Source organism: Neltuma alba, unplaced genomic scaffold (assembly GCF_004799145.2).
Source record: "Neltuma alba isolate B1F8T4 unplaced genomic scaffold, ASM479914v2 tig00010372_pilon, whole genome shotgun sequence".
Lineage (NCBI taxonomy): Eukaryota > Viridiplantae > Streptophyta > Magnoliopsida > Fabales > Fabaceae > Neltuma > Neltuma alba.
In genome coordinates, this window is record NW_021635277.1 from 280,691 (window position 1) to 341,638 (window position 60,948).

The window sequence follows — 60,948 nt, forward strand, 5'->3', positions numbered from 1 at the left end:
AAGTGAATTTTTTTATTTTTAATCATTTGTAATTTAGATGTTATTTCTAATTGTTTTTAATGTTGTTAGAGATTTTTATGTATTTATAATTAAATTTTAATATTTTAGGACATGTTTTATATGATTATAGCTATATTTTATTGTCCTAGTTGAATTTATCATGTTAAAATCATGCTTTGCATAAAGAAAAAAAATTTTAGAAAAAATGAAAAATTGGGATCCTGGGCTGCTTGTACTATCCACTCTGATAGATTAAGTTCAATCCAACTTGACCTTGGGTTATTGCTGGACTAGACCAGACCATAGATTGTCAAATCCAACCTGACCAAAAATCAGACCAGACTTTGGGTTATGCTTTGGTCCGGTCTGGTCCGGTCTGTTCATTGTACAGCCCTTAATTAAGCACAAGTGCGTATATTATATTGTTAAATTATTCAAAAATATTTTCCCACTATATTATCAAAATTATTCAGCCAATCAATTAGTACTGTCAAATTTGTTAATTTCATGCTTTGTTTTGAGATTATTAAGTCAAAAACCAATAAATATGATAAGAATGTTAATAACAGACCCATGCAAAAAAAGGAGGAAAAAAGATAAAAGAAAGAAAGAAAGAAAAAAGTGGGCCTGTGAAAAAAACTTGGCATTAAAATTAAAGATCAAGCATATACTATGGAATTTCAGAATCTGTGAAACCCTAAAATAACAGCAAATAGAGAAGGAATGAAAATTAAAATACAATTTTTATCTGATCATTTTAGTGAAACCATCAACCTAATTAAAATTACATCATATATATATAGGTTGTAGTTACTTTTTAACTTGAACAAGAAAAATTAAAAGCTTTTTAAAACAATATTGAAAATAAGATATATGTGATCAAAGCCCCATGGAACCCACAGACTTTGTTAAGCCAAAAGTGATTGCCATGGCCACCCAACCTCCAAATAAAACCCTCAAAGATGACTTTACCATCGGAGCTTTCCCAAAAACTGCACTCAGAACTCCGAATACCAGCAAGGCAAGGCTCACAACGGCCACCACCACCCCTAACCTCACCTTGTAATCTTTAACGAAAGCCGCCCCGAGAAGCGGCACCACCGCTCCCACGGCAAAGGCCACTGCGGAGGCTACTGCCGCGTAAAACGGGTTCGGCAACTCGGCTTTGTTTATCTCTTTGCCTTCCCTCTTCAACTGAGCTACCTCGATGTCATACTGTGAGTACACCGACACAAACTCCCCTATTGCCATGCTACAGGCTCCGGCGACCATGCCGGCAACTCCGGTGAGGATCATCGTCTTGACGTCCTTCCTAACGGCTCCAACACCCATCATGAGTGAAGCCGTCGAGAGCAAACCGTCGTTGGCTCCGAGGACGGCGGCTCGAAGCCATTGAGCTCTTTGGGCATAATCAACCACTTCAACCTCATCTTTCTGGTGATCATCGTGGAGGTTTTCTTGGTGTGATTCTATGTCGAAAATGAATGTTTTTGGAGGGTTTTTTGGGGGAGATTCGCTGGGAGAAGCTGGTGTGATTTGGCTTGGCTTGTGATCTGCCATGGAAGCTAAGTAGCTAGCTGGATTTTTGTGTACTGAAGAAGAAGGAGGAGGAGGAGGAGGTAATGAATTAATGAGATTTGGATATACGGAAGTGTGGAGGACACACGCCTTGGGAAGATCCTTTTATAGAAGAGAAAAAGTAGGGCTTACGTGGAAAGAACGAAAGAAATTAAGAGAGAAAGAAGAAGCTGGAAATGAGAATATGGAAAGAAGTGGTGGGATGGTGGAATCTTATGCGTTCCCACTTGGAATTAAATTAATAACTATGACCACCACCAATGTTGTCTTTTCTATATTGCTTTGCTTATTATTTTTTCAAAAGACCAACAGTAGGTTTGGTCCAGAGGTTGCTTATCATATTTGTACTCTTAAAATAATTTGATTCTGTGATCCAAGTTGATGGATGAGTAGGAAACTATTGTCCGTTAATTGGTAAGTTGATACTAGTATGTAGATAGAAATTTTAACATACTAAATTTTTTGAAAAAAAATTAATATAATAATTAAAAATTATTATTATCTTTTTTTAAATAAAAAAACCACCTTTTTTACCGAATTTGGTGGAAAATGTGGGGATCTTTATTAAGAAGCAGAGATTAGAGAGAGGGGTGGTTGGAAAGAGATAAATGGTAGGAGGGGTGATATGATAAGAAAAGATGAAAGAGGGGCATTAGGCAAGAAAATGAGGAGGGGAATTTAATGTTTACACGCGTGCAGAGAGAAAGAAATAGAGAGCGAGAGGCAGAGAAAGAGAGAGTGAGGGAAAGGCAAAGAGTTGAAGTGGCTGCTTTCAGTTATTTTGAATGATAAGATAAGTTTTGAGGATCATTTATATGCACAAAATACTTCTTTTTATCAAATTATCTTCATTCATATTTTCTAATACTTCTTTTTATCAAATTATCTTCATTCATATTTTCTATATATCTAGAACTTTATATTAATAGTATTATTATAATGTTTAGAGAAAATTTTATGATTTGGGTGTGGAGTAAGTAATGAGCTTTGCTATTATATGACCATATAGAAATTTAAAGATAAGTTATTAAGAAATTTTAATTGGTTTATATCTGTTCATTGGTTGTTCCAAGAATTTTAAATAAAAATTTCAGTTCAAAAATATATTATTCAAGACATATAGAATATTTATACTGATTAAATTTAAGTTAAATAATTTATTTTGAATTATTTAGTATATTATTGATGTTTTCAATCGGTTTGAAAGTTGAATAAATTAAATATATATTACTAAAAAAATTTTAAGCTAGAGACTTCAATTATAAATTGAGAATTTTATGAAAATAAGATAAAATAAAAATTTATTTATAATTCAAAGGAGTTGTTTAGGTTGGGAAAAAATTTAAATGAGACTAGAATTAAATAATTGAGATTTTAACTTGAGATTTTAATTTTGGGTAATAAATATATATATTCATTTAAGTTATTAAATTTAAATCTTATCATATGAAAAATTTTATTCCCAAATAATATTGTATCTGAGAGTTACTATGTTTATATAATTTTAATTTAGAAGATAGTCTTAGAATTTTAGAGTAAATCTAAAATAGTCGAGTCATATATTAATAAATATTTAAGTGTAATTTTATAGACACTTGTTGAGAGTTTTGGAATAAACATTATGATTATTTGTAAACTACATAGTAGCAAGTAACTCCAAAAATTCTTCCATGTACATGTGAATTGTGTGTAGTCTTATTATTGTGGATAAATACTTTTTGATCCAATTAGATTATGCTAAATTATATGTGTGTGTATATTGAGTTTTCAAATAAATGAAGTTTTAATAAATTACCTTTATCTTATTTGATTCAAGATTATTTCTATAAATTATAATTAATATTTGAATATTTAATTAAATTATAATATAAAGAACTATAGTGTTAGATTGCACTAAAATCTTATTGTTCTTATTTTGAATAATAATATATTTTTAGATGTATTTTGATATAACACTATCTTGTTAAGTTAAGGAGAGAAGGAGATATGAATGGATATACAATTATGACGTGGTATGCTATTACTTGGTACACAGTAGATGACACTTGTCAAGTCTCTTTTTTTCATATTTTTCTGTGGCAAAAAATTCATTGGATCTATAAGATATATGACATCTCCTTATTTTTATTTTTAAAGGAAGAAGTCATAGTCCGAACTTGAGCTCTATATTTTTGGCCAAATATATTTCAAGTATTGATGAGTTTGGAATAATTCAGTAAAATGAATCAAGTTTTCTCGGACTATGCCTTAGGTTATGGCTCCAGTCAGCAGTATAAGAATGGACAGTAATATAAGAGAGGATGTATATTGCATTATTTTTTAATACATTGGAAATTGAGATTGATAGATTGTTGAATTAAAAGTAAAATTGAGTGGAATATAAAAATCCCTAATATCTGCACAAAAAAATATATACATATAATTGAATTTTTATTAACCATATATAGCTCGCCTGTATACGTTAGAATTTTATTAGCTATTAAGACGTTAAATCTTATCCCTTATGTTAATATTTTTAGATGAATGATCTAGTAAAAATCAAGAGAAGATACCAATGGAGCAAGTCATGAAGGCTTCTGAGATTCTCAAGCACATATTATGTTTATTTTATTTGTCATGACTATGAAATTTTAATATTTTATTTTATTTAAGTCATTTCAAAGATTTTGTTTGGAGAAATACTTAGGAAATACTGAAATATTTTTATTTGATATATAGTAAATTATGTGAGCTGTTACAAAAATATAGTTGGCAATTGATAATTTCAAGTGAAAGATTAATTGCACTCATATATAACGAATTTAATTATTTCCTTTTGAGTGAAGAACGAATTTAATTACTTCAATGGCGATTATTAGAGTTTGGTATGATATAACTAGAAATAGATTCAATGTGGGGAAAAAGAAGACAGACGTGGTATATTTATTATACTTATATTGTCATTAATAACTATCTATTTATTAAGAGTATGGTTTTAAAAATCAAATCAGATCTGTAAATTTGGATTTATGTTGGTAAAAATGATTTTTATTTTAACTGATTTTTACAAGTTGAAATTGATATAATAGAGTGATGTGATTCATATTTGAATAAAAAGTTTATAAAAATTTCAGTTCAGGAAAAATTTATTTATGACACATTGAAAACTCAGTTTCAGAAAATTAAAATGATATACAAAAATTTTAAAACAAGAAAAAATAATTTCAATTTTAACTTGACTTCTTTGCTAGAAAATTTATTTTCTCTGAAATTATTCCAATATCACATGTTAGGTGAAAGTGGTATTTTATAATAGAAAAGTTAATGGGAGAGTAACAAAAAAAATCCTGAAAATTGCAAAATCTCAAAGCAAGATTTGTGACATCATTTTAATAATTTTTGACAACAATCAAATTGCAAGTAATAACACATTTTTGTAAAAATATTTGATTTGAGGTTTTGCAATTTTTATGGTCCTTTTTCGTTATTCTCCCAAAGTTAATCTGACATGACATAATGTGTTGCCAAACAAGCTCTTAGTAAATTGGATTTGGCCAATCCAAATCAAAATCAGGTTTGGAGAGAACCAGTTAAAAATTCGCTAAACTGATCATCAATCAAATCGATTCGGTTGTATGAACCAACCCAATTTGTTTTTGAAAAAAATGATAAAAAAAAGCTGAAAATTACTAAATTTTAAATCAGCTTTAGTAATAAATATTTTACTCATCCGGTCCTAATTATAAGACCCAATTGACTTATTTGAGGAGATTAAGGAAGTAAGTTAAATTGGTTATTCATAATAAATAAGTGTTGTCATTCATAAAATATCCTTGCTAATTAAGTATATTGGCTAAAACTATCATTATTAGAAGGATTATCTTGGAAAAAAATGCATAAATATAAGAGATAAAATGGATTGGGTCTTATAATTAGGACCAAATAAAAAGTCAAATTGGGTCTTATAATAAGGACCGGAGGAGTATTTAGTATTGACTATTGACAATATTGAATTTACAATTGATAATAATTTTTTGTTAAAATTTTTTATTTGACATTTAGTAATTTTCAGCTCTTTTATATCATTTTTTATATGTTTTTTAAGGAAAAAAAACCAGTAGCTAAAACAAAATCTTTGCAACATGCCCCGCCCCACTTTTTCATATTTAGCGACATGGGGCTTCTAGAAAACGCTATGAACCTGCATTTAAATTTAGACATACACTGTTAAAAAATTTCTAATTAGGTCATGAGGCGTCATTAGAAATTTGTGAATGCTGTTGAATGACCACAATGGCCCTCTTTAATTAAAAAGAAAAATTAATTATTTTACCCCTCCCAAATAGCTCATTGTCTCTTATGATTATTTTTTAGGACTAGAAAACACATAAATAATTTATAATGTATAAAATTTGTATATATATAATTAAAACCTTCACAAATATTTTAATCCAGCCTTTTAAATTACAATATAAGTACCCTTTAAATAAATATTTTGTCTTTTCATGTTGCAAAAATTTATTTTTGAGATTTTAAAATATCTTAGTTACAAAAGATATTTTATATTAAGTTGTTGTAAATTACCTTTTTGTGTTGCAATACAACGAGGATGGTTGTGAAACTAAGAGTTCAAATGACAGTAATTAATGTAAATTAAAATGTCCTTCTTTTTTGGTAGAGCCCATGATGTGCTAAAAACCACCCCTCTGTTTGAATTTGCTAATAATTTATGGGTACTCTATGGATCGATTAAGTTTAATGACAAAATTATTTTCAGTGTGCACCACCAGTGCTTTTGCCTTACGTCTGTTGATTGGGTTTCTTGACCACTTGAACAATACTGTGTACCTTTTAATAAGGAGATAAGAAAGAAAAAGGTTCAAAAGATTTGCTTTCACTTTGCAGCCCAGGATGTGAATTTAATGTCTTTTTGTTCTCCTCCAAAATTAGGGGGAAAATTTTTCACAAGGATAAAGGAATTTATAGTTTTGATTATATTTGTCATAATTTTAATGCTACACACACATATTATATTGGAAAAACTAATATTGATCAAAAGTTATGTGAAAAAATTATAATTATGCTACACACACATTTAAAAAGTATTATTTTTAAATTTAATTTCCAATTTCAGTTCTTCAAACTAATTACTTGCATCTTTTTTAAAAAAACTTTAAAATGATTTTAATTAATTCTGATATTGGTGTGATTTTCTTTATTTATCCCTTATTTTCCTGATTATTCCAAAGTTTCTTAACACAAATGCAATCATGAAGTTCAATTTTCAATCAATTTGTACCTTTTTGTTTCGTTATCAATTAATTAAAATTTCGATTATTATTTCAAACCTCACAAAAGCACACATGAAAGAGAGAGAGAGAGGAGAGAGAGAGAGAGAGAGAATCGCTTACACATATGAATATATATGTATATATGAATGTATATATGTATGAATATGTAATATACAGTGTGACTTTTATAATTTTCAGAAATTATTAAAATATAAAGTCTTGTGCGTTTCGTGTCGATGTTAGCACATCGCTACCGTATATTTTATTGTTCCATTGCTTTCGACGAAAGCCTCCCATAATTCAGTTAACTATGGGCAAATGACAAATCATATTTCTCATACTGATAATTATTAATGCTAACACTTCCTCATTTCATAAATATAAAAACTAGTTGAAATATTTATTTTAGTTTTAAATGTAAGAGTTCCACTTTTTTTTTCTCATATTTAATTTTTTCCTTCAAATTATCCTTATTGTATGGTTTATAATCTATGTTGTTGATAGTTCAATAAATAATTACAAAGAGTGGTATTTTAGAAAAATTAGCACATATTTATAACAAATAATTAACCAGCTCACCTAAAGCCACACAAAATGAAAGAAAAAATTAGTTAATTATTTTTTATATTTAGAATCAAAGTGAATAGCAAAGCAAAGCAACAATTTGTTCATGCGGGAATATTATATGTCATAACTCAGATTTATAAATTTTATATTACACAAGTATCTTCAAATTATAATTATTTCCAATTATTGAAGTTTTATTAGGTTGATATATTTGTCGTCCATAGAAGAGCTCAGAGATTAACTAGTGAATTATTGCCTGCTTGTAAGTAAAATAAACCGAATATTAAAAGAGTTGACCACTTGATCCTTTATTTAAATGGAAAGAAAAGTGTGTCAGGAAACCGCATCCTCTCACCCATAGGATCGCGGAGGCTGGACAGGCATTTTAGAATGGGTGTCTACTGCCTGGATTAATGCACAAGGGTATAACATGGCTTGCAAGTTTACCCTACCCAATATTAATACTCCTTTCAGTTCTAAATATAGAGCCTATTTTATAATGTAATTTACAATACGAAATAGATATTATATTTATGACTAAAAGAGTATTATTTAGGAGGAGTCATTCAGGCGTCCTATTCTTAGTTTGGCTTGAACTTGAATTCCTACCTAAAATCTTGCTATAAAAAAAAAGAAGAAAACATAAAAGAGAAATAATTTTCTGAAATAATTTTAATATAAAAGAAAATAATTAAGGAGAAGAAATGAACGAGAAAAAAAGGCATGAGGACCACATTTATATTTGTGCAAAGTTTTTTCTCCAAAGTGGAAACAATATTTATGGAAGAAAATGTTTTCCAAAATTATATATTGTCCTTTTGAAAAAAGGGAAAATTCTAATTAAATCTATTTGAAATAGCAAAATTCTAATTTAAGCCTACACTTTTAACAAATTCTTAATTAGGCCAAGAGGCCTAATTAGGGATTTCTAAATGTTGCTAAAAGACCAAAATGCCCTTCATAATTAAAAAGCCTAATTTTAGTTTTAATTCTTTTAATTGAATTTAGCTAACATGTTTTTTCTTTAAACATTATCACATGAAAATTTGGCCAAAAACATTATCATATAAAAAACAAAAAAAGAAAAATCATGATTATAGCCAATAAAAAATAATTAAAAATTCAAGATAAAAAAATACATAATTTCTAGATATCTATAGAATTGCAAAAATATGGGAACTAATAAAAATTTTACGATTTCAAATGTAAAAGATTAACAAGATCAAAGATTTTTTTTTTTTAAAGATTCATGGAATTCTTAAATATGTATCAAAATTAATTTTACTATTTCACAACTTACATTGAGACTTATTAATTTATCTTCAATTTTTTGGTCTTCAATATTTATTCAATATCAAATTTTTATTTTATAAAAAAAAACTAAAAGGCCATAAATTCTAGAGTTGACATAAAGTTCACAATTACAAAACACACATTTGACATAAAATCTAAAAAAGACCACGTCTTCATTAGTAAATCTACTAGAATAATTAAAACTAAAATCAGATTTACACCTGTATTCAATTTTCTTTTTTGATTACAAAGACGCATTCCAGTCTTTCAGCAACATTTGAAAATCCCTAATTAGGCCTCTTAACCTAATTAGGAATTCGTTAAAAGTATAAGCCTTAATTGAAATTTCATTATTTCAGATAGATTTAATTAGGATTTTCCCTTGAAAAAACGTGGGTGCCCACGTCACAATTCTTCTTCAATATTTTCTCTTATTTAATTTGTTCAAAGATATAATAAGTTATGGTTTGGGATTTTGGTCAAAACAGAAGTAAGGCATAGTTAACATATGTCTTGCTTTTTTTCCCCTAACCGTTGATGTTCGAATTTTGTCGCCGATGTAAAAATCTTGCTAATAGGTGATTTGCAAGTATTTTTATAAACGTTCTCTAAACCCAAAGTTATGCTTTGATTGACTCTACTAATCTTCCGAAACTCAACTTATTTAAACTTTTTTCTAACTAGGAAAAAAAAAGGAAGACAGTGTTTTGGATGACTGCACTGCAAATATATTATTTAAGATGATTATTACCAATCTTATTTTTTATCACTGTTTTTTAACGTAAATTAACAGCTTCAATTTTTTGCCTGGAAGAAAATAAGATTTTGAACCAAGAAATTATGCAAAAAATTTGGTTTAATGTTTTAAATATACCTCAAACACTGCCGTAAACTGGTCCCAAATTTTCTGTATATTTCAATGAAGGGAATTCAAAAGTTAAAAAAGCTAAGTAAAATAATACTATTGGAGAAATCTCGAAGTCAATATCAAAAAAATAATTATTAAATTTAGATATAAGAGAGGGAAAAAAAATACTCAAAACATTAGTTTGCACACAGGTCAAAAAGCGGCCAATCATAACTCCCATTTGATTTTAGAGGGTATTTAGGTAGAAACGAAATGATGATTTTGAGAATAATTTTGTGATATATGAAGTAAATATATGAAAGAATTTACCTCAATTTAGAAAACAGTACTTTTCAAAAGCACTTCTATGATTTTCCAAACACCCCCTTAGATTCACATGAGAGAGATTATTACCTGGTTTGAAGATCTTAAATGGTTTTCTTGAAAACTGACCATGGCACGAATAGTTGGTCTGAACTAGGAACTTGTTTTTTTTATTTTGATCTTTGTTCCACTCCTGGAGAAGTCTGAAATAGTTTATAAACAGCTTTTCAATCATGATTTGTAAAATATAGGATAAGTATATATGTACAAGAATTGTCTCAATTTCCGTAAAACATGCTTATAGGTTGTTTTAAACATGATGACAAATAGGCACTTAATTTCTTCTTAAAGCTCGTATTTTTATTTTCAACTATATTTATTGAAGCATACTAATTAATTTAAAATTTTATCATATCCCTTCTTTAAAATCAAAAGTATCCACAGTAGGCCCTTTGTTTTTTTGTTTCCAATGTATAGAGGTGTTTGGTTTCATGCAGACACATATATTGTTTCTTGGCCCATATGTGTGTGTGTGTATATATTGGAAACTATTTAAACCATAATTTTCCTGAAATTAAAGCAGCGGTAGTAGTAAAACAGTAACAAATATGAAAAATTCTTAATTACTCCATCCGTCCCTTTTTTTATAAGCAACATTGAACTCAATCACGTAGATAAAGACAATAAATGTGTAAAAATTAAATTTTTTTTTTCAAAATACCCTTATTTACAGGGGGAGAATATGGAAAGAGAATAAAAAATTATTATAATAAAAAGAATTATGAAAGAGAGAGATGATGATTTGAGAAATGAGATAATAAATATATTGAGTATTAAAATAACTGATAAATGGGGGCAAAATAGAAAATTTGTTACACAAATTTAAGACATCATGCAAACACTTATATTCAAATATGAGAAGGAAATGATAGGTGTTACGTATAAAAAGAGAGGACGGAAGTAATTAAGATCCTCCAATACCCAATACCTGAAAGCTAGTTCTAAGCTAGCTACAAGCACGCACGCACGCACGCACGAACCAACATGCATACACACACTCTTTTGATCTTATTTATGAATCACTTCCAACATATTATATACAGATTAAGGAAAACATTAAACTTTATTAACTCCTATTTAAATTTCAACAACTTTCTAACTTTATCCCTATTTAATATACATTATACTTTGCATAAACAAAGTTAATACAATAATAAATGATGGGTAAAATTGTACATCCATTGAAAAATTTCTCTCAGTGCTTATAAATAGAATCAAAAAATATTTTCTATCTTTGCCCTGTAAATAGAACTGGAGGAGTATATAGATCTAATTAGGAATTGTTAAAAAGCTGTAAAATAAAAACTAGGGTTAATATAATTTTGGTTTATCAAGTTTGTCCTTATTTGTTTTGGTCTCTCAAATTTAAAACTATAAGTTTTGGTCCCTCAAGGAGCAAAATGGTCCAAGTTTTCATTAGATTATAGGGACGAATGTTTTAAATGAAAAAAAAACTCGAGGGACCAAAACTTATGGTTTGAAATTTGAGGGACCAAAACCAAAATTAGAACAAACTTGAAGAATTGAAGTTTGTATTAGCCCTAAAAACTATATATATCATCATCATCATCATCATCAAATCCCAGTTAAATCCACACGTTTTGTTTAAGCCAGAGGTAATTCCCACGGCTAGCCACCCTTTAATCACAGTTGCTTTCCCCAAAACTGCACTCACCACTCTGAACCCCAAAAAGGCCAGGCTTACCACACCCTTCACCGCCACCAACCTCACCTTGTGCTCTTTCATAAACGCTGCCCCGAGAAGTGTAAAATCATAGGTCTCTTTTGATAACAAGGGTGAATTATATATGTGTGTGTGAGTGTTAAGTTCCAGTAAAATTATATATATCAACCTTATATAGTTTAAAGAGGTATATATGTCATCTCAACATGACTATATATTTTAAAGACCTATATATCATCTCAACATGACTCAAAATAAGCCTTATGATTTGGTAACTTTTAAAGTAAATAAAAATTTAGACTACGATTCCATATGTTTATATGCATTTACGTATATTTATTTAAAAAAAAAAAAAAGGCAACATCTAGTGGTGTGCCTAAACTGTATGTTTACCCTTTACACACGATTTTGTGAACGATGTGAGGATGCATAAAGGGAGGACAAATTAAAGGAGATCGAATATATATATTCGTTGGGGGAAATAACAAAAGAGTGAAGGGCAAGATCGGAATTTTACACACAAATCCCACGTCAATACTTACGACATATCCCTTCACTTCATGGAAGGAAATGAAAATCATCACCCTTTGGAATTATATACCGAAACGTCGCAAATGAGAATGGAATAATCTTTTAAGGAGCCAACCAAACACGCCACATCATGGATTCCAATTCCAATAACTCTTATTCCAAAATAATCACTAAACTTTTCTATAAGCAAATGTGACATGATGATCTGTTTAATTAGATTGTGGTTATGTGTATGTGAATCATAATGGGAATAAGAATAAGAACACTGGGGTTTGACAGAATGAGATAAATATGTTTCGTATGCTATATATGAAAGGGAATGAACCAAAATAACATAAAAGAAAAATTTATCAAAATAATTATTAGATTTTAATTATCAAAACAATATGTAAACTACACCTGGTGTGTTCGAGAGGTTATAACTACCATAACAATTCATTTGAATCAGGATTTTGCTCCATAGAATTCGGATTCCCTCAATATTAACAGAAACATATTACTGCTCCGGTCCTAAATACAAGACTCATTTTATAGCATAAATTACACTACAAAATGAGTCTTCCTAAATATAAGACTCATTTTGTAACGTAAATTACACTACAAAATGGGTTTTATATTTAGGACTAGAGAAAGTATTTTTTATATGTGCCAAAGATTTTTGTACTTGTCCTGTTACCCAAACATTTTGAATTACTACAATTAGGATCACTTCACCTTCTGACTTTTATTATTCTATTCATTTTTGTACTTGACCTGTTTCCTTAATTTGGTGCTATGTATAACATAAATCTTATAAACTCTTATTTTATTTAATATTATTTTGTCCTTTGTAAAAAATATAATGTTTATGATTTCACCTTCACAAAATAGGCACATCAAATTTAGTAGTACACCCTGAGTTCGTGCTGTATATTATATTGAAAAAATAACTGAATAGAGCTTAAGATAATTTACAATTTTACGGGTACTGTATGGATAGAGTTCATATCAAAATTGAAATGTACTAGCAAACTCCTTCAGTCCTTAATATAAGATCTAATTGTTGAGTTGATTTTATTTTTAAATATAAGACTAATTTCTCATATTTATCAGTTTTTCCTAAATTACTCTTATTGATACTCTCTCAAGTATAATCAAATAAAAGAGAGAGGAAGGATATTGAGGAAGGTGATTATGGTGTTTTAAGAAAAACATGTCGTATTTTTTATAATTAACTAACTTACCTAACTTCCTTAATCTAATCAAATTAGTTAAATAGATCTTATATTAAGGATTTGAGAAGTACTACATAAATATCGGTATTATTTTTTTGGTGTGCCCAACGTTAGCTTTTCAAAAACATTTATGTTAGTAATGATAGTTTATTTAAGTGCTTATAAGCACGTTTTACATAAGTTGAAACAAAACTCTCCTCACATACTCTTATCATATTTCATAAATCATGATTAAAAAAAATATTTATAAGTTATTCCAAACAAGCTTTTAACCCCCTTGGATAATGCAACGCCTATCTTTTAATGGGCTCAAACATTGATGGTAATTAAATGTATTTTCTGCTCATGTCATTACTCGCATACATTTCGGTTGGATTATTTAAATTATTGAACTCATCAATTTTTATTTTAATATTTTCAATTATTTCCCTCCTGTAGGATCCTGAGAGAATTTAGGGTGAAACTTTTACTTTGGTCTCACTATCGCTTAGTTTTATTTATTCCTCCTTTTTGTAGTGCTCACTTTTATATTCAAACTTACGTGTCTTCTGCCTTATGATTTTCCTTCTTAAAAAATGAGGACAGATGCATATTCAATTATTGATAATAATATCTCTTTAAGTAATTGCAAAATTAATAATAAATTTTTTTAGTTTTTATCACCACCACCATCAAAATCTGTATGTTGAATAATCTAATTAGTAAAAATCTCAATTCATTACCTCTAAAATTTTTAAATTTTTTTCCAGAGCTATCCATAGATTCATTTGTTGAAGGAGGTTTCTATTAACGGATAATGATTAAATGCGATGTTTTAAGAAAATAACACCCATTTGATATAAATAGCTAACTTATTAACTAATTATTTTAATATTTATAAATTAGTTATCTAACTTTTAGATTTAAAATTGAAGGAGTATACGAAAAATGTTTAAATTATATACCACCGTCAATATTGCGCTTTTAGCTGTCTAATAAGCTACCGTAATGTGTACGTACTTATCGCAATATTCTACAAATAAGTACGTACATCTAATTACTTTGTGAAAAGGCTTATTAATTATTCTATATTTATCTTCTCTTTCGTGTTTGCCTGTCTTCAAAAACTGAAAGTTCCAGACCACAGAGATGATCAAACACCAATGGAATCCACAGACTTTGTTAGGCCAAAAGTGATTCCCATGGCGAGCCACCCTCCAATCAAAACCCTACAAGACGACTTCCCCACCGGAGCCTTCCCCAACACAGCACTCAACACTCCGAACCCCAACAAGGCCAGGCTCACCACACCCGCCACAACCACCAACCTGACCCTGTACTCTTTTACAAACGCCGCCCCAAGCAGCGGCACCACAGCGCCCACGGCAAACGCAACTGCCGAGGCAGCCGCCGCATAAAATGGATTCGGTAACTTTGCTTTGTTCACCTCTTTTCCTTCTCTCTTCAACTGAGCTACCTCGATATCATACTGCGAGTACACTGACACAAACTCCCCGATCGCCATACTACAAGCTCCGGCAAACAGACCTGCAACTCCGGTGAGGATCATTGTCTTGACGTCCTTCCGAACAGCTCCGACTCCCATCATGAGAGACGCAGTGGAGAGCAAGCCGTCGTTGGCTCCGAGAACGGCAGCTCGAAGCCACTGGGCTCTTTGGGTGTAGTCAACGACGTTGTTTTCATGTTGCAGATGATCATCTTCAAGGTTTCTATGAGGTGCTTCAATGTCGGAAATGGCGTCTTTTGAAGTGTTCGGAGAAGAGGATGGAGCGATTTGGCAGAGCTTATTATGATCGGCCATAATCAAAGGATGGTAATGTTTTTGTTAAAAAAGTAATAATAAGGAAGAAATTGAGTGAATGAGTGAGTTTTTTGAAGAAGAGAGAGTGCGTGGGGGACACACGCCACCATAAGAAGCTATTTATAGATATGGAAAGAAACTGACTAACTGAGGGATTTATGTTATGTGGAAATTGAACAAAAGAAAGGGGTAGTAATGGTATACGCGGAAGAATATCATTTATTCTTCCCCATTCGGAAGGATATAAAAGAATTTAGTTCGTCCATAGTAGTTAATTTTTGTGCCTTTTATATACTAAAGTTTTCCGTTTTTTTATAAATAATTTATGAGAAAATTATGTACAGATCCCACGGAAGAGATTTTATTCATCTAAAGTTTCATAAAATGTCAAAATTACTGACAAGTCCCAAGGGATCTTAGAGTAATATATTTTATTTGTAAAATGACGTTACTGTTTCTCACTTTTTAAATTTACATTTGTTCTATCATTGTGATTTACAATCTCAGCAGCGATTATTAACAACCCAATGAGAAGATGTTGACAACCTAAGCAATATTTGTTAACAATTTCCTTTATAGGATCACGTAACCTCCACATAAGAGTAAATTATAACCAAATAGTATAATACAACAACTTTAACACTAAAATGGGAAGCTTTTTGAAATCATTAAGAATTTTAGCTAAACCCAATAGGATTATAGCAAAATTTTAATGCGAAGATCTATTGACAACCTCAACAGTGAGTATTAATAACATAAGGAGAATTGTTAACAACCTTAGTAGTGTCTGTTAACAACGAACTTTATATGATAATATAATATCTAATTATAACTAACTACATAGTATTAAAGTTAATCTTATATAGTTGTTAGAGGTTATATTATCCTATAAAGTCAGTTGTTAACAGACACTGCCTAGGTTGTTAATAGCTCTTCTTGGGTTATTAATACTTACCGTTGAAGTTATCAATGGATCTCGGCATTAAAATTTTGCTCTAATCCTAGTAGATTTAGTTAAAATTCTTAATGGCTTCGAAAAGCTTCTCATTTTAGTGTTAAAATTATTGTATTATACTATTTGGTTATAATTTATTCTTATGTGGAGGTGATATGATCTTATAAAATAAGTTGTTAACGGATACTGTTTAGGTTGTTAACACCTTCTCATTGAGTTGTTAATAGTCGCTGCTGAGGTTATAAATCGAAATGACAAATCAAATGTGAATTTAGAATGTGAGGGGCAATAATGTCTTTTTACAAATAGAATATATTACTTTAAGGGCTTTTGGGACTTGTCAGTAATTTTGACATTTTGTGGGACTTTACATAAATAAAATCTCTTTTATGGGACCTATGTGTAATTTTCTCATAATTTATGTGCCGCCTCATCTGAGTCTTCGATAACCGAAAGGAAAATTCCCGCGGTTTTTATGTCGCTGAACTGGGCGTGTCCCCGGTGTCCGCGTGCGTGTTTGGATTTTCCTAAATTATATAATATTCGGTCTTATCTACATTAGCAAGTAGCAACAACTAATTAAATTTTGTAAATTAAAATAGTAGTTAAAAATAATACTAGTATATGTGTTAGAACTGCGATTTATTTTTTAACCATACTAAGTGAGAGAAAATGTGTAATAACTGATAAGTACTACTCTTTCTTGTCCTTATTATATGGACCCTACATTTTAATAATTTCAATGAGTATTAAGTTTTTTTTTTTTCATATATGCCTGTATTTAATGAGAATAGTAAGATTAATTATTAATAAGAGTAATATTGAAAATAACTTGAATTTCATGAAAAATTTATTGTTTTAAACTAATTTTATTAGTATGTGTGAATTAATTAGTGGGTTCTTATAATAAAAATTAAAGACAGTATAAAGAAATATATTTCATAGGGATAAAAATAAAAAGAGTACATTACACTTCAGACCAAGAAGAGTTGCTTGTATATAAGACCGGCACTAAGTGGATATGATCATGTGAACAGAACATTCGATAAATGTCTTTTTTTTGGTCGGTATTCTTTTGCTTTTTTCGCTTTCACCTTTTTAATTTTTAAAAAGGAAAGCAATATTTTTAATGAAACTAAATTTTGACGTGCTAAAGATGTGTGAATGGCGGAAACGTGTTCTCCCGTGATTAAAGATCCTGTTCAATTTGAGTCGGTGAAAAGAATTCTTATTCTCTTCTTTTTAATAGCATTTAGTATATTTGTCATAATTACAATCTAATATTTTTATTAATTTCTTTTCAAAACGAGAACACAAAGTATTTTTATTCTTAAATTTTAAAGTCATTTCTATTTTATTTTGACACCAAATAAACCAGAGTACTGATGCGTGTATATATAACTTTAAATTGACTTATAAGAGAAGTCAAGGAGAATTGCTAAAAAAAATAACTTGTTTTTGAAAATTATATGGATCTACATACGTTGGTAATAATACACTATACGCATGCGTGCGTACACATATAAGCATACGCATAAAAAATTATATTATGAGAAAATGGCAAAAAAAAGACCTCCAAAATAAAAAATTGTAAATAAGGAGTCATGATAACATTAGTACGGGTTTTGACAACAATAATATGGGTTTTCACAACAATTTTAATAAATTGGTCCTTGTGTGTAATTTTTTTATTTTTGAGTCTTTTTTTTTGCTATTTTTCCTTATATTATTGCCCCTATCATTTTGATTATATTATTTTTCAAGCCAACAATTTTCTTACCAAATAATTCTCTACATATTTGATGTATCTATCATGTATTTTTATTGCACAGTTATTTATCTACTTTACATACCACATATTTTTATATTTTATTTTTTACTTGGCATAACTGAATATTTCTCAATATTTTTTCTTCAAATATCACCTTCTCGATCTCCTCTTGCGCTTATCCCCCCTCTTTTTCTTCCACATGTATTTAGGTTAAGAGTTAGCTTTGATACTACTAATAATAACCACATAGTTGAAAAAGGTTTTTTCACTTTGAATATCATTAAAAATTGGACTTGGTTGAATGGTTGTTTAATTTAATGATTTATCCAAATTAAAGAGAAATTTTATGGTCTTAAAAACTACAAGATCATATTTAAGTACATTAATTATTGATTCCGATTGTGTGTGTAGTTCTCTCGATATGATTTTTCAATTCTATTGAAAATGATAAAATAAATATATGAAAAGTTATTGAGAACAATAAAAATATATAACAAATTATACTCCTCTAGTCTTTAATATAAAACCTATTTAACTAATTTGATTAGATTAGGGATGTTAGGTAAATTAGTTAATTATAAGAAATATGACATGTTTTTCTTAAAACACCATAATCATCTTTCTTAATATTCCCCCTTCTTTTTTTACTTAATTATGGTTAACAGAGTATTCATAAGGGTAATTTAGAAAAAATTAACAAATATGAGAAATAGGCTTTATATTTAGGATCAAAATTAATTCAATAATTAGGTCCTATATTAATAACAGGAGTATTATAACATTGTGTTTGTTGCCCAATGCCCCCACATAAAATTTTTAGATCTCCCACTAAGCATAAATATTCCCCCCCCCCCCGGGGGGCCCAAATTTCTCCAAGGTGTTCTCTCTTTCTTACTCGTAACATGATTATCGTTGTTGTTTCTGGATATTTATTGTTTTGTGTGGATATTGCTACCCTTAAAAGGATTGCAGAAAATAACTGTATTTTTTTTTTCTTAACCACTATCTGACAATAAATATAGACATACATTTCCCAGTAAGAATTCAAATACTAGTTTGCCATATTGTAAGCAGTATTAGTTCTGTACATATGACTATTTAAACCACGTGGCGTGGTCCAACCTTGCTGGATCCCAGGCATATGTAAGAAGCCAGAAATGATATGGATGGGTCCCATGCAAACATAATTGTTTAGCCCAGTTGGGTTTTGGACCCAACTCAGCGGGCCCTTACAGTCTTATATCTGGGAAAGCGGCTGAAATGCTTGAGATTGACCAAAAGGACAACGCATTTGAGAGAACTGCATGGGCAAGTTACCACCACCACAAACAATATTTCCACACACACACACATAACATGGTTCCCAGTCTCCTCCCTTTACAGTCTTGTTTGTGACATAACATGGCTCCGCCTGAAGCATTTTCCAGTGATGTAATGTTTACCGTGAAGCGGCACCAACCAGAACCGGTGGTCCGGCGAAGCCTACCGCTAGTGAATTAAAACCGCTCTCCGACATATATAGACGACGACCAAGATGGTTTACGATTTCAGATACCAGTGATAAACTTTTACGGTCACAAAGCTTCCATGAAAGGGGAGGAGCCAGCTCAAGTGATAAAGAACGCACTGGTTCAGGCTCGTGCGTGAGAGAGAGAGAGAGAGAGAGAGAGACTCTTTGATTTGATTATTTCAGTGGTGCTTTTTTTCCTTCTTGAGAAGTAAATTTGAATATTACCTCCCTTCCTAATTATAAAACCTGGTTTATATATTACAACTGGGATTTTATAATTAGTACGGGAGGTAGCAGCTATATTGTTGTAGTCAATTACTAAATAATTATTGTAAATAACCTAAAATAAAGGCCTGTTACATCTCTTTAAATAACTAAGAAATTTGTAGGAAGTTGTTGTTATATTGGCAAACGATTAAACGATTATTGTGAAGAGCTTAATTGGGGCTAGTCAATTGCTACATACTACTATCATTGCTTAATATAAGAGTTAATTACATATTAAATTAATTGGCCTCAAATATAAGACCTCTCCCTAATATTTATTTATTTTGCCCTCCAAATAATACTTATGGTGATTACATATGTGTTAAGGAGACTGGATGATTTCAATTTACATGATTGATAGGGATATTTTAGGAAATATAATATCTATTTATTATAAATAACTAACTTAACTAAATTTTTTAATATTCATAAATTAGTTATCTAATTCTTATAATACCTCTGGTCCTTAATATATTTTGATCATAAATATAAGACCTTAATTCATTTTGTCTTTTATATTTATTTATATTTTTTTCCAAGATAATCTTTCTAATAATGATAGTTCTAGTCAATAACTTGGATTAGCAAGGATACTTTAAAAAAGACAACACCTATTTATTATCAATAACTAACTTAACATATTTTCTTAATTTATTTAATTAATTAACTAGTTCTTATATTTAGAATTGAAAATAGTACAAGAGGTAGTAACTGTTAGAAATAACTTGTCGGGGTTTGGTCAAGTATGATAGTGTCTTGTATATCATTTTGGACCATTTTACTAACATGGTTTAGAGAAAATGGCCCAAGGAAAAAAAGAAGAAGAGAAAGCCAGATTCATATAGCGGATTTCATTTGATCGATTTTACCTAATATTGACTTAAATGGGAATCTTTTGTTCTTTAATTTCCTTTGCAAGAACAATAATTTAACCCACGGTTGCACATGTTATAGGTTACCCGCCTCAAGTGTGGTGGATCCATCATGGCCTACCGCCTAAATCACACTATGAGCGACGGTGCTGGTATTGTCCAATTCCTAAATGCCGTGGCGGAGATCGCCGGAAGTGCAAGTAAGCCATCCATTGCTCCGGTATGGCGGAAAGAGCTTCTATCAGCAAGAGACCCACCTCAAATTACTTGCATGCGTCGTGAATACGAGCAAGTCCCCAGTAATAATGATCCAATACACAGGAAAGCATCATTCACCAAAGTATCTTCTTTGGACCCAACAAGCTGGAAGCGATCTGTCAAATGTTTTCCCATTATAATAATGGTCAACGCACTACTAGGTTTGAATCTCTTACGGCTTTCCTCCAGCGTTGCCGTACTAAAACATTGCAGTTACAACCCAAGCAGGAGGTTCGCTTTATGTGACTCAATAACGTAAGGGACAAATCAAAGTCTCCATTAGTGCCAATTGATTATTATGGCAGTGCTTTTTATACCCAACCGCAGTCGCAACGGCAGGGAAGCTCTGTGAAAACCCATTAGGGTATGCCTTAGAATTGGTGAAGAAGGCCAAAGCTGAGGCAACGGTGGAGTATACACAATCTGTGGCTGATCTTATGGTCACTAAAGGAAGACCCTGCTTCACTAAGGCTGGAACATGGATTGTGTCGAGTGCTTCGCGTTTTGGGTTTAGAGATGTGGATATTGGGTGGGGAAAAACGGTGTACGGTGGCCCGGCAACGGCCGGAGCTGGTCCCTTTTCCAGGGTAAGCTATTATGTTTCATATCAAAATGCAAAAGGAGAAGGTATTGTTGTTCCATACTACTTGCCGCTCAATGCTATGACAAGGTTCGTTCAAGATATCATGCAAAAATAATCCAGCGTTGCTTGTAGCTACTATCTTATACTACCTCTGATCTTAAATATAAGAGTTAGTTAACTAATTTATGGAGATTAAAGAAATAAGTTAAGTTAGTTAGTTGTAATAAATAAATATTGTTTTTCCTAAAATATCCTTACTAATCAAACATATTGGATAGAACTACCATTAGAAGGACTATCTTAAGGAAAAAAAATAAATATAAAAGATAAAGTAGATTGGGGTCTTATGTTTAAAACTAAAATAAAAATAAATAAAGTCTTATATTAAAATCAAAAGTAGTATATAATTATCCTTGGTTTGGTTATATAGATCCCTTTCGTATTGTTGTCTGTCTTTCTTTGTGCTATAGTCAGTTAAGATCTTATCTTGGATAAAATTATGGGTGCGAACCGTTTAAAAGGATGTTCTGTCATGATCATGCAAAAAGGCGCTGTACGACTCTCTAAAACATTCATTGTCTCAATCTGCTGCTCCTGTTATTAAGATAAGACATAATTTAAAAGTTGATATTAGTATTATACTACTTCCGGTTTTTAATATAAAACCTCGTTTAATTTTTATTTTGATTCTAAATATAAGATCCTAATCCATTTTATCTATCATATTTATGTATTTTTTTTTCTAGAATTGCCATTCTTATAATAGTGGTTCTAACTAATACACTTGATTAGTAAGAATATTTTAGGAAAGACAACACTTATTTATTACAAATAATTAATTTAACTTATTTTCTTAATCTTCTCAAATTAGTCAATTAGCTCTTATAATTAGGACCAGAGATAATATGTAAGATTTATTTCATGTTTATCAATTTTTTTTCTAAATTAACTCTATTAATATTCCCTAAACAACAATCAAGTAGGAGAATGAGAGAAGAAATCAAGAAAGATAATTAAGGTATTTTAGAAAGAATATATTATATTAACTAATTTAACTAACATATTTAACTTACTCAAATTAGTTAATTAGGTCTTATATTAAGAACCGGAAGAGTATTTGTCTTTATTTTCAACAGTTACACTATCCCATAGAGCTCTTACAATGTAAATTGTTTTTCTTCCCTTAGAAATAAGGCTGTGCGGTTGCTTAATTTTAATGAATACTACTTTCTGTTCTAAATATAACAGTTAGTTGGTAACCCTAAATATAATACTTTAATCTACTTTGTCTTTCAAATTTATAATGTGTTCTTAAAAATATCTCTATTGACTATAAGTATTTCTATACAAGTATAGTTTCAATGTACATGATTAAATATGAGGAATTCAAGGAAGTTAACATATATTTGTTACAAATAACTAGTTAAAATAAATTTTTTAATCTCTCCAAATTAATTATCTAACTCTTAATATTAATGATCGGAGGTAATATAATATAATCTACATGAAACAGAGGAATCATCAACAGGCTGTTATGGCTCATGAAGTTAGCAAAGCAGCAGTTTCAATAGCAACTACTACCTCCGATTCGTAATATAAAACCCAGATAATTAATCTAAAAAGATTACTACTAATACGCAAGTATTTTATTCTGTCCTTAGCATGTGATTCCTCCAGTAATTGTGCTTAACCCTAACCCGTCTGGAGGTAAGGAACCATCTTTCCTCCTCTACCTTTACCTTCCTCTTCCCCTCCTCTCCCAAAAACTACACCGTTTTAGGTAAAAATGGAGAATGACTTCTCCTCTTTTAAAACCAATATCCATTATTCTGAAGTATTTTTCGGTAATATCTAGTATCCTAAAATAATTTTTAGTGTATTTAATACCTTAAAATATTTTTTCAATAGCACCTAATTTCTAGTAAGTTGAACCTACAGTATTTTTTCAGTAACGCACGGTATTCTAAGCTAATTTTGGTATTGGATGTTATTATTAGAAAAATAATATAGGGTACTGAATGCATTTAAAAATAATATCTTGCTAGATACTGAGCACTACTGAAAAATGTGTTTAAGTGGCACATATACTAAAAATTATTTTAGAATATTGTATGCTACTGAAAAATACTTCACATTTAAAAATGTTGATTTGGAAAAAAAAAAAGAAAAAAAAGAAAAAGGGAATCAGCCACCATTTTTACACCCAAAACGGTGTAGTTTTGGGTAGAGAATGGGAAGAGTATGGTAAGGGGAGAGGAGGAAAGCCGGGCCTTCGAAATAACTTGTGATACGGGAAGTATGATAAGAAACATCCCATAAAGAAGCAAAGAAAACGTACGGCACTACATATATAAAAGCTAATGTTGTAGGAGGCAGGTTAGAATTAATGCATTGAGATCGGCACACTTCTTCCAAATTAACCTTTTTTTTTTGTTATGCAAGAGGGCAAGGCCCAAAAAAAAAAAGTAAACGAAGTAGGTGGGGATCTAGATCCCAAACACCCTTCAGAAACCAACGCCCTCAGAGGAGAAGGACACGAAGCCAAAAAAATAGTTTTGAATAACCCATCCTTTGCAAGAAAGCCTGCTACTCGGTTTTGCTGTCTGGGAATGTGCTTGATCATTTTCACCTCCCAATGAAGCTTTAGCATATTCATAATCTGAATGATCAAGAAACTGTAGATGGACTTGTTCCTATCTCCAACAATTATGCCTACCACATTTTTTGAATCAGATTCAAGAAGTATCTTTTTAAACCCATATCCCAAGCTAATTTGAGACCTTTATACACAGTTCATTCGTTTAACTCAAGAACGCTGCGCATACCAAGGGCTTGTGAACATTCCCTACAGTAGGAATTTCATTTATCTTTCCAAGTCCGCATAATAGTGGATGCAGGATTTGCTGGTTTCACAAAATCATCCATAGAAATTGTAGTATTCCGCCATAGCCAAAGTTTCCAGCAAGCAACTCCCCAGATAAGATTCCATCTTGAAGACAAATGTCTTCCTAATTCCTTTTTAAGATTCAAGTTCGTCCATTCTCTCAAAGACACAGCAAAGGAGGCATTATGAAATTTAGAATCCACGAGTTGTAACCACACCTGTGTAGCATACAGCATACTGGCAATCCCAAAGCACATGCAAGATATCCTCAACCTCTAAGTTACAAGAATGACACAAAGGGGATGTAGCAGACCAATGCGCCTAGCAGACCAAATTAACGTGTTTGAAAAAGCTAATACCTGCTTGTGCTGATTTTTTTTTTGGTTATAAAAAAGTTTAGGTAAATTAGGTTTTAGGGGCTTACCAATGACAAGGCATGTTTCTAAACTCAAAGAGTACACTTATAGAGATACTTACAGATTGCTCACAAACAAAGTTTTCATATTGGTAATTTCAAACTTATGACCTTATAAATTATGAACCTATCGACTTTTTATCAACCGAACCAACTCTTGCTTTTTTCACATGACCAATTATTCCACATGAGTGGATCGAAATGCATAAAAGTTGGGTTTGGCCCAAACATATTTCTAAAACTAGTTCCTGACAATATGGTACATGTTTGAATTTCTATTGAAAGATATACCCATTGCCTCCAACAGGATAATACTTGTGCTTAGTGGGGAAAAAAATGAAAATGAGAAATCAGCCCATAAATATCAAAATGTAGTTAAAAGTCTTAACTCTTAAGATCATCAAATCATCAATCCATCAAAAGATATGCGTATATATATATGTCTTAAATTCTAAGTGATTTGATTGGTAGCATGATTCACTCCCATGAGCTAAATATGAGATGAATTTAAGTGATTTTAAGTAATTTTGTATTATATGAGCTAAATGCCTGAATATGTGTAGTGAATTTTGCCTCGTTAAACATAAAAGTCCCAAACAAATTCTTAAATAATGGTGATCACACCCGGCGAGGGCATCCTTAAATAGCTGATAGGGGCCGGGTTTGCTGGCTTCTGCACAGCCACACAAATTAATGTCTCTACAAAGTCTTTTAAATACTAAATAAATTTTTTTTCATATACTTATTTCATGCTTTATAAATCACGAATGAAAAGTTATTTATAAATAATTTCAAATGAATCCTAAATTGTCTTGAGTTCACATTCTTGCATGTAGTGTAAAATCGTGTAAGTAGCTATCTCTCACTTTCCTTTTCACGCACCGGGGTATTAAAAAAAAATCCTTTTACAGTAATTGAAAAAGATTTTCTGCCTAAGTTGCATTTAACTAGTGCGAAGAGGTGAAGGAAAAATCTATCCAAAAAAAAAAAAGAGTTGAAGGGAGTAAAAACTTGTAACCAACGTAGCAAACATGACTTCTAATGCTTGTTTTGTTATTATCTAAATAAAAGTATATTTTTTATACCGATTAAAGTCACAGCCAGTGCAAGAAATAGGAATTTTATACAATTACTGTTACAAAGTTTGTGTGTGTGTGTGTGTGTTTTTTTTTTTTTAAAATATTCTCTTTTGTTCATTCCATAACCCTCTGTTTACACTTGAAACAAATACAATCAACAAATTATAACACAACAAATGCAGCCAACCAGTAATCAAACAACCTAATAAAATCACAAGTTATAATTAGTGTGCAATAATCCAATTAAGAACTACTCAATTTATATGTCAATTCCAATCTAATTAAACCACAAAAGTCTTGATTCCATATATAGTGCCATCCACACAAAATAAGGAGTATCTGTGAATAATAATAATCGAAACATGGACGGGATGAAACCATGCAGGTGTGAAAGGACCACATATTTTAAATATTGAACAATCCACGTAACTGTACGTACGTTGAAATACTTAATAGGAAAATGACACTAAGATTCTATGTAACACAAAATACTATAAAAAGGTCCTAAAAAATTTGGTAATGATTCTGAAGTCTCAAAGGGACTTGAATGCAATTTGTTGAATTGTGAAAAGACGCCTCTGTCCCTAGTGATATGCACCCACAGTTACTGAAAGCTGCCCTGTTTTTTAGTCTAAAAATCGACACTCAATACGTAGGAAGCAAGAGGGAAAAAAACCCAAACTTCATTCTGCTTCTTCCCCCATCCCTATATAAAAATCTCATCCACTCTACTCATGTCAATCATTGGCAAAAATCACTTGTGTTTTTTGTTTGGTGTGTGTTGAGTCATTCAAGTTGAGGTTTTATCATAAGGGGTAGGATGGTTATGGGTGCTTTGTTTCTGGGTATATTATGGGTAGGTTGAAGGTGTGCTTGCTCTGTCTGGGCATGGTTTAGGGAAAGTTGATTAGAAAGATGAAGGTCAGTGTGTTTAGAAACCCTTACTGCGAAACAGGAAAATATGTTGTCAATATAGGCCACGACAGTTGTTAATATAGCTCCTTGATTTGTCAACAGTGATAGTGTTGTGTAGATTTACATTAACTGATTTTTAAAATTTTTTACACAAAGACCATCACCTTTTGTACACTTGATTTATTGGTAGAAGTTACAAAAAGAGGAAGAAGAGGCAAATAATAAAGGTGAGTAGTCATATGAGGCAAAAGGAAAAAATGGCCAAAAAAAAGCCACTTTAAACCTAGACAAATGATGGCAAAAGATTTTTTTTTGTAAATAGAAGTGACATGAATTTTTTTTTGTAAATGTCACAATACACATAAATAATTAATTTGATATTGGATACATGTAACTATATGTTTTTTTAATGGGTTATGAAATTAGTGTAATTACATGTATATGAAATTGTAAATAATAGTTAGCTGTGTATTACATTCTGATACATAGTTAGTTGTCGTTATTCGCATCCTTCATTGTCAATATATTCTTCGTCACTTGTCACTCGCTGTACCATCAGTTGTCAATTAATGTGATAATATAAATTTGAAAAAAAATGATTTTACATTACATAATGCTATATAACGTCATACAATATCACTAATTCCTCAAAATTAATCTATTTCTTTTATAATGTGATATAGAATCGTTATTAAAAGCCAATCATCATTGATATGAAGTTATAAAATCACTTGTCATGAACAACATCACTTGTTAATGGTTTCAATGTGACTTGTCAATGTTTGTACTATCACTTGTTAATTTATTTACTGATATAAGTTTGGAAAAAAATGTGAATTGAAATTATATAATGTCTATACTGATACATAAGTTTTTTTGCTAACTTAAGGTACTTTAATGTCTATACTGATACATGAGTTTTTTTTTTTTGCTGACTTAAGTTACTTTCTTTGTTATGGTTTATAATAAGAACTACTTGATCCTTACATATTGAATATTTTTTACAATGATTCTTGTGGTGTTCATGTCTTCTCGAGGTTATATTGTTTATTTCTTAAAAAACAAAAAGCAAACCAATTCTCAAAATCATATATATTAGCACGAAAATTACCAAGTTATAGTACCACTATTAATAAGTCAAGATGCAAACATTAACAATTGACGCAAAGAATATTAATTCAAATTTGCAAGTCTATTATATTTCACTTAAAATAGAATTATTATATCATCTTATATCGTATTATAATCAAAATGTATTACTGAAATTTATGTTAATTAAATGATATTTTTTCAAAACTTAAGCAAATTCACACTGACTTCATTGACAAGTCACAATACCACCATTAACAAGTGAATGCATTGTTCATGACAAGTGACTTCATAATTTCATATCAGTGATAATTAACTTTTAATAATGATTCTATATCACATTATAAAAAATGGATTAGTTTTGAGAAATTAGTAATATTGTACGACGTTGTATAGCATTATGTAACACAAAAATCATATTTTTTTTAAAATTTATAATAGCACATTAATTAACAACTGATAGTGCCATGAGTGACAAGTGACAAAAAATATATTGACAATGAAGGGTGGGGATAATGACAACTAATTATGTATCAGAATGTAATACACAACCAACTCATTTACAACTTCATATATATGTAATTACACCACTTTCATAACCCACTAAAAAAAACAGACAATTGCATGTATTCAGTATCAAACTAACTATTTGAGTGTATTGTGACATTTACCAAAAAAAAATTCATGTCATTTTTATTTACAAAAAAAATCTTTTACCATCATTTGTCTATGTTTAAAGTGGCTTTTATTTTTGCCACTTTTTTCTTTTACCTCATGTGACTGTTCACCCTTTTTCAATGCCTATTTTTCCTCTTTTTGTAACCTCTACCAATGAGTTAAGGGCATAGGAAGTTGTGATGACTGTTCTTTCAAAACCCATTTATATTAAATCAAACAATTTATTTGAAAGACTAACCATGATTAAAAAAAAAAAGAAACCTTAAAATTTTAAAATCACTATCATGTTTAAAAGAAATAAACTTATATCATGATTATTAACTTGGGTTTTGGACTTCCAAAGTCCAAAAATACCATTCAATTGTTAGCCCAAACCAAACTCATACTTTCAAACATATGAACTGATAAATTATTTTAATATAAGCTTTAAAGTTCATTAGTCAAAAGTCAACACTTTAAAAGAGTGTCACTTGCAAAGTTTTAGAGGTATCTGGCCTTTTAACGGCCTTCTCATATCATATAGTAGTAATTAAAAGTATTAGTTTATAATATTAGAATAGATAAGCCATATGTGGCAATATATAATAAATCAGCACATAGAACAAAAGTAGGGAGTCTATACATGCTATAACAGTACAATATGCCTCTGGAACCTTTCCTAATGGGCCACCACCTAAATCACCTGAAGATAGTAATAACCATGAGATGAGACAAGCGCCTCAGTAACCAGCTTTCTAACTTATTATACATACTAACATATGCTCATGAGGTGTCAAGTGGGACAATTAATAAATCTCAAGAAATATAGATATATCAATGGAAATATAAAATATGTATATTTAGATAATTTTAATCATCCAAACCCTTATTATGGGGCTAACGCACAAGTCCACATAAGTCTATCTCTCACTATAGGGGATCAATCAGACATATAAGCTTATTCCACACTTTAGGGGAAGAATAAGAAGTCTTAAAGGTCTATCCCTCACTTTAGGGATAAAGGAAGCTGATGTGCACCATGTGGTAGAATAGAGCTTGATCCAATATCCAAATAACAATCAATCATTCATAATATAATAAAAAATGTCTCAATCTTTTCTTAGTATAATCTATAAGATATAAATCATATATTTTTTCAATTTCTCAATCACAATTTCAAAAATCCCACAAGACAATTTTCATAACTCAAAAGTTATAACATATCTACTCGAATTCCAAATAACACATCATTATTCTAAAATAGTAAAATACTTACAAACAATATATTAGCACATATAACAAGTGAAAAATAGTTACCTCTCATCAAAGTAATAGCTTTAAGAATTACCACAAGGTCAATCCTTTGCTCAACTAATAATTAATCTACACAATTAATATAACCACATATTAATATAAGCTAAATAATTAATTAATTAAGTTTACATACACTACAAAAAAATATGTATTTTCTAGCAGTTAAATTACGACGATTCTAGCAGTTTTAACTGTAACAAACAATATTTGTAGCGGTTAGAAAAACTTCTAGAAAATCAAGTGTAAGAAACAATTTTCTAGTAGTTAAGGAAACTGCTGCACAGTATGGTCAAAACACCAAAAACTTTCTAGTGGTTACGCTAACTGCTAGGAAAAACAAGCAAGTGCAGGAGAATGTGACAACGTTTATTTGTAGCCGTTCTAGAAATTTTGGATGAAATTATATTTTGCCGGGAAATAAAATTTTCATATTGGTGCCAAAACTTTCTAGTGGTTGCTAACTGCTAGAAAGTTTTGGACAAAAATATATTTTGCCGGAAGACAAAATTTTCAAATTGGCACCAAAACTTTCTAGCAGTTTTTAACCACTAGAAATTTGGTGTTAAGTGGAACCAAATTTAAATTTTGTAAAATTTTTTTTTCTTTTTGTAATTTTTCTAGCGGTTTATGAACTGCTACAAAATTTATTCCAGGCGAAAAAAATAAAATTCAAATGTTTTATTATTATAAAATATAATATTATAAATTAAAAAACCATTAAATAGATTATATTAGAGATTTATGTTAATATGTATATTTACCAATATATTTGAATTTTTTCATAAATAATAAGTAATTAAATTATGATTGTGTCAAATGAATTGAATTTAACTAATATATATTAGTTAAATTCCTAATTTAATGTTCATTCTAAATTTTTACAACTCTCATAATCCAAAATTAAGTATTTTAGAACTAACATATAATTTTTTGACAAGCCAAATTATTCATTTACAACCTCCGAATTATTTACTTTAATAATTTTTTTTAAAATTTCCAAATATGAAATTATTATATTCTAAATTCTAAAAAAATATCATTTAAAATTTAAACTTCAAAATTGAACCATCAAAAAATTAATAGTACCTCAAATATTTATAAATAAATGATCTAATTAAAATTTTAATGGTACAACTATCATATAAATATATATTTTTTCATAAATAATAAAATTTTTAGCTAAAATAATTATTTTAAAATCTCCAGTCATCCAATAAATAAAACTAAACTGATTAAAATCTCAATAATATGTCAAAAAACCTAAATAAATTGTTTAACTTAAATTTAATATGTAAAAATATGATATATGTCATATATAACAGATTTTTCAAATAAACAAATTAATTTAAATATTAAAAACTAACAAATGGGCAATTTTAAACCGATTAAAGTTAACTACTCATTTACCTCTAAATTTCTATAGTCATCTATTGTCAAAACTCAATACTTACAACATATGTAAGTCTCAAAATTTTCTCTAATCACTATAATAATACTGTCATTAGAAAGTTTAAAATATATAGAAAATATTCATGAAGAAAATTTGATGGAAAAAAAGTAATTTTATGTATATAAATTATTTTTAAAGCTTGCTCTTTTCTTCACTGGTCTACTCCTCTCTCTCTCTCTCTCTCACACGCTATTTCTCTCTTCCTCTCTTGCGCGGTGAAAAATTGAATTGCCCCACACATTTATTTGGGAGAGCTCCCCCTAATAAATTCTCTCCCAACTCACAACTCCCAACTTTCTTCTTCTTTATTCAATGCTCAGCTTTCCACCGAATTCGGTGGAAAGCTGTTTTTTTTTTTACTTAAAATATTATTATTTTATTACAATAATAAAATATTATTATTTTTTAATTTTTTTTGAATTTTTTTTATTAAATCCTAAAATAAAATTTAGGATATTACAAAGATCATGTCCTTTGTATAAAAAATTTAAAAAATCAATTAATATAAATTTGCACAACATTGTTACTGTTGACAAGTCAAGGAGCTATATTGACAACTGTCACAACTCATATTGACAACATATTTTTCTATTTTATTGCAAAGGTTTTTAGCCATACTAACATTCATCTTTCTAGACAGAGTAAGCCCACCTTCAACCCACTCACAATTTACCCAGACATAGAACACCTATAATCATCTTACCCACCTATGAAATTTGTAGGAGATTGTTGTTATATTGCTAAACGATTATTGTGGACAGCTTAATTTGTTAACATAATAGTTAATTAGAGATACAATTAATTGGTCTTAAATATAAGACTCCTTCCCAATATTTATCTATTTCGTCTCAAGTAATACAGTCGTGCTGGTGTTGTCCACTGATTTCTAAACGTGGTGGTGGAGATCGCCGGAGGTGCAAGTAAACTGTCCATTGCTCCGGTATGGCAGAGAGAGCTTCTATTAGCAAGAGATCCACCTCGAATTACTTGCACGCATCGTGAGTACGAGCAAGTCCCCAATGACAATGATCCAATATGGACCCAAGAAAGCATCGTTAGAAAGGGTAATAGTGTTATTAGTTAACTGAAATAGGTTCTATATAAAAGAGTATAATGTGATGTTGTAGAGGGTGTAGGATGTGTTATCCTCACCAATAAGAGGGAGGATAACTTGGGTCTCCCTCCTTAGTCTCAATAGTTTTGGATTGTTAGTTAATCTTTCAAGTAAGGGATTTGGTTAATTCTAAGAGGGTTTTTGTATTTTGTTCATCAATAATGACACTTGTTTTTTTTTTTTTTTCCATTCTCATTACTTAACATGATATCATGAGCTCTAGTTGTTTTGGGCCTAAATTGTTGCAGTCGGTTCTGTTGCTTCCGTTGTTGAAGCCCAATTCTTGTTTCTTGTTGCATTTCTGCCAGCATAAACAGATCCTCAATGCCAACGATGTCGTTCTGTCACCTCTGCCCTGAGTTCTTGCTTTCCCCCTCTTGCTGTGCCATGGCCAATCTTCCAAGAACTCGTCTTCATTGTTGCAGCCCGCTTTGTAACCCAGTAGCCGTCCAATCCTCCTTCAGAGGTTGCTCCAGTTGCCGTCACAGCTACACTCGTCGCCGTGGAAGCCACCTTCAAAGAAATCTCGGAGTGTCATCATAGTCTATTGGCAAAGCACCGTGATTCTTCGGCTCTGTCGCCGCAATTCCTCTACAAAGGAGCTAGCAACTCACATTATATGGAAGATCCAAGAGCCATAATGAGGTTGCTGCTACACGAGCATCGGTGATGCACACTTCAATTGTCTTTTGCTTTTCTGTCACTTCGCACAGGAGAGAAGGATTGAGGCTGTTGAAGACTAACGAACAGAATGGGTTGCAAGATTCTGGCAATTGAGGGCCAGCGTACCTAGTTGTGAAATCAAGAAACGGTTGGTGAGATTGATGTTCTACGGAAGGGATCAGATTATGGGTTGGGAAATTCTTGATTGAATTCAGTTCGTTCACAATATTGTTCTTCCTTGCTCGCTAGATGGTTTCCCACCTATGTTTCTTCACTCGCCGCCACAAAGTTGTCCTTCTTGTTCCCTCTATTCACCATCGAGGCTTCTCAGTTTTCTAGTTTGATGTTCAAGATCCGTTCATGCCTCAAGAGAAAGTTCTTGAGCGCTCAAGGACCTAAAGGTATTCACAATTTACATGCAGACCAAGAAGCAGAATTTAGTTGCCTCTCTCACTGGCAGTTCCGCCATCGATGGTGCCGGGGTATGATTGGGTGTTGCCGAGAAGATGTGTTTGTTGGCAGGGACGGATGTGTGTTTCTCATTAACTTGTGGTAGTCAAGCGATTCCTCCAATCAACTAGCAAGACCCACGGCACCTACAAGTTCTTCAACCCACCATTATTGCGGTCTCCAGAGGGAGATCTTGGAGCTTGGCATAACATGCAACAGGCGAAATGCCCTGCGTCAGTGTGGGGAAATTCATGGCCAGTTTGATAATCTCATTGAGTTGTTTTCGTTATGCATTCACTCTTTTTCCTTTGGACGACCAATCTGAGAACCAAGTTCTTGATGCCATCCAAAGAAGGACACGTTCCTCTGCTTGACATGTGCTCTTATTTTTGGAGTCAGAGTTTTTTTTTTTTTGAACGGATCCTGATACAGAGAAAGCGTTGGAATTGCTAAAGCTAAAGGACGCACTCCTTCTCATTTGCTTGACTTCATCTTCTCACCATGAAAACATTGTCAGGCAACAAAAGAACTGTAGAGATTCAGAAGCAAAAGACTTTCTGCATTAGATACTCTCGGTTGTAGCATGTTATCATTCTCATAGGAGATCTGAAACCACAACATATACTCATTAATTTTCGTAATCATTTGTTCATGCTTGCGGACTTTGGATTGACATGCAGCACGTTTGAAGATTTTAATACCTCTTCCCCATGACATCAACAGCTTTGCAGCACATGACACCTGAAGTCCTACTTGGTTTCAATGCATGTTCATTGGGAGCTGATCAGTTACCAAAAGCACATGAAACTACTGGGTTCCACAAAGTTGCTCTTTATATTTGAAGTATTTGGGTTGCCTTAGTGATCCGGAAAAAATTGGAAAGATAGGTGCAAACAATGAAGATTTCAAGTGCATGGTTGATTACGATTTAAAGGAAGAGAATGGTTGAAGAAGTAGGACAGGAGACTTGCAGGAAAATCGAATCCAGCATGTTGGCCGGACGTTGAGAAGATTTCCAAAAGTTGTACAGGACAAGTTCCTGCATTTATTTCATTAATTCTTTCGAGGAGGCAGAAAAGTACAAGGCATAGGATGAGGAAGTGAAGAAGAATATGGTTCGGCCAGGCAGACAAATTGTGGACAAATGACATGTGGCACAAGATGTTGAAATTGAAGTTGATAGGGGGCGGATTAGTTGGCATTAATTCTTGGGAGCAAGCCAATTATGCAAGTGGAAACATTTTCTTAACTTGCAGATTCATGCATGTATGAAGCGAATCAACAAGTGGAAAGTAGAGTGCTTGAAGATATCATGTTATTTTTCACATCGAATTTGTATACCCATTTTTTGCTCTTGTGTTTGGCAAGTTGATCACTCTTAGAGGTGTTCAACTTGAGAGGGACATGTTAGAAACGGTTATAGTGTCATTAGCTAATTGAAATAGGCTCTATATAAAAGGGTCTAATGTGATGTTGTAGAGGGTGTAGGATGTGTTATCCTCACCAATGAGAGGGAGAACAACTTGGGTCTCCCTCCTTAGTCCCAATAATTTTGGGTTGTTAGTTAATCTTTCAAGTGAGGGATTTGGTTAGCCATAAGAGGATTTTTGTACTTTATTCATTAATAATGACACTTAGTATTTTTTTTCATTCTCATTTGTTAACTAGCATCGTTCACCAAAGTTTCTTCTTTGGACCCAAAAGGCTAGAAACCAGCCATCAAATGATGTACGATTTCCCATTATAATAATGTTCAACACACTACTAGGTCTGAAGCTCTCACGGCTTTACTATGGCATTGTCGTACTAAAGCATTGCAATTAGGACCCTCTCAAGAGGTTCGCTTTATGTGCATCAGTAATCTAGGGGGAAAATCAAAGCCTCCATTACTACCACTTGGTTACTATGGCAATGGTTTTGTGTACCCAGCTGCAGTCACAACCGCAGGGAAGCTCTGTGAAAATTCATTTGGGTATACCTTAGAGTTGGTGAAGAAGGCCAAAGCTGAGGCCACGGTGGAGTATATGCAATCCGTGGCTGTTCTTATGGTCACTGAAACCTTGCTTCACTATGCCTGGAACATGGATTGTGTTAAATGCTTCGCGTCTCGGGTTTAGGGATGTGGATTTCGGGTGGATAAGGCGGTGTATGGTGGCCGGCAATGGCCGGAGCCGGTCCCTTTCCTGGGGTAAGCTATCATGTTTCATGTCAGAATGTAAAAGGACAAGAAGGCATTGTTGTTCCATACTACTTGCCGCTCAATGCCACGAAGAAGTTCATTCGAGATATAGAGCTTCCAAAAATAATCCAGCGTTGCTTGTAGCTCCTGTATAATTTTGCTTGGTTTGCTTATAGATCTTTTTCGTTTCGGATCCCTTGTTTTTAATGAAGCTGACTCAGGGTCGATGTCATTTGTGATCAAGTCGAGGTGTGTGTGCTGTTTTACTGTTGTCTGTTTTTCTATATGTGTTTGGATAAAGATCATGTATGAATTAGTTAGTGACGCTGATTTATATAAACACTACTCTTTTGGTTCAAAATATAAGATAAACTTGATCTATTTACGTTTATTAAGAAATTAAATAAAATCAGTTTAAAACAAAAATATGTCAGGCATGTATTTTTTCATATATACTTTTATTAATGAAGAAAATAAATAAAAGATATAATAAATAAATCAAAAAGGAAAGAGAATATATGAGGGTAAATTTGAAAAAAAAAACTCATTAAATGCTTAGACAAAGGTAAATATTATCTTATAAAAAAACTAAGCCCATCTAACAAAGTTTAGCTTTTTTTTTTTTTGATAACAAGAGGAAACCTTAACAACTCCTTACATGGCTGTTGTTAGCACACAACCACTCAATATCCAGCACCCTATTTATTTGCTGAGGAGGGTTCTGTAGAATATACACGCCTGGCATTGCCCCAAGACCGAGCTTTGCTAACAGATCAGCAGCTTGGTTGCAGCTACGAGGTGCATATGAAAGCTTCACGTTCTACTCCATAGTTAACAATGCTCGGCCCTCTCTGATTATCACATAGTCATCATGAAGTTCGTTGGGGTCCTTCGAGAGTAGTTCAATGTCACTAGTAGTGTCAGACTCAAGTATGACATTTCTATAACCTTCATCCCATGCCACTTTCAGTCCATGTAAGCATGCTTGTAGCTCAGCTGTTAGTGCATCACCCTGCCCGATATGAAAGATAAAGCCATGAAGAAATTCGCCCCGCATGTTCCGAAGAAGGCCACCACAAGCACTAATGTTTTTGTTAGGTGAGTAGGCACCGTTGACGTTCACTTTGATCCAATTATCATCCGGAGGTCTCCATCTTTCTTCCCTATTGCTGCGTTTTACGCCCTCTATAGAAGTTCCACGTAAGTACCCTGGATCTTGTGCATGGAACTTAATATGGCTTTCGAGTTTGCGATGATTGCTTCATTACGCAGCTCTTTTCCTTCAAATATGATCAGATTGTGACGTCTCCATAGCCACCAGCAATACAACTGCAAAGAGAGAACCCCACTCTTTCTCATTATGATTTCTACAATTCAGATTCCATCTGAGCCAGTCAAAGGAACCAAGGGAGCAAAACTTCTTCCAGGTTGATGCGTTAACCAATCCTTTCCAAAGGAGCCAAGTATTGGTGCAGTCCTGAAGAACGTGTAGTATGTCTTCCACCCCATTATGACATATCGGGCACTGATCATCCATACTTAGACCCCGTCTATGTCTCGCAGCATTCGTGAGGAGGCTTTTGCGGGAGGCTAGCCAGATAAAAGTTCTGCAACGTTGGGGAATTGCTAGCTTCCATATTCTTTTCCAGAGTGGATCTGAATCTACAATCTCCGGGCTAAGATTGTCGTAGGCCGACTTTATGGAAAATAATCCATTACGGTCCCATTTCCACTTCATAGTATTGTTAGCCAGACACTCAATACCAACAGCCACCCTCTCCCACGTGGCTTTGATGCCAGCCCAAATGTTAGAGCCTCCCCATTTTGGATCTATTTTGGGCATTAAATCATCGCCGCATCAGTACTTATCACGAAGGACCTTGACCTAGAAATCATCTCTGCATTTAACAAGTCTCCATCCTAGTTTCATGAGGAGAGCTTGGTTTTGAAGCTTTGTATGTCGAAGTCCTAGCCCTCCTTTGGATTTAGGTTAACAGACTGCATCCCAAGCCACTAACGGCATTTTCCGGTGTTCTGCTGAACTGCCCCAAAGGAATCCTCGATTGAGCTTGTCTAGTGTCTCGCACGTTGGTGACGGTACAAGAGAGGTTTGCATGGTGTAATTAGGGATGGCAGACATGACTAATGATATCAATGTTGTTCTTCCTACAAGAGAGAGAGAACCTGTCTTCCACTTGGAGAGTCTGGTTTTGACTTTATCCACAACACTCTGGAAAGATCCCTTGTTGACGTGTGTGTGGTGTAGATTCACACCCAGATATTTTCCAAGATCTGAAGTTTGAGTGAACCCCAACCTACCACTAATTTCTAAGCATCTATTATGATTTATGTTCGTGGAGAAGAAAATGTGAGTCTTTGAGTGGTTTACCTTCAGCCCAGTTTAGCTTATATTTTGAACTGGAGGGAGTAATAATTTATCTTCCATCTTACTCTAAACATATGGATTAAATAACTAATGAATATTAAGTAAATTACTTAATTTAATTATTTGCAGTATATATATGTTTTTTTTAAAAAAATTACTTCTTACTCTATTGACGGAATTGCACACTCGTTATGTACAATTAGTATGAAAAAATAATTATAAACTAAGAAGACACTAAATTTAGAATTTTTTTTTCGACCGAACACTAAATTTAGATTTTATGTTTAATTTTATTTTGGCCGAAGATTTTATGTTTAATTAGAAAAAACAAATTTAGGAATGGTTTGAGGAGGTGTTTGAATTATCTTTTTAAAAATAATTATACAATATATAAAGTAAATAGGTAAAACGAGTTAAAGCAGCATCTAGACTGTCCTATCATCCCTTCCTAAATACTCATCTAATTTTAAATATAAGATTCTTTTTGTAGTATAAATTACACTATAAAAAAAAGTCTTATATTTATGACCAAAGGAGTAGTTAACATATATATAGGCCATATATCTTGATCTGACCCGCTTCACCAATAATTGCATGGATATATCGTATTACGTGCATGAAATTTGATTTGATAAAAAAAGAAAAAAAATTTAAAATTTTTATATTCTGATCCAAGCACTGGGCTAAGAAGCTTTTTTTAACATTATTATGCCAAAAAAAATTAACTCTTTTATTTTGGTTTTAACTCATGACAGCAATTTATCTGAAAATAACGAGTCTTAATTGTGAAGTGACAAGTCTGAAGTTTGAATTAACAACATATTTTTTTTCTTGATACATCACATGTGAAATAACATATAAATCAATTGAAAATGAGAACACTTCATCGAGAATAACAAGTCTTGATTGTGAAATAATAAGTTTTGAGTTAGGATTAACAACATGTAAATTAATTAGAAAATAATAAGGGCTCCAACAAGGACGGGCAAAAGCCAACCAACCACCGTCAGTGGCCAATGGCCGGTCACCATTAAGGGCTCTAATAAGGGCTCCAAACATTTTTAGAAAATAATAAAGTAGTATTTGTGTAATTTTTCTTGAATTTCACAATTTATATTTGATTTTACTTTTTTTATTAAAGTGTTAGGTACTTGAATTAAAATGTTACAATTTCAAGCTTCTTTTTCTATCTTTTTGCCATTTGATTCTAGTTTCATTTTAGTTTTTGAAATTTAAAATCAGTTATTAAAAGCACCCTCTCAACGATTAAAAAACAAAATTAAGCGCATAAAAAAAATTTTAAGGATAAAAAATGACTGGTTTAGAATTTCTGGGATTATATTAGAATGAACTCAAATTTCATATAACTCAAATTTAGTCTACGTGTCACTTTCAAATTGCTTAAGTTTAAGTAGGATTGTATGAGTAATTTTCTTATATTGTAGGTACTCATAGTGACGTCACCTTTGCCATGTCATTTGTTGCTTCGCATGGTTGTTAATTGCATCCACGCCGCTTAATTTCAGAAGCAACGCCAATTTGAAATTTCACAATCACGAGAGCAGAGACGCCGAAAATAATGCTGAGCCACAATTATATCCACATGAAAAGTAAAACCGACACAGACCACAATTAATCTAATAAATTACTCTGAAAAAATCACAATAAAATCTCACTTGAAACAATTAAATATAAAAATGTCTCTTAAAATTATCAAATTATTCTAAAGTCTTAAAAGACCTTATTATAAGAGATTTTATTTATTTAATTACTAAATTGTTCTTATTTTTTTAAGTATATATTGATAACTGAAAGAGCAGTTATTAACAATTTAAGATGTAATGATTAACAACTATCACAATAATTATTAATAACATATTTCTCAATGTATCATAAAAATATAAGGTATGAGTTATCAATATCTGTCGCGATAGTTATTAATTATTACACTCTAAGTTGTTTCGCCATTAAAAGTCAATTTTGTTTTGGTGAATAGGGTTCATCAGATATGTGTGTGTGTTTTGTGCATGGTTGGTTTGATTATAGATCCTTGTCCTTTCTCCTTTCAGGGCCTTTGGCTGAAGCGGGTCAGTATCCATGTTATTGTTGTGTGGGTAAAAATTAAACTATAATTTTAAAAGTTATTTTATAATATATGAGAAGAGAAAAGTTTTGTCTCAATTTCAGTAAAAACATTTATTAAATTATTTTTTTGCATATACCAAATACCTACCGAGTCTACTTAAATACACGCGTGTATTGTTTGTCTGTTTTTCTTTTAAATCCGTGCTGGTGCACATATTGTCTGTGTTATTATTTATTAGAGTAAAATGCTCTGGTCATCTTTTTGTTTTGGCTTGATTATTTATATAGACTTCTCTTCTATTTTAAAACTATATAATTTAGTCCAAATCATTAACATCAGTTAAAAGAATATTTTGTAAATATTCTTGAAGTATATTTTTTAATTAAAAACCATATTAGAATAAATCTTGTTTACTATTCTATCTCTTATTTATGCTAAATCTCTAATTTATCTTTTAAATTTTATACTTATTAATGATTTATTTAATATTTTTACTAAAATTAGACAAAATTTAGGTAACTTCAAATTTGAACAAACAACTTGATCAAAAATTTGAGTAATTTGTTTAACAAAGATATGTTTTAAGAAATATATTTAAAAATTTTAATTATATAATATCAATATATGATTCTCGAAATTATATCCTTTTATGACTTTATAGCTTAATTGAAAATACATATATATATATATATATGTTTGAAAATATTTTTAATCAATATATATTTAAAAGATTGCATTACAAATAAATGTTAATAAATAAATGCTATTAAATATTTAGATTTATTGAAAAATAAAATTTATATTTATAAAATTAATTAAGTTTGTAATATGGTAACAATCTTTAATAAAAATATTAAACTATATGTCAAAATTATCTTTTTGATTTCGAATAAGAATACATTATATGTGATTAAATGATATTTATTAAGTAATATTTGTGTTAAGGAAGGGCATTTTGGTCAGAATAATGAGTTAACATTATGATGCTATGATCAATTAACGGCTTGGTGGATGAAAGTTGAATATCAAATTAAAAGAAAAATTTATGCAACTTATATTTTGATTTTAAAGAATGTCCATATAGGTTTTCAAAATAAAAGAAAGCTCCCAGTAATTTAGTTTATATAGAAATGAGGTTGACGTATTTTACTATATTTATTAATGTATAAGCACTATTTTATTTTATTGATCTAGTCATATTTATAAGTTATTTCTAAAATATTTCACACAAATTAAAAAATAAATTTTATTAACTCTCATTTAAAATTTAATAATTTTTTAATTTGGAAAACTAATTTGGATGTCCTTGTACTTTTTATTAGTTTGGAATCAGGTCTTTATGGTTTTTTTTCCCTCTTTTTATTAGATCCTTTGCTTTTCTCCGGTCGATTAATCCTTACCGTTAAATAACACAAACACTGTTATAACTTTCTGTCAACATCTCCTCCTTCCCCGCCGTTCTCGCGACCTCACCGTTATGAGTAGTGTGAGCTCGTTGATCAAACTCGTGAAAACACCTTGAATTCCAGCTGCGTCCCACGTTTTCATATGATATATTTCCCCACTTCCACTTTCCTCCTTTTTTTTTTTTCAAACTGGATCTGCGCAAGTCTCTCTCCCTTTAACCGGTTTGTTAAATTGAATCTATGCTAGTTATAGAATTTATCTTTACTTTATTGTTGGATTTAGTTTATTTTTCATTTGTTCCTCAATTTTCTGCGATCCTCTTATCTCAAATTTGCTTCCCCTTAGTCTGGACTCTGAATATTCTATCTTAGCAATTCAAGCTCAAAGAAATGAACTTTGTACGAAACCCCCCATTTTAAGGTTCTTTGCTTTTTTCTCTTTTCTACTTCGCCTTCATTCCCTGTGTTCCCACCCTACCCCCGTGAGCTATATGGACATGACTTGGGAACACGTTGGTGGGGTTGAGGAGAAGATTTAATGGAAAGTTATAACGGTGTTTGTTATATTTAACTGTAGGGATTAATGGACCTAATAGGAGAAAGTTAAAGATCTAACAGAAAGGGAAAAAAATTTACAAGGATCTGATTCCAAACTGATGATAAAAACTATAAGAACCTTCAAATTAGATTTCCCTTTTATTAATATACCTTATACCTCTTGATGCGTAATGAGAACAATGTCAGTATAATAATAAATGAAAGGTAAAATTATTCAATTCATAAAAAATAAAAAAAATTTCTTCCTCTACCCCATAAATAGGGCAAAAATTTCTTCTCACTTCCTTATAAATAAAACTAGATGAGTATGTCCTTAGTGTGATTCCTTTTGTAATTACGCTCAACCCTAACCCATTTGGAAGTAATTACTATATATAATATTCTAGGCTAAAATATATTTTTAGTGCTTTAATTTTATATAAAATGCTACTTCAAAGAGTATATTTTTAGTCATTTAACTATAGAACCATTAACAAAAAATGATGATATTGAGATTTTGAATGCTAATCAATTATTTTCAAATGCTAACATATTAAATTTAATTTTTAAAATAATCATGATAGTTGCAAAAAAAATATCATTTAAAACTAACAATTTTAGAGTTAAATGACTAAACATGTAGTTCTTAAAAATTGCAGAGGTCAGATTAAAACTTTGTATAAAATTAAAGGATTAAATATATATTTTAGCTTTTCACATATAATTCACTCTCATGACATAGGTACGAGAAGTGATTTTAAATAAATTTGTGCTGTGAACTAAATATATGAGAAGGATTTTTCTTGTAAAACATAAAATTCTCAAACTAACACTTATTAGTAATAGTAAATCACTTGTAGTTTTTCACAACATGGTGAGTTAAGATTCAAATCATTGTTAAAAAAAGTGCTTATATTTAGGATATGTTTAGCTCAATGAGAGGAAGGGGAGGGGAGGGATTTTAATGGAGGGAATGGGAGGGGAAGGGAGTGGAAGGATTTTAATATTATCTTGTTTGGATTTATAAAAAAAAAGAGGGGAGGGGAGGGAAAAATATTTTAATATGGACAATTTTGCTCTTATTTTATTTAAGGCGTAGGCATAATAGTCACAACATGACAATATAGACATAATGATCACAACATGACAAAATATGGGCATAATAGTTATAATATGACAAAATATTGCCATTTCCCTTCAAATCTTCCCAATTTTAGAGGGGAGGTTGAGGAGGGGAAGGGAGGGGAAATTTTTAAAAAATTTTTCCTTTCCTTCTAAAATTTGTGTGTTGCCAAACAAGGGGAAATGATTAAAATTCCTCCCCTTCCCTCCCAAATCACTCATGCCAAAGTGTTTGAAAGTGTTTCAAATAAAATATGTGTATGTGTGAAATAGTGACCACACAGCAGGGTGAGGACGTCAACAAATCAAGCCATGCAAACGCGGTACCCAGATACGACAGGCTTCTTCCATACGCTGGTCCCAAACGACAGGCTTCTTCCATACGCTGGTCCCAAACGACAGGCTTCTTCCATACGCGGCCATGCGGGGAGGGCCACATCACATAGTGACGCGATGACTGACAGGGGCTTGCTGGCTTCTGCACAGCCACACCATTTCTACAAATTCTTTCTAAACAAAGAAAAAAAAAACTAAGATATATCCATCACTTTAAAATATTTTTTCAGGTATATTTAATACTTTAAAGTATTTTTTAATGCATCTAATATCTCAAAATATTTTTTTGTGTGTCCACCACCTTGAAGTGTTTTTTTTTACCTTAGTGTCGGATGCACCAAAAAATATTTTCAAGTCACTTTGAGGTACTAGATGCACATAAAATATATTTTAGGATGCTTAATGCACTACAAAATATTTTAGGATGTTGGATGTATCTTAGGCCAAAAAAGAATATTATTTTACACTCCATTTAAGGTACTTAATTACGTTGAAATAATTAAATTGTCTTGCGTTCACACTCTCGTATGCATAATTTGTAGCGCAATTTAAATTACAAAGTAAATATTATATTAAGAATAGGAGGTATAGCACAATCAACAAACATAGAACACATCAAATGCAGCCAACCAGTAATTAAACAAGCTAATTAAATCACGAGTTATTAGTGTACAATAATAATAATCCAATTAAAAACTACTCAATTTATTTGTCAACTCCACAAAGACCACACAAATAAGAAATATCTAGAAATAACGATGCTAAGAATTAATGCTAATAAAGAGGACACTCTGGGACGGCGGGGAAGGCGATGAAATTAATAATGCAGGTGCGAAAGGACCTCTGGCTGTACGTACGTTCTTCAGTTCACACCTCACCCTCTTGCTATAATGAGTAATGACACTCCTTTACACACGTCGCTTTCTCTCTTCTCCGATTTCTATATTTGAATCACCAATAAGACAAATACTAGCGATTTCATAACTTCTGGTTAAAAAAATAAGTTATGGATATTTAAATCATATAAATTAAAAATTAGTTCAAATTTAATAAATATGTAAGAAATTTATTTTTTCCCCCCTCAAAATATGCCCGCCTCGCTCATAGAGAGGATAAGTGAGAGAGGAGAAGTGGGTGTATAAAAATATGAAAGAATGTATAGAAAAATATCAATTCGATTTTTTCATTATCCCATCCGCCGTTATAAATATTGCCACCTCGCTCAAAAATAAACTCATCAAACATACAATAAAACTCTCACTCTGATCTCCTCCCTTTGTGATTTTGTTCGTGTCATAATATGGCTCCTCCTGAAGCACTTTCCGGCGACGGAGCCTTTACTGTGCGGCGGCACCAACCTGAACTGGTGTCCCCGGCGAAGCCCACCCCTCGTGAATTGAAACCGCTCTCCGACATAGATGACCAAGATGGTTTACGATTTCAGATACCATTTATGCACTTCTACAGTCACAAAGCTTCCATGAAAGGGAAGGACCCAGCTCAAGTGATAAAGAAGGCACTTTCTGAAGCTCTGGTATTTTACTACCCGTTTGCAGGTCGACTGAGAGAAGGAGATGGACGGAAGCTTATGGTGGATTGTAATGGAGAAGGAGTGATGTTTACTGAAGCCGATGCTGATTTTAGTCTTCACCAATTCGGTGACACTCTTCAGCCTCCATTCCCATATTTTGATGAGTTGCTTTATAACGTTCCTGGTTCTCAAGGAGTTCTCAGCACTCCCCTCTTAATCATCCAGGTCTTGAATTTTCCCCTATACTTTGGTTTTCTACATATATATCCTCCTTGCCATTATGAAATAAGGAAAATGAATCCGCTCGGTATTCGTTATTATAGCTTCACGATTTTTAAGCAGTTATATGTGCTAACTTTCAATTAGGTTCATATGCACAGTTTTTAAAATTATAGTCATTATTCACTATATTTTATTAAGGTTAAAGTATACTTTTAGTTTTTTAATTTTACATAAGGTTTTATTTTGGTTCTTAACTTTAAAAAGTAAATTTTTAGTATATAACTCTAAACCTGTTAAAAAATGATAATCTTGAGTTATTGAATGTTGATAAAACATTACTAAATGCTAACATATTAACTTTAATATTCAAAACAACCATAATTGTTATAAAAAATCATCATTTAAAGCTAACAATTTTAGGATTAAAAGATTAAAAGTATACTTTTTAAAATTAAGGAATCAAACTGAAACCTTACATAGAGTCAAAAGATCAAATGCATAATTTGGTCTTTTATTAATTAGAACTGATGTTGATGATAACTAAGGGAGCTATGAATTTTCATAAAATACAAAATAAAGGGAAAAAAATTTTAAAATAAAATTTATTTAGGAAAAATGATGAAAAAAGAAGCTGAAAATTTGTAAATGTCAAATAAAGAATGTAAACAAAAATTTGTTGTCAAAATTAAAATTACTAAACTTAATTTGAGATTTAATAATTTTCAGCTTCTGTTTATGTCATTCTCCCATTTATTTACTATCAACATACGAATAAAAAATTATTATGCTTGTAATTCAGGTGTATGTTAAGTGAGAATCATGTCATCAACTACTAATATTGTTTTTCTTAAAAATTAACGAATTACTTACGACTATAGGAACAAAACGCCTATAGTTGAGAAAAGTGAAAGAACCTAATAAAAATTATAAATACTTACTTAAAATTACGTAAAATTACAGAAGGTTGTGTATTAAATTTTCCTGCAAAAAATGATGAATAGTTATATTTAAGCACATGGTCATATTATCATAGGTGACACGCCTCAAGTGTGGCGGATTCATCTTGGCCTACCGCCTAAATCACACCATGAGTGACGGTGCCGGTATAGTCCAATTCCTAAACGCCGTGGCGGAGATTGCCGGCGGAGCACGTGGACCGTCGGTTGTTCCGGTGTGGCGGAGGGAGCTTCTATCAGCAAGAGACCCGCCTCAAATTACTTGCACGCATCGTGAATACGAGCAAATCTCTAATAACTACGATCCAATATGGACCCAAGAGAGCATCGCTCACCACTCTCTCTTCCTTGGACCCAAAAAGCTGGAAGCCATCCGTCAATTGTTTTCCCATTATAATAATGGTCAATACACTACTAGGTTTGAAGCTCTCACGGCTTTCCTATGGCGTTGTCGTACTAAAGCATTGCAATTAGAACCCTCTCAAGAGGTTCGCTTTATGTGCGTCAGTAATCTAAGGGGCAAATCAAAGCCTCAATTGCTACCACTTGGTTACTATGGCAATGGTTTTGTGTACCCAGCTGCAGTCACAACCGCAGGGAAGCTCTGTGAAAATTCATTTGGGTATGCCTTAGAGTTAGTGAAGAAGGCCAAAGCTGAGGCCACGGTGGAGTATATGCAATCTGTGGCTGATCTTATGGTCACTAAAGGACGACCCTGCTTCATTAAACCCCGAACATGGATGGTGTCGGATACGTCGCGTCTCGGTTTTAGGGATGTGGATTTCGGGTGGGGTAAGGCGGTGTACGGTGGACCGGCGACGACCGAAGTTGGTGACTTTCAGGGGGTAAGCTATTACGTTGGATGTCAGAATGCAAAAGGAGAGGAAGGTATAGTTGTGCCATGCTCCTTGCCGCTCAGTGCTATGAAGAGGTTCGTTCACGAAGTGGATCAATGGATCTAGTTTCGGCACTCATCACTTTGATAAGTATTACAAGCTCATTAGATTTATATCATCCATATCTCATTTGGTCCAGATTTGATTTTTTTTAATTTTTATTTGTTCAAAATACTTATTTTAATATGTATAGAATCTCTATTTAAAAATAATTAATTAAAGATTTTAAATATGGACCATTCAAATCAAATATAGATAGTCCAGATCCGATGAGCTTAGAGTGCTCATCAAAATGATGAGCACTAAAACTTGTTCTGTGTAACACCTCACTTTTATATACTAATAGGATCATTTTAACGTCTGTGAATCACTAATGCCAGGTTTCCGTCCTGGGAAAAGATAGTGATTTTTTTTTTCTTTAACATTGGAATCCGTTGATCAAATATTTCAAACCTTCAGATAACTGATGAGTGATCCAATATCAACCCTGCTTTCAACTTAATCTATTATCACCTAAAATAATTTCATACTATACAATCTTATAATATTATATTAAAAAAATAAAGCAACGCTCTTGGTTGAGCGCATATACGTGCACCTGGCAATGCTCACTTTCTTCTTCTAGAGGATACAAAATAATATTTCCATAGAGCAAGTAAAGTTACTTGCCCATATATTTTGCTATACAATTTACAGAATTATAACAGGTATCTCTGCTCTTCAACCAGCCCACCTTCTTCTTAAATAACCTCCTTGTCCTTCGGGCTACTAGCTTTCACTGTTCATCATAAATTGGAGGGTGAGATTCGAACGAATCCCCGTAGTAGTAATTTCCATCAAACAAATGTGCAGATTACATAAAGCATGCAAAACAAGCCAAAGTGGAACATAACCTTGCAAGCTAATGCAATTAAACATTTATGCGCAATGACAGATAGACAAGTTGAATAAATAATGCGCAAATAATTGGCAATCACTGCCCCATGTCTATCAGCTACACGTGATCACGGCTAAATAATCCATGCAAGGAATTAAGGATTACATGTTCTCATGCTTTAGAAAAGCAATATGGCACAAACAGACATGCAGCAATCATACACAAGTGTAAGGTAGGAAAGAACTACTACCTGAACCTTCTGCTTCAAAATCAAACCTTACTTGTTTCCTTTCTCTTAGCTTCTTCGGTGGGCTTTTGCAGATATCAAAACCTATTATTTTAGTAAGGGTAGGTTAATGCTTGATCCAACTAAAATTCATAAATTAGAAATCTCTCTTAAATCCCAATCCTTTTTCAATCTCCACCCTTACTTAATAGTTGGTCATCCTGGATAATTTTTCTTATTTAATACATTTAATATGGAGAGTTTCTCTCTTTATCTCAACCCAAATAGTTACTTTTCTTAGTAACTGATCATCTTGGTCAAAAATAATATATTATATTCACCATTCGATCATATAACAAATTAACTTGCATAATCATCACTTATCATTCAAAACCTTAAGAACAAACCATACATGGTTCTCCTCCTAGTAAATTTTGAGTATCAAGGTTCTAAAACCACACTCTTATTTATTTATTTATTTAGACAGCATTTCCACATCAACTCTAGGCTTCCAAAGTCAATTCTTCATATCACCACTAAACAGCTGCGCATCATTATTCTTTATATTCCTAATCATTCCTTCCATTAAACTCCAACTCTCCCACTCACACTTGAATCCCAATAAATTTTTTACCCTCAACTCAAAATCCTTATTTCAACATCTTGTTTCAATTGCTAACTTAAATCTGGAAATTTTCATGTTGGAGAACAATATTTAAAATAACTAGCTTAGAATCTTTAAACTTAAATTCCATATTTACAGCTCACACACCACTACTTCCTTCTTTCTCATATATCTCTCGCTACTCACATTCCAGCTCCCATGGTCACACTCAAGCAATTATATAAATATATAAAACCCAAACTCAACCCCATTCAGCAGCAAAATCATCATCTTTCTTCATTCCATTTAAAACCCGATACATCCATGTATAAACATACATCTCCGCCACTTTAGTTTCTAAAATTTCAGTCCCATGACAACAACATTAATCAACATATCAGAGACATCAAAAATGGGAAGACCCGTAACCTCCCGTCACTAAATCAACCAGAAGATATATACTTATATGTACATATAACACAGGTCCATAAGCTAAACTTTATTCTGCTACAGATTGTGTATACATATAATATTATATTATATTCTTCCTAACTTACAGAACCTGAAGCTACAAGTATCGAAACTATATATATATATATATATATCAGTTCGGTCTCCACTCAAACAAGAAACGAAATCAGCATGCAGCGACAAACCTCTGTTTTTCTGCAACCAAAACAGAGAAGGAAAACAGCACATGAAAACTCAAAAACCAGCACCATATACTTCAATATTGCTATATAACATGAACCCACCAATCCTTCTCTCCTTTCCTTAACTTTCTCTCACTAAACCCAACTTCTACCTTCATCAACACCTCAAACAGCCCCTATTTAACGACAATAAAGATGCGAGAAGGATTAGAGAGCTCACCTGGAATGTTTGATCGGTTTGCATGCACTGGATACTATCTCCGGTCACTCCTCCAACTCCACCAGGTCAGTTTCTTCCGTGCTCTCCTTCTCTCACTCTCCGTCTCTACCTCTCTTTTCTTTCAGCGTTGCAGAATGAAGTGAAAAAGTAGGGTAGGATCGGTCTGGAAGTTAAAGAGGCAGAACACGTGGATGACCAGCTGATAATTGAGGGAGTGAATCAGGTGGCAAACAAAGAAGGCAGCACGTGTACTACATGGTTGCTGAGTCATTTTGCCCTCCTAAATAATTATTCCTCCAATCCTATTCCTTCTCCTATTTTTTTGAAATATAAGATATATCCAGAAATTAAACCAAAATATCATAAATGGATTTTTCTTATCCATTAGCTTCTTTGACCCATAAAATAATTTTCCTAAGAATTTCAGGTTAAAAGTCCATTTCTGACTATTTTTCTGAAATTTTCCAAGAAAATAGCTCTTAATTTCATAAATTAATCCTTAATCCATTTTAAGGATTTTATGCCTCAAATAACTTCTTTTATGAGTCCACATAAGATAATTTCCCTAAAGTTTTCTAGTTAATTAGAAACCTCTAAGTATTTTCTAAGACAATAACCCATTTTGCTATGAAAATAGCTTTAAAATCATTTAAGCCACTTTTTGGGGAATGAACTTTTCCAAAATATTTCTAAACCTTGAAAAAATCAATATTCCATAATTTTCCCCAATTGTGATTGAGCTATTAAATAATTTTAATGAGCTTTCTTTTTTTTGCTCATCCTGAGTCAGAAAATTTGGGATGTTACATTCTGTGAATCAACTAGTTGGGGAACTTGAACAACTATGAAGCTTCTAACTTACTATGTTACTGTGCATGCTTTACTTTGATTTTTAGCTCGTAATTATGGTTGGTTTGGCTATAGATCTCTTTCGTTCCGGGTCCTATTTGAGTCAATAGTGGGAAGAACCTTACACACTTCAAACCTATGCATATCATACTTGAGTATATATAAATATATTCTCTGTTACCAGCATATGAGTCTGTTATGTAATCTCAAAATTTGTATTCCTCACCCGAGTTCAACCAACCAGGCATATCTGAAGTAATTTGTTATGAATCAAAGGGATAAATGAATTTTATTGTGTCTAGCTAGCTTAACGAATTTTAAGCTTCACCTAACTGAGAACTTGATTTAGCAGCTCTTTCCAAAAGGCGTGAATGTAAATAAAAAACATCTCCATTGTCTAGCTAGCTTAACGAATTTTAAGCTATGTTTCTTCTCATCTCCAAATTTAAAAAATCTAGATGTAAAAAACATTAAAATTAAAATTAAAAATTTGAAAATCCAACTATCATTTTTTTTGGGGGAAGTTTTTCTACATTCTATGGGTACTCAATGGATGCAGTTCAAAGCATATCTGAAATCAAGTAGCACATACATGATTCCAGAAGTACCAAATGGGTTTGCATAGCTATTTTTGGCTGGCACATGTTGTTGCGGTCAACCGGTTATGGATTCTTAAGATGACATCTGAAACTTAATTTCTAAATATCATCTCTGCCTTTTATCAAGGTCTCGCTTGCCCCTTCTTCAAAAAGAAACAAGCACATATATGATTATTATATTTTAGTTTGCCGGCTGCATTTAATGTCTTTACGTTAGCATATATCTCAACCCCTTGAATAATATAACGAACATTAGAATTACAATTGAGAACCCTAAAAGAATATTAATATCAAAATAAATATCTCATCAAATTGTAATTGTAAATATATCTAAAATTTGAAATTTCAGTGGCAATCATGTCTTTATTTTACATTTATATTCTTCTGGGATACTTAATTTTCGTTCGCCCTTAGTCCTTTAATATAATGTGCCTATCACTTAATTATTGAGAATTGCAGGAAAAGCCGATACTAACAAGAAAAGAAAAAGGCACTAGATTATTGAGAATATAAATTATTATTATTATTATGTACATATATAGTTTAATTTATATCACTTAATTAGCTTTTGCAGTGTGTAATTTAAGTAGTTGTTATCTGTTACACTTTGGTTCTTGATTCTATTTGACTGCATATGTTGGTTTTGTGAATACTGCAATGAGGGGGCTGCCTATTTAAAATGAAAAATAGCTTTACGTGATGGTCATTAAGTAAAATTGTCACATATTCCTATGAAATACGTGACAGTTATGAGGAACAAAGCATCATGTACAAATACCCATATAATTCACGTAGCCTTACCAGAAAACTTAAATATATAACTTTTTGGGACGTGGAACTGTTAGGTATTTTATGTGACTGTTATTTTGGCAAGAGAATATATTAAGAAGGACCCCATATTTTAAGGATTTTAAAATCTATAACTGTACCTGCGTCGAAATACTTTAATTGTCTTCGGTTCACACTTTACACTCTCTTGCTATATTCACAACAATCCTTTTGCTTTCTCTCTTGTCCCTCCTCTTTATTTGAATCACAAAGACAGCAAACATTAGCGATTTCATAACTTCTATGTACAAAAAGTACAAGCTATAAATAATCCATTTATATAAATTAAAATATTAACTAAAATTAGTTAAATATAATAAATATGTAAGAAATTTATTTTTTGTTTAATTTTCTTTCGAAATATGTCATGGATAAAAAGATACGTATATTAATTATGAATAAAAAAAAGTATTAAATTCATATATGTTCAAAGTGTCGCTTAGAAAAGGGTAAGAATTATTCAAAGAATCATAATTTATTAAATATTGATACCTCAACTCACAAATAAACCCAACTCATCAAAACAAACATAATTGTTAATAACAATCTCAGTGTCCTCCCTTTGCACTCTTGTTTGTGTCACAACATGACTCCACCTGAAGCATTATCCGGTGGCGTACGTACTCTTTACTGCGCGGCGGTGCCAACCAAAGCTGGTGGCTCCAGCGAAGCCCACCCCTCGTGAATTGAAACCGCTCTCCGACACAGACGACCAGGATGGTTTAATTTACGTGATACAGCTTTTACGGTCACAAAGCTTCCACGAAAGGAGAGGATCCAGCTCGAGTCATCCAGAACGCACTGGGCCTAGGCTCTGGTGTTTTACTTGCAGGTCGACTCAGGGAAGGAGCCCGGACGCAAGCCTATGGTGGATTGTAATGAAGAAGGAGCTTGATGTTTATTGAAGCCGATACCGATATCAGTCTTCTTCAATTCGGTGACCCTCTTCAACCTCCATTCCCAAATTTTGATGACCTTCTTTATAATGTTCCTGATTCTGAAGGACTTCTCAATTATCCCCTCCTAATCATTCAGGTCTTCATTTTTGCCCATGACTTTGATTTCAGCTATCTAGGCCCGTTGCTTATATCAGTCTCGTGTGTGTGTGGGGGGGGGGGGTTGGGGTGGAGAGATTACACCAAAGACTTTGATTTGATTATTTCGTTGATGTTTTTTGTCCTCTTGAGAAGTAAATTTTAATAGCTATTTTCTTTTAGTCAATTACCAAATAATTGTTGTAAATAACCTAAAATAAGGGCCTGTTACATTTCTTTAAATAACTATGAAATTTGTACGAAGTTGTTGTTATTGTGGACAGCTTAATTCGTTAATAAAATAGTTAATTAGAGATACAACTAATTGGTCTTAAATATAAGACTCCTTCCCAATATTTATCTATTTTGTCCCAAGTAATACAACTGTGCTGGTATTGTCCACCGATTCCTAAACGCCATGGCAGAGATCGCCGGAGGTGCAAGTTAACTGTCCATTGCTCCGGTATGGCAGAGAGAGCTTCTATTAGCAAGAGACCCACCTCGAATTACTTGCACGCATCGTGAGTACGAGCAAGTCCCCAATAACAATGATCCAATATGAACCCAAGAAAGCATCGTTAGAAAGGGTAATAGTGTTATTAGTTAACTGAAATAGGTTCTATATAAAAGAGTATAATGTGATGTTGTAGAGGGTGTAGGATGTGTTATCCTCACCAATAAGAGGGAGGATAACTTGGGTCTCCCTCCTAGTCCCAATAGTTTTGGGTTGTTAGTTAATCTTTCAAGTAAGGGATTTAGTTAATCCTAAGAGAGTTTTTGTATTTTGTTCATCAATAATGACAATTAGTTTTTTTTTTTTTTTAATTCTCATTGCCTAACATGATATCATGAGCTCTGGTTGTTTTGGGCCTGAATTGTTGAAGTTGGTTCTGTTGCTTCCTTTGTAACCCAGTAGCCGTCAAATCCTCCTTTAGAGGCTGCTCCAGTTGCTGTCAAAGCTGCACCCGTCACCGTGGAAGCCACCTGCAAAGAAATCTCAGAGTGTCATCATAGTCTGTTGGCAGAGCACGGTGATTCTTTGGCTTTGTCGCTGCAACTCCTCTACAAAAGAACCAGCAACTCACATTATCTGGAAGATCCGAGAGCCATAATGAGGTCGCTGCTACACTAGCATCGGTGATGCGCACTTCAATCGTCTTTGCTTTTCTGTCACTTCGCACAGGAGAGAAGGATTGAGGCTGTCAAAGATTAACAGACAAAATGGGTCGCAAGATTCTGGCAAGCGAGGGCCAGCGTACCTAGTTGTGAAATCAAGAAACGGTTGGTGAGATTGATGTTCTACGGAAGGGATCAGATTATAGGTTGCCAAATTCTTGATTGAATTCAGTTCGTTCACAATATTGTTCTTCCCTGCTCGCTAGATGGTTTCCCACCTGTGTTCTTCACTCACCGCTGCAAAGTTGTTCTTCTTGTTCCCTCTATTCACCATCAAGGCTTCTCAGTTTTCTAGTTTGATGTTCAAGATCCGTTCATGCCTTAAGAGAAAGTTCTTGAGAGCTCAAGGACCTAAAGGTATTCACAATTTACATGCAGACCAAGAAGCAGAATTTGGTTGCCTCTCTCACTGGCAGTTCCGCCATCGATGGTGCCGGGGTATGATTGGGTGTTGCTGAGAAGATGTGTTAGCCGGCAGGGACGCATGTGTGTTTCTCATTAACTTGTGGCAGTGAAGTGATTCCTCCAATCAACCAGCAAGACCCACGGCACCTACAAGTTCTTCAATCCGCCATTGTTGCGGTCTCCGGAGGGAGATCTTGGAACTTGGCTAACATGCAACAGGCGAAATGCCCTGTGTTAGTATGGGGAAATTCATGGCCAGTTTGATAATCTCATTGAGTTGTTTTGGTTATGCGTTCACTCTTTTTCCTCTGGATGACCAATCTGAGAACCAAGTTCTTGATGCCATCCAAAGAAGGACATGTTCCTCTGCTTGACATGTGCTCTTATGTTTGGAGTCGAAGTTTTTTTTTGAATGGATCCTGATACAGAGAAAGCAAATTGCTAAAGCTAAAGGACGCACTCCTTCTCATTTGCTTGACTTCATCTTCTCACCATGAAAACATTGTCAGGAAACAAAAGAACTGTAGAGATTCAGAAGCAAAAGACTTTCTGCATTAGATACTCTCGGTTGTAGCGTGTTACCATTCTCATGGGAGATCTGAAACCACAGCATATACTCATTAATTTTCGTAATCATTTGTTCATGCTTGCGGACTTTGGATTGACCCGCAGCACGTTTCAAGATTTTAATACCTCTTCCCCATGACATCAACAGCTTTGCAGTACATGACACCTGAAGTCCTACTTGGTTTCAATGCATGTTCATTGGGAGCTGATCAGTTACAAAAAGCACATGACACTACTGGGTTCCACAGAGTTGCTCTTTATATTTGAAGTATTTGGGTTGCCTTAGTGATCCGGAAACAATTGGAATGATAGGGGCAAATATTGAAGATTTCAAGTGCATGATTGATTACGATTTAAAGGAAGAGAATGGTTGAAGAAGTAGGACAGGAGACTTGCAGGAAAATCGAATCCAGCATGTTGGCTGGATGTTGAGAAGATTTCCAAAAGTTGTATAGGACAAGTTCCTGCATCTATTTCATTAATTCTTTCGAGGAGGCAGAAAAGTACAAGGCATAGGATGAGGAAGTGAAGAAGAATATGGTTCGGCGAGGCAGACAAATTGTGGACAAATGACATGTGGCACAAGATGTTGAAATTGAAGTTGATAGGGGGCGGATTAGTTGGCATTAATTCTTGGGAGCAAGCCAATTATGCAAGTGGAAACATTATCTTAACTTGCAGATTCAAGCATGTATGAAGAAAATCAACAAGTGGAAAGTAGAGTGCTTGAAGATATCATGTTATTTTTCACATCGAATTTGTATACCCATCTTTTGCTTGTGTTTGGCAAGTTGATCACTCTTAGAGGTGTTCAACTTGAGAGGGACATTTTAGAAATGGTTATAGTGTTATTAGCTAACTGAAATAGGCTCTATATAAAAAGGTCTAATGTGATGTTGTAGAGTGTGTAGGATGTGTTATCCTCACCAATGAGAGGGAGAATAACTTGGGTCTCTCTCCTTAGTCCTAATAGTTTTGGGTTGTTAGTTAATCTTTCAAGTGAGGGATTTGGTTAATCATAAGAGGGTTTTTGTACTTTGTTCATCAATAATGACACTTAGTATTTTTTTCATTCTCATTAGTTAACTAGCATCGTTCACCAAAGTTTCTTCTTTGGACCCAAAAGGTTAGAAAGCAGCCGTCAAATGATTTCCCATTATAATAATGTTCAACACACTACTAGGTCTGAAGCTCTCACGGCTTTCCTATGGCGTTGTCGTACTAAAGCATTGCAATTAGAACCCTCTCAAGAGGTTCGCTTTATGTGCATTAGTAATGTAAGGGGCAAATCAAAGCCTCCATTACTACCACCCGGTTACTATGGCAATGGTTTTGTGTACCCAGCTGCAGTCACAACCGCAGGGAAGCTCTGTGAAAATTCATTTGGGTATGCCTTAGAGTTGGTGAAGAAGGCCAAAGCTGAGGCCACGGTGGAGTATATGCAATCTGTGGCTGTTCTTATGGTCACTGAAACCCTGCTTCACTATGCCTGGAACATGGATTGTGTTGAATGCTTCTCATCTCGGGTTTAGGGATGTGGATTTCGGGTGGATAAGGCGGTGTATGGTGGCCGGCAATGGCCGGAGCCGGTCCCTTTCCCGGGGTAAGCTATCATGTTTCGTGTCAGAATGCAAAAGGAGAAGAAGGCATTGTTGTTCCATACTACTTGCCGCTCAATGCCACGAAGAAGTTCATTCGAGATATAGAGCTTCCAAAAATAATCCAGCATTGCTTGTAGCTCCTGTATAATTTTGCTTGGTTTGCTTATAGATCTTTTTCGTTTCGGATCCCTTGTTTTTAATGAAGCTGACTTAGGGTCGATGTCATTTGTGATCAAGTCGAGATGTGTGTGCTGTTTTGCTGTTGTCTGTTTTTCTATGTGTGTTTGGATAAGATCATGTATGAATTAGTTAGTGACACTAATTTATATAAACACTACTATTTTAGTTCAAAATATAAGATAAACTTGATCTATTTATGTTTATTAAGAAATTAAATAAAATCAGTTTAAAACAAAAATATGTCAGGCATGTATTTTTTTCATATCTACTTTTATTAATGAAGAAAATAAATAAAAGATATAATAAATAAATCAAAAGGGAAAGAGAATATATGAGGGTAAATTTGAAAAAAAAAACTTCTTAAATGCTTAGACAAAGGTAAATATTATCTTATAAAAAAACTAAGCCCATCTAACAAAGTTTAGCTTTTTTTTTTTTTTTTTTGATAACAAGAGGAAACCTTAACAACTCCTTACATGGCTGTTGTCAGCACACAGCCGCTCAATATCCAGCACTCTATTTATTTGCTGAGGAGGGTTCTGTAGAATATACACGCTTGGCATCGCCCCAAGACCGAGCTTTGCTAACAGATCAGCAGCTTGGTTACAGCTACGAGGTGCATATGAAAGCTTCACGTTCTACTCCCTAGTCAACAATGCTCAGCCCTCTCTGATTATCACATAGTCATCATGAAGCTCGTTGGGGTCCTCCGAGAGTAGTTCAACGGCACTAGTAGCGTCAGACTCAAGTATGACATTTCTATAACCTTCATCCCATGCCACTTTCAGTCCATGTAAGCATGCTTGTAGCTCAGCTGTTAGTGCATCACCCTGCCCGATATGAAAGATAAAGCCACGAAGAAATTCGCCCCGCATGTTCCGAAGAAGGCCACCACAAGCACTAATGTTTTTGTCAGGTGAGTAGGCACCGTCGATGTTCACTTTGATCCAGTTATCGTCCGGAGGTCTCCATCTTTCTTCCCTATTGCTGCATTTTACGCCCTCTATAGAAGTTCCACGTAAGTGTCTCTGGATCTCGTGCATAGAACTTAATATGGCTTTCGAGTTTGCGATGATTGCTTCATTACGCAGCTCTTTTCCTTCAAATATGATCAGATTGCGACGTCTCCATAGCCACCAGCATACAACTGCAAAGAGAGAACCCCACTCTTTCTCATTATGATTTCTACAATTCAGATTCCATCTGAGCCAGTCAGAGGAACCAAGGGAGCAAAACTTCTTCCAGGTTGATGCGTTAACCAATCCTTTCCAAAGGAGCCAAGTATTGGTGCAGTCCTGAAGAACGTGTAGTATGTCTTCCACGCCATTATGACATATCGGGCATTGATCATCCATACTTAGACCCCGTCTATGTCTCGCAGCATTCGTGAGGAGGCTTTTGCGGGAGGCTAGCCAGAAAAAAGTTCTACAACGTTGGGGAATTGCTAGCTTCCATATTCATTTCCAGTGTGGATCTGAATCTGCAATCTCCGGGCTAAGATTGTCGTAGGCCGACTTTACGGAAAATAATCCATTACAATCCTATTTCCACTTCACAGTATTGTCAGCCAGACACTCAATACGAGCAGCCACCCTCTCCCACGTGGCTTTGATGCCAGCCCAAATTTTAGAGCCTCCCTGTTTTGGATCTATTTTGGGAATTAAATCATCGCCGCATCGGTACTTATCACGAAGGACCTTGACCCAAAAATCATCTATGCATTTAACAAGTCTCCATCCTAGTTTCATGAGGAGAGCTTGGTTTTGAAGCTTTGTATGTCGAAGTCCTAGCCCTCCTTTGGATTTAGGTTGACAGACCGCATCCCAAGCCACTAACGGCATTTTCCGGTGTTCTGCTGAATTGCCCCAAAGGAATCCTCGGTTGAGCTTGTCTAGTGTCTTGCACGTTGGTAACGGTACAAGCGAGGTTTGCATGGTGTAATTAGGGATGGCAGACATGACTGATGATATCAATGTTGTTCTTCCTACGAGAGAGAGAGCACCTGTCTTCCACTTGGAGAGTCTGGTTTTGACTTTATCCACAACACTCTGGAAAGATCCCTTGTTGACGCATGTGGTGTAGATTAACACCCAGATATTTTTCAAGATCTGAAGTTTGAGTGAAACCCAACCTACCATTAATTTCTAAGCATCTATTATGATTTATGTTTGTGGAGAAGAAAATGAGAGTCTTTGAGTGGTTTACCTTCAGCCCAGTTTAGCTTATATTTTGAACTGGATGGAGTAATAATTTATCTTCCATCTTACTCTAAACATATGGATTAAATAACTAATGAATATTAAGTATATTACTTAATTTAATTATTTGCAGTATATATATGTTTTTTTTAAAAAATTACTTCTTACTCTATTGACAGAATTGCACACTCGTTATGTACAATTAGTATGAAAAAATAATTATAAACTTAGAAGACACTAAATTTAGAATTTTTTTTCCGACCGAACACTAAATTTAGATTGTATGTTTAATTTTATTTTGGCCGAAGATTTTATGTTTAATTAGAAAAAACAAATTTAGGAATGGTTTGAGGAGGTGTTTGAATTATCTTTTTAAAAATAATTATACAATATATAAAGTAAATAGGTAAAACGAGTTAAAGCAGCATCTAGACTGTCCTATCATCCCTTCCTAAATACTCATCTAATTTTAAATATAAGATCCTTTTTGTAGTATAAATTACACTATAAAAAAAGTCTTATATTTATGATCAGAGGAGTAGTTAACATACATACAGGCCATATATCTTGACCTGACCCGCTTCATCAATAATTGCATGGATATATCGTATTATGTGCATGAAATTTGACTTGATAAAAAAAAAGGAAAAAAATCTAAAATTGTTATATTCTGATCCAGGCACTGGGCTAAGAAGCTTTTTTTAACATTATTATGCCAAAAAAAAATTAACTCTTTTATTTTGGTTTTAACTCATGATAGCAATTTATCTGAAAATAACGAGTCTTAATTGTGAAGTGACAAGTCTGAAGTTTGAATTAACAACATATTTTTTTTCTTGATACATCACATGTGAAATAACATATAAATCAATTGAAAATGAGAACACTTCATCTGAGAATAACAAGTCTTGATTGTGAAATAATAAGTTTTGAGTTGGGATTAACAACATGTTAATTAATTAGAAAATAATAAGGGCTCCAACAAGGACAGGCAAAAGCCAACCAACCACCGTCAGTGGCCAATGGCCGGTCGCCGTTAAGGGCTCTGATAAGGGCTCCAAACATTTTTAGAATATAATAAAGGAGTATTTGTGTAATTTTTCTTGAATTTCACAATTTATATTTGATTTTACTTTTTTTATTTTAAAGTGTTAGGTACTTGAATTAAAATCAGTTATTAAAAGCACCCTCTCAACGATTAAAAAAAAAATTTAAGCGCACAAAAAAAATTTTAAGGATAAAAAATGACTGGTTTAGAATTTCTGGGATTAAATTAGAATGAACTCAAATTTCATATAACTCAAATTTACTCTACGTGTCAATTTCAAATTGCTTAAGTTTAAGTAGGATTGTATGAGTAATTTTCTTATATTGTAGGTACTCATAGTGACGTCACCTTTGCCATGTCATTTGTTGCTTCGCATGGTTGTTAATTGCATCCACACCGCTTAATTTCAGAAGCAACGCCAATTTGAAATTTCACAATCACGAGAGCAGAGACGCCGAAAATAATGCTGAGCCACAATTATATCCACATGAAAAGTAAAAGCGACACAGACCACAATTAATCTAATAAATTAGTACTCTGTGAAAAAATTACAATAAAATCTCACTTAAAACAATTAAATATAAAAATGTCTCTTAAAATTATCAAATTATTCTGAAGTCTTAAAAGACTTTATTATAAGAGATTTTATTTATTTAATTACTAAATTGTTCTTATTTTTTTAAAGTATGTATTGATAACTGAAAGTGCAGTTATTAACAACTTAAGATGTAATGATTAACAACTATCACGGCAATTATTAATAACATATTTTCTCAGTGCATTATAAAAATATAAGGCATGAGTTATCAAT

The 60,948-nt window shown here is 32.7% G+C and overlaps 3 protein-coding genes and 1 pseudogene across 3 annotated transcripts; 2 read left to right on the forward strand and 2 right to left on the reverse strand.

Annotated features, from left to right (window-relative positions):
* Positions 1–622: 622 nt before the first annotated feature.
* On the reverse strand, positions 623–1,646 carry LOC114756124 (vacuolar iron transporter homolog 4-like). Its single transcript, XM_028945041.1, has one exon. The coding sequence runs from the start codon at positions 1,558–1,560 to the stop codon at positions 880–882; it is 681 nt and encodes a 226-aa protein (XP_028800874.1). The 5' UTR covers positions 1,561–1,646; the 3' UTR covers positions 623–879.
* A 12,833-nt stretch (positions 1,647–14,479) lies between these two features.
* On the reverse strand, positions 14,480–15,207 carry LOC114756135 (vacuolar iron transporter homolog 4-like). Its single transcript, XM_028945053.1, has one exon. The coding sequence runs from the start codon at positions 15,167–15,169 to the stop codon at positions 14,501–14,503; it is 669 nt and encodes a 222-aa protein (XP_028800886.1). The 5' UTR covers positions 15,170–15,207; the 3' UTR covers positions 14,480–14,500.
* Positions 15,208–44,728: 29,521 nt separating this feature from the next.
* LOC114756133 (benzyl alcohol O-benzoyltransferase-like) lies at positions 44,729–47,270 on the forward strand. Its single transcript, XM_028945050.1, has 2 exons — positions 44,729–45,223; positions 46,254–47,270. Exons 1-2 carry the CDS (start codon positions 44,768–44,770, stop codon positions 47,136–47,138), a joined length of 1,341 nt encoding a protein of 446 aa, XP_028800883.1. The 5' UTR covers positions 44,729–44,767; the 3' UTR covers positions 47,139–47,270.
* A 2,357-nt stretch (positions 47,271–49,627) lies between these two features.
* On the forward strand, positions 49,628–53,524 carry LOC114756113 (benzyl alcohol O-benzoyltransferase-like; annotated as a pseudogene).
* The last annotated feature ends 7,424 nt before the right edge of the window (positions 53,525–60,948 follow it).

What these genes read in the sequence shown, in the direction of transcription:
- LOC114756135 (XM_028945053.1), bottom strand. Translation starts at nt 15,169, where the DNA reads ATGGCCGATCATAATAAGCTCTGCCAAATCGCTCCATCCTCTTCTCCG.
- LOC114756124 (XM_028945041.1), bottom strand. Translation starts at nt 1,560, where the DNA reads ATGGCAGATCACAAGCCAAGCCAAATCACACCAGCTTCTCCCAGCGAA.
- LOC114756133 (XM_028945050.1), top strand. Translation starts at nt 44,768, where the DNA reads ATGGCTCCTCCTGAAGCACTTTCCGGCGACGGAGCCTTTACTGTGCGG. An exon ending in CTCCCCTCTTAATCATCCAG is followed by an intron (nt 45,224 to 46,253) that starts GTCTTGAATTTT and finishes ATATTATCATAG; the next exon opens with GTGACACGCCTCAAGTGTGG.